General features: G+C 40.0%; 1 protein-coding gene across 2 annotated transcripts; it reads right to left on the reverse strand.

The window, feature by feature from the left end:
* Nucleotides 1-868: 868 nt before the first annotated feature.
* On the reverse strand, nt 869-32,205 carry LOC131225960 (uncharacterized). 2 transcript variants are annotated; one of them, XM_058221586.1, is made up of 8 exons: nt 31,790-32,200; nt 31,632-31,696; nt 24,480-24,578; nt 22,668-22,715; nt 20,322-20,391; nt 3,705-3,776; nt 1,918-2,052; nt 869-1,187 (listed from the first exon to the last, which is right to left on the reverse strand). In XM_058221586.1, the coding sequence occupies exons 1-8, from the start codon at nt 31,982-31,984 to the stop codon at nt 1,044-1,046; spliced, it is 828 nt and encodes a 275-aa protein (XP_058077569.1). In that variant the 5' UTR covers nt 31,985-32,200; the 3' UTR covers nt 869-1,043. The 2 variants fall into 2 exon arrangements, with proteins under 2 accessions (XP_058077569.1, XP_058077570.1); XM_058221587.1 differs by lacking the exon at nt 24,480-24,578 and having other exon boundaries at nt 31,790-32,205.
* Between the last annotated feature and the right edge of the window lie 39,884 nt (nt 32,206-72,089).

Here is a 72,089-nt window from a genome sequence, read left to right on the forward strand (position 1 = left end):
TGTGTGGATCATAACCCTGAAAATCTAATCATCCAGTCAAAACTGCAAATGGACAGCAAATGGAGGATTAGCAGTCCATGTTAAAAGTCCTGTTTTCACTGGCCATCTTTTAATTTGGGCAAATATTCTGCACAGGACCATGTCTCACTAGTTGTCCAGGTCATTGTCTGATAGCCCATGACCTAGAAACATTCCCCAACCCTGTCTATGCCATGTGTCACCATCCATCTTCAAGCACGCCACATGTGCCACCGTAAATCTTCAAACACCCTACTATCATCCACTCCCACCTGGCATGTGCATGTGTCCATGTGCCAAATGGGTGCTTATCCATCAATTCCAATTCTAAAGTGTTTGACAAACAGCCGTCACAAAAGAAAAGGAGCCTATCAATACAAACCTATCTAGACATGCCCTAATCGGCTAAATGTGTCCAAAATAGCTTATTTGGAGGTTCGTCCTGATTAGGTGGCCCATTCGAAGCCATGCATGGGTAAATACAGGATTGGATAATATATGCAGTCGGCCAATCCTGGATTAACAAATACAAGGATCCAAACGGGCCCTTATTTTTAAATTTTATTGCCCTTTCAGCAGGGGTTCCTTTTCCACGTAACAACAAGCATGTTCTCTAGTTGATTCAATACTTCAACTTGAATATGGTTGGATAAAGCATCAGCTTGTGGGTTCTTCTCCATTGGCCCACACCAATCTCCATTGCATTTGCAAGTGGAGAGCGATTATAATCACAATCTAAGCTGGTAACAGCGACTTGACTTGATGAGCCACAAATCACACAGTAGAGTTTATTTTCCTCTCTCAACTTTCTTTTAACTCTAGAAGGCTGATGACGATTGACCAGACTATGGGACAGAATCGCAAACAAAGATTTTATTTTCGCTTCTCTCAACTTTCCTCGATTCTGCTTTCTGACTATTCATTTGCCATTGCTGCTGAACAGTTGAAAACGAGCATCGAAGGACGTGTTCAGTGACCAAAACTTGCATCGAATGCTTTGGGAAGTCAAAAATGTACACAGCAAACTACACAGAATCCCTATACTTCAATACGTGCTTATTGTCAAGGGCATACTCTTTGCAAATATCCAAAACAACAGAGGTGCTAAGGTTGTCCTTCACATCTTGCCTGGATAGAAGTTTCCCGAGCTCCTCGGAGGGCTGCAAAACCTTTTTTTTGCATTGGAAGGGATATTAGAACCAAAGATGAAAAGAAAAGTATGAGGGAAAAACAGATGTGCATTGTAAAGCCTTGCACTAATGAAGGGAAGCAAAGCATCAACTTTGAAACATGTATGAACTCAATAACAATCTACTACAATGGTACAACAAAAAAAAAAAAAAAAAACTGCCAATAGTGGCCCATGTAGGGCTTATAAATAAATAAATAAACTGCTAATAGTGACCCATTTACTGGGCTTTAAAAAAGTGCAGAATGATTGGGAACTCATGAATCGTATGACATGCCTAAACATGCTTCAAAACTCGAATGAGAATTTAATGTTAATTACATAAACATAATTCAGTAAGATTCTTGACACAAGGGGTAACATGAGAATATAGCGAACCAAGCTTCAAATCAATGCCAAGTTTCTCAACGTTAGATAACGACGGATCAGACTAGCTTACATCATCATGATAATAGCCTTGTCCCAATTATTTGGGGTTGGTTTCACAAATCCAATTTTGCCGGAAAAAAGAAAAAAAGAAAAAAAAGAACTGATTTGTTTAGCAAAGGTTTGATGATATGCTGCCCCACTGGACATCAGACAAGCTTAAATACACATTCCATTTCTTTCATTGCAATGAAGAGATTGATTTATCAAAAAGAGAAGATACTTGTTAAATAATGTCACAGGGGATTGTTTTGATGGTTACACTGAGAAAGTAATATGCTTACCCACGGAGGACCAGGTAAACTGTTGGCTGCCTGCTTGTAACTGTCACCAGCAGTAGTTGTTCCACTCTCATCGGCAACAAGCGAAGTCCACGCCTTCGAGCAGTCAGAGACTAGTAGAAGAAGTCTCTCGCTTCCCTGAATAAAGAACAATTTGAAGAATGACTAATTCATAGCAAATCATTCACAACAGAAAGTGCTAATGAGGTATAACCCTGGTTACCAAAAACTGGGGTGCAAGCGAGCTTCTCAATTGGCACCTATGGCACCTAGTCGTTAGTAGGCTGGGTCTAGGTAAAATCAAGACTGATTCGTCTATTTTATGGGCTGATAGTAAGCCCTATCCTGACCCACAGACAAAAAATTAAGATCCAACCCTGACTTGTGGCTGTGGCAGCACAAATGCCAAATGCAAATGGGCCTGCGTTCGGGCAGGCCACATCACAGAAGCATCAAGACCAGGGCTGTTCAATGAGCTAAGCAAAATTGATATTTTTTACACAGCCGGCCCGACCATCATCATCATCTAAGCATTATCCCAATTACTCGGCTACATGAATCCTGTTCTGCCGTCCCGACCAGTTCACAATTTGGGCCAGACTTAAACATAGGTCCAGCCCATTGACAACCCTAATAAAGAGTAAACCCGAGCGTAAGCCCAGCCTGTAAATCTACAGGGTTTGAAGAATTTAGACCAGGGCCAAGTCCAACAGGTTTATGTGCCATATTCTAATATAAAATGTGCAACTAGAACCATAAACTCAATGCTCTAGACATCATACGAATTGTAAAATCATAAAGGTGCTATATATGGTAAAATTGGGATCAAATCAAATCTTCTACATTCTACCATATCACATCAAGATTTGCATAAAATATCAAACAAAATACCACAACGCATTGCCTTTATTGTTTAGAAACAAAAGTTAAACATGTTTTGGTAATCCAACTTCAAGCTCAAAGGCAAAAAGCTAAAAGCCCCAAATAAACAGAAGGTTAACACTCAAATCTCAATCAATTCCAAATTGTCGATCAATGTCAACTGTGTAGACATCCTAATCTTGACTACAACCATCATCTTTGGAGTCCTCCATGTACTGTATACTTTGAAAATATAACAATACTAAAAATCCCTCTCAAAGGTACTCAGTGCAAGCCCGAGCAATATTTTTCAGCCATAAAAAGCCACAAATACCTTTCAAAAGAAATAACAAGGAAAGCAAATAGCAGCTTTATAGGACACAAGTCAGACAGAAACATGATCCTCGTTTCTTATTAATTATAAGATTTGAGCTAAATCATAAGATAGTCAAATCATGAATCTTGATATCACCAATAAATTGTAAGATTCAATTGGGATTTTGGGGGAATGAGATTCAAAACATCAATCATAATAGTTTCATAACAATGCATAGCCTTTTTCCAACCACAGATTCCAAGAAGAGAAACGGTGCTTAGCTGAAGAAGATTTCACCAATATTGTTATACATAGAGCAACGTAGGGGTTGAATTGGTAGCTCAACTAAAGCATAACAAAAAAGCATGAGAAAACCATCAAATAAAAGAAGTATGAATAACAAGACACTACTTAAATGAGCATTACAGTTATTTCATTGAATGAGTAAAAGATTTGGAGCTTCAAAAAAAGGCATAGATTTGTCAATTAGATAATGCAATTCAGAAAATTGAGTTATCATGAAATCATTTGCTTTGGATCAATCTTATTGAATGTCATTATTGAAAACCATACAACAATCTTATTTCATAACAGCTTAGTGTATGGAACACACCTGGAAAGCTTTCCAGTTAGAATAGGCGCGGAATAAAATCCAAAAGAACGGGACGTTAGGCAACGGAAGAACCTAGCAAGAATTCAAAAAACGAAGAAGAAATGGTTAATCTATTGTTGAATAGAAAACATTCTATCATTTTTAGTTTCATAATTTTTTATCTGTAACTGCCAGAAAATATAAAAATATCAAACAGAATCCATCTTGAGGTCTTGAATATTTACTAATAATTTAGATGGTCCATAGTTATAATAAAATAACTAATCACAAATATAGCTTATGAGTTATGAAAGAATATGTTGACATAGATATTGATTGGAATAAAATATGTTGATGCACGAGATTCCAAGCATAATGACATAGCACAACCCAATGGATTATATAGTTTCCTCCTGTTTTCATTACCTCTTATTTAGTAATGAAGATCTGCGAGAATGACCTTGTCTTCTCCCAGTGAACCATTCAAAGCATAATCATAGTCCATATAGCACAATCCCATGAGATTATATGGTTTCTTTGTGTCTTTATTACTTTAGATTGTCATTCTGGGAAAGTTGCAGTACTAAATCAAAGATAATGACGAAGGAACAAACGGTAGAACAAGCAATCTCCAAAATGATAGGAGCTCCACCTAATCTTCCCGTCCTGCATATCAAACATATTTAAACCTTCTTATTCATTGACAAAGAGCCTCAGCGAAAATCTAATCCAATCCCGTGCCACACATTATGCACAATATCCTCTGGAAACTCATTTATGACCTAAATGCAGACCTCAATGTTCTTGAGCCCGTCTACATAACCAACTTGGTACCCACAACTTGTCCCAGCACTCATTACTTTTCTCAAAAGGGATTCTTGCTTTCCAAACCTCCATAATTAGGAAGGGAATGCTTCTCTCAAATTCCCAATCCGCTGCTCCCCTAATGAAGGATTGAATTAAATTCATTGTCACTGTCGTCCTCTTAGCCTTTGGTCCAATAATTTGGGGTTGTCTTTCAATGGTATTGGCATGAGTTCTACGATCAGTTGATTGGCATGAGTTCTATGCTCAGTTGCTTGGACATCGACCTTCCTCCTTTACATTGACCTTGGAATTGGCCAAGCAGGGGCTCACATTTACAACACATGCATGCCATCACACATTGAACATTAACCTTCCTTTACATGGGCCCTGGAGCTGGACATGCAGAGGCTCAGATTGATAGTCCATCATTGACAACACTCGCATACATGGTTCAAAAAATCAGTTTCAGCTTGTTCATATGGCAATATCGGATTGGTACTAGGTTTCACCCAATACTCGATAAGCTGGTGGAACGAACTAAAAAAACCAGCCTCCGCAGGGACTGATATGCCTGTGTCATTACATATATAGGTCACTGGCCAATATAATAGAAGGCACCTTTTTTCCCATGCTTCTCATTTCAAGCGTGAAATTCTTACGAGCATGGTTCACTGCCTACTTGGATAGATGGCAAGTTGATGTGTAGCTAGCAATGGCGGTTTCCCAGGCATAGTACTTACAATGAATTTCATCAGTAGAGTATTAATCTAATCAGGTTGGGGTTAAGGTAGCAATGATAAACATTAGTTAAGGGTGCTCAATATCTCTCAGCTCATGGTACCACCAATAAACATTACTAAAAGGTGATAAACATCTCCCAGCTCGACCCGTGCAATCTAGGGAAAGTTCCAAGTCCCCCACCCCTATGACCTCGACATGGTGCACTTCCTCAAACAAGGTCTCTGAGGCAATATGCGAGGGCTCAACCCATGGAAGGTCTAAGGGAGCATGTGACTGGAGCCTAGAGGTGTCGATATAGGATTGACTGGGTTAGGCCGAGACCCTATCAGCCCAGTAAACCCTATTAAAGGCATGACTATCTCAACTAGCTTGGAAATTATGTGACTATCTGCTGAACTAGCTTGGAAATTGGTTAGAGATTCAAATCAAGCATTGGAGTGCCCATGCATTAGAGCACCAAAGATGAGAGAGCAACATCCCACCAGGCATGCTAGTGTTCACACAGGTATTTTGAGGTCACAAGGTCCAAGTTCTTCTGAATGCGAGGATGCTTGGCATCAAGTTCTGCAACATTGACTCGGGGTGTGTGTGTAGGGCTGTCAATGGATACCTGATGGACCCGTCCCAATCGTAACGGGTCCAAGCCCCAAATCTGTCAAGAAACCTGGTTGGGTATGGGTCTCACCTTCTAAAACCTGATTAAATTCAGGTTGGGCCCATCAAGTTGGACCCAGGGGGAATGTCCACTGCCGAGTTGGACGTGGAAAGTGCCTCTCTCTCTCTCTCTCTCTCTCTCTCTCTCTCTCTCTCTCTCTCTCTCTCTCTCTCATATATATATATATATATTTATATATATATAACATGGTTTCAGAGCTCAAGGACTCCTAGGATCCTTTCTTCTTCTTTCCTTCCATCCTTCTTCTTCTTCCTCTTCTTCCTTTCTTTATTTTTCCTCTTCTTCCTCTTAACCCTGAGTTTTATTCTTATTATTTTTCTCAATGGTATTTGCTTAATATTGCATGATTGACCTCAATTTTGCATTATTTCCCTTGCATATGAATGGTAAATTAGCCTTATTGGATGAATATAGAAGTCCGAGATAATCTGAGTTGTTCGTGAACTCCAAAACCCAAAAAGAGATCAAGCTTAGGGGGTGTTTGATTTTCTAAACCATCGGTAAATACAATGCAAATGGGGTAATGATTATTTCCTTTGGTAATTGCGGCATTGTTGCCTATGCTGGATTTGACGGTTACTTTTTTGAGCTCAAAAACCGAGCACACTATGAAATATATTTGGGGCCCAGATGTATGTGGCTTATCCACACCGTCCATCTGTTATGCCAGCTAAATTTAGGGCTTGACCAAAAAAATGAGGCTGATACAAAGTTCAAGTGGACCACACCACAGGATTTAGGGAATCGAACATCTACCGTTAAAAACTTATCAGTGCCACTATTTCCTTTAGTGTGGGCCACTTGAGTGTTGGATCAGTCTCATTTTTTGGCTCATGCCTCAAAATGTTACGCTAAAATGGATGGACGGTGCAAATATATCATATATATCAGGGTGGGACCCAAAAAATTTAAACCAGTCTTTTTGACTCGGTTTTCAAAATTGAAATGTAAGTGCATTTTCAAACGGAGTGGAGGAATAATAATTACTAATTCACAGGGCATTTACATGGGATTTGGAAAATCAAACAGGCCCTTAAAAGTAATTGAAGTGCTGAAAAGAAGTGAAAGTTGAAGATCAAGAGAATCAAGTACGTTGCATGGAAGAGATCAACGATCGAGCACTTTGAATTCAAGAAAAAGACGGAGAATTTTCGATCAATCAATAGAATGTTCGATTCAATCAAGAGACCTTCGATTGATGTCGATCAAAAGTCGATCGATCAAAAAAAATATAATTCAAATTACTAGCTGGACATTTTTTAGCATCTTCGATTCAATCAAAGGAGTTTTGATTGATCGATAGGACATCAATTGGTTTCGATCGATCAAAGGGATCAATCAAAAATGCGCGTGAAAGTGGGTTAGTGTGGGATTTGCTTTAGTCAGTGTAAAATCACTATTTAAGAGAGGCTCCTAAACGCGTTTAGGGCATCATAAAGACGAATGAAGAGAGAAAGCGGAGGTGGAGCTTCTTCTTCCTATAGTTTTTCCTTCCTCTTCTTCTTCTAGTTCTTTTCTAATTCTAGTTTTTTATGTTTTTCTTTCTTTGGAGATTAGTTTTAAATTAGCTATGGTTGGTTAACCTCTTAGCTAGGCTAAGGGGTGAACCTTTTGATGAATTCTTAATGTTTAATTTGTTTTAATTCAATATTTATAGTTTGAATGATGCATTGTGATTGGATTGATTAAATTCTTAGTTTAGTGAAAGTTTTGATCTGTAAAATCCATTGATCCATAGTTAACTCCAAGTACAATAGAAACTTGGAATTCCCTGCGATCAATTACTTAGTTCTTCATGTTTAAATCGATCAATTAAGATTCATATCTTATTTGGGAATTATTAATTAGTTTAACTATTTCATCTTCCGATTGGAAGGAATCCTTATTCGATTCCAATTGAGTTATCATGTTGAATTGATGAATTAGCATTAAGGATTGATTAAAAGTGGATCCCTAGTGCCTTAGTTCTCTTTTATTGATTGTTTTTTACGCAATTTCGAATTCGCCCTAACGCGAAAAACCCAAATCCCTAATTGCTTTCTAGCAATGTTTTTTCCTAGTCCCTGTGGATCGACCTCGGCCTTACTGAGTACTTTACTACTTCGCTACCTGCACTTGGGTGTGCAATCTTAGGATTGTAGCAAGTTTTTGGCATCGTTGTCGGGGACTACGTAAAGAATACTTTAGGATAGGTTTTTCTATAGTTTATGTTTTTTGAGTACTTTTTCTGTTTAACAAATAATTACTAACATCTTTTTGTTTATTTTTCTGTAGGATTATTTTGAGTCGTGTGTCTGCTTCACCGGTAACATCCTTCCCTCATCCTTCGGTTATTTATAATTGTTTCTGTTTTTCTATTAGGATTTAAATTTAATTCTAGGGTTTTTGTGTGTACAAACCTAAGTGGACACGTGATCACACACAGTCTTCTAAGTGAAGGAATTCTAGTTGAAGGGTTGTCCAATCATTGTGTTAGAAAACGCCCTGATACTTGTGATTTAACAAGAACCATGGCTAAGAACGAGCCGAACCAAGATGAAAACAAAGTGTATAACATGCCACCGGTTAGGACTTTACGTGATTACTTACAACCTGCAAGAACAACCACTCCCTCTTATATGGTTTTCCCAGTGAATGCAGGCAACATTGATTTTAAACCAGGAATAATTCGGTTGCTTCTAAAATTCTATGAACTTGATTCTGAAAGTCCATATTTGCAACTCAAGGAATTCAATGAGATAGTCACCACTTTGCATTATAACAATGTCTCTGAAGATGTAGTAAATTGAAACAATTTCCCTTCTCCTTAAAGGAGAGAGCCAAATCCTGGTTACACTCCTTAAGGCCTATAACCATTGGGACATGGGCTGAAATGACCAAGGAATTCCTTAAAAAGTTTTTCCATGTTCGAGACATAATATCATGAATTTCTCCCAAAAGGAAAATGAAACCTTCTTTCAGTGTTGGGAACATTTCAAGGAAATATTGTTTGCCTGCCCACATTATGGCTACGAAACATAGTGAGTGATTAGCTTTTTCTATGATGGTTTGAGTTCAAACATGTGTCAATTCGTAGAGATGATATGTAATGGCGAGTTTATGAGCAAGGACCCTGATGAGGCTTGGGATTATTTTGACCTTCTAGCTGAGAACGGCCAATCATGGGACACATCTAGCAAAACGAATAATACCAAGCATGTGCCCAAGGAAAAGGGAGGTATGTACATCCTAAAGGAGGACGATGATGTGAATGCAAAGATAGTGGGTCTCACACGAAAAGTAGAGGCCATAGAATTAAGGAAAGTTGATGTGGTTAAAACCAATGAAGTCACTGAAAGTGCTTGTGATATTTGTGAGAGCAATGCACACTTGACTAAGGATTGTCCTACAATCCCTACTTTTTAGGAAGTGTTGCATGATCAAGCCAATACCATGAATGCTAATCAGAGGCCCTTTATGTCAAACACGTATAATCCAAGGTATCCCATATCGATATCGGTTGGCGTAATGGTGCCCTCCGATATCGATACGGATACGGGGGTGTAACGGCGATACGGGGGTGTAACAGCCCGTAACGGTGCAATTTATTTATTTTTTTGCCAAAAAAATATGAAAAAATATGGATTAAATCCGGAATATTCTAAGCATTCCAAAAATGCATTCATTTATAAATTGGAACAAGTTTATGGTGGTGTAACGGTCCACTCTTTGGTGAGAAGTTGTATCGGACTGTCTGATGAATTTATGAACCAGGTAACCTGAATTTGACTACAAAATTCATATATTTAATTTTCTAAATATCTAATTGATAAACTTAACAATTTGATATCATTTCTCCCAATAGTTCTTTAAAAAATGAAATTAAATTCAGGTAGATGGCGTTGCCAATTTGGGGCTGACTTGGAGGACCAATCCATGCCCCAAATTAGCCTCAAATTCATGCAATTTATTGGCATTATCCCACTTATGAATTGGTGGACATTTATTGGATAGTGAATCATGAAAAAAAATCAAAAGGCCCTATTTTAAAAAATAAGTGTCCACAAAATAACAATTAAAACTATTCAAACAAATTGATTTTGGCATTATGAGTTAGCAATTACAGTTCATAATTTAATTGGTAAATTTTAAGTTAATACATGTCTTGTGTATAATTTTTTAAGGGCCCGAATTAGGTGGGACTCGGATTGTGAAGTGTAGCACACAAGTGTTAAAGTTTTTTGGGCCCCAACCATGATGAATGTGTTATATCCACACCGTCCATCCATTTTGCCAAATAATTTTAGGTATGAGCCCAAAAATGAGGCAGATCCAAAGCTCAGGTGGACCGCACCATAAGAAGCAACAATAATTAAACGTCCACCATTAAAAATTTATTGGGGGCTACAAAACTTTTAGATCAACCTGACATGTGTGTTTTCCCTTCATCCACGTCAATGTGACCCTATTAACAGGTTAGATGGAAAATAAACATTACAGTGGACCCTAAGAAATTTTTAATGGTGAGCATTCTATAACCACTGTTTCCTATGTTGTGGTCCACCTGAGATTTGGATCTTACTAGTTTTTGGGATCATAACCTAAAATGATGTGGCAAAATGGATGGACGGCATGGATAAAATACGTACATCATGGTGGGGCCCACGTGGCACGTGTACCATTTATGAACTTGTGCAATAAAAGCGTGGTGCGTACCCAGTCCATTCATTTGACGTCAGCAATTCCTGTGGGTCTGATCATGAGGTATGTGTTATATCTAAACCGTCCATTCATTTGACGAGCTCGTCTTAAGGCTTGACACGAAAAATAATACAGATCTAATTATCAAGTGGACCACACTGCAAAAAGCAGTGGGGGATTGAACGTCCACCGTTGAAACCCTCTTTGGGATCACATAAGTTTTGGATCAATATAAAATTTGTTTTTCCTCTTCATTCAAGTCTTTTTGACCTTACGAACAGATTGGATGGAAAATAAACGTTATGGTGGGCCCTACGAATTGTTTAACAATGAAAATCATTATCTCCGCTGTTATTTTTGGTGTGGTCCAGACGATCTTTGGATATGATTCATTTTTTGGGTAATGCTCTGAAATGATCTCTAAAAATAGATGAACGGTGTCGATATAATAAATACATCACTATGGAGCCCATGTAACTTTGATCTCCTTTGAACCGTTCGTACAACTCGGAGCTCGAGGAGTGTCAGCGCTCGTCTTAGCATGACACGTACCTGCAGCAACTATACAGCTGGTGTGTGGTACACCAGCAAATCCGCTTCCGATTTTTTTCCGATATGAAAAGAAAAAAGAGGGAAAGAAGAGGGAAACCGAAAAGAAAAAGAGGGAGAGGGAGAGGGAGAGGGAGACAGAGAAGGAAGAAGAAGAAGAAGGCCGCAGCCGCACCCGCAGCAGTCCAGAAGAAGAAGAAAAAAAAAAAAAAGGTACTTTTTTTTTTCCTATTTTCTTTAGCCGTAACAGCCGTTACGGGACATAACGGCTGTTATGGCCCGTAACGGCCGTTATGGTCACAAAATCAGGAGGGTGCCCGTTTCGACCCCGTATTGCATAACGGGGTCGGCCGTTACCGTTACGTATCGGCCGATACGGCCGCATCGTAACAGATACGGGACACCCTGGTATAATCATAATTGGCGGAACCATCCCAATTTCAATTGGAGGAACGGACCTACCGCTAATATAGGCAATAATCCTCCAGGGCCCTTTACTAGCACCCCTTATGTGCCCCCACCAAAGAAGACCCTAGAGAATACATTGCGAGCATTCATGCATGGACAAATACAAATCAATTAGAGAACCATGCAAACCCTCCAAGAGCTCAAATCTTCAGTTGAGAGAATTGAATCAAGCTTCAATGTTAGGGGAAAAGGGACTTTTCTAGCCTAACCGCAACCAAATCACAAAGGCCAATATGAGGTGGGTGATCCTAATTCTTCCAACCCCCATGTTGAGCATGTTAAATCTGTCACCACTCTTAGAAGTGGCAAAGTGATTGAAAAAGATATTCCTAAGAAGGATGAAAAACCTGAGAAATCTTCTAAACCTAAAAGCGATGACAAATCTAGCGACGTTCAACATGAAAAAGAGCAAGAGCATGATCAAAAAGTGGTAGCCTCGTTCCCTCAGCATTGCTCTCATCCAAACCTGTGGCTAATAATCAAGATATCTTGAAAGTTTTCCAACAAGTGAAGATCAACATACCCTTGTAGGATACCATTAAGCAAATACCATCATATGCTAAGTTTCTCAAGGATCTTTGTACTATGAAGCAAAAGCTTAATGTACGAAAGAAAACCTTTCTGACCGAACAAGTTAGTGCCATCATCAAGCAGAACCCTCCCCCGAAATATAAGGATCTGGTAGTCCTACCATCTCTTGCATCATAGGGAATTTTTGGATTAAACAAGCACTTCTCGACTTGGGGACAAGTGTCAATCTCATACCCTACTCGATATATGAACAACTAGGACTTGATGACTAGAAACCCACCAAAACTATTTTACAACTTGCTAATCGCTCTGTGAGGATACTGAGAGGGGTAGTTGAAGATGTGTTAGTCTAAGTCAACAATTTCTACTTCCCAGTAGACTTTATTGTCTTAGATACTCAACCTATGATGAATGCTAGCATTCAGATACCGATTATCCTTGGACGTCCATTCTTGGCAACCTCAAATGTCGTGATCAATTGCAGGGATGGGGTCATGAAACTCTCTTTTGGCAATATGACGTTAGAGCTAAATGTTTTTAACATGTACAAACAACAAGGGGATGATGACAAGGTCCACGAAGTAAACATGATCAATACACTTGTGGCGGATGAGTTCCTTTTAAACTCATTTTCTGATCCCTTAGAAGCATGCTTGGCTCACTTCGCCGATTCTAATGACGACATGATTTTGGATGTGATGAATGCCTTGCTTGATTCTAATCCGGTGCTTGAGACTAACTGGTGGAGACCTTGTTTTGAAAAACTTCCCTCTACCGATTCCTAGCCTTTGCCATCTAGTATTGAAGCACCAAAGCTCGACCTGAAACCTTTGCTTCAGAATTTAAATATGCATCTTTGGGTTAAGATGATACTTTTTCAGTGGTGACTTCTTCCCACCTTGATAAAGGCCAAGAGAGTAAATTGATTACTATTCTCAGAGAACACAAGGGTGCCATATGTTGGACACTTGCAGATATCAAGGGAATCAACCCCTTGATTTGTAGTCACAGGATACACCTCGAAGAGAGTGTTAAATCTTTTAGATAACCACAACGTCGATTAAATCCAAATATAAAAGAAGTGGCTAGAGTCGAGGTCATGAAGCTACTGGATGTGGGTATCATCTACCTATTTTAGATAACCAATGGGTGAGTCCAACTCAAGTGATTCCTAAGAAATCTAGAATTACCATAGTCACTAATGCCAATAATGAATTAGTGCCAAGTGCCAACCAAAGTCACTACTAGTTGGAGAATGTGCATTGACTATAGGAAATTGAACACTGTTATTAAGAAAGACCACTTTCCTTTACCGTCCGTTGATCAAATCTTACAAAGGTTAGCTAGTCATTCCTACTATTATTTCCTACATGGGTACTCTGGATACAACCAAATAGAAATTGCTCCAGAAGACTGGGAGAAAACTACATTCACGTGTCCTTTTGGCACCTTTGCATATAAAAGGATGCCTTTCGGTCTTTGTAATGCTCCTACAACTTTCTAAAGATGCATGATTAGTATTTTTTCCGACATGGTTAGCCATTTCTTAGAAGTCTTCATGGACAATTTTTCTATATTTGGTTTTGTTTGATGAGTGCATGAATCATTTACAATCGGTCCTAACTCTGTGTGAAGAAAAGAACCTGGTTCTCTCAATTGGGAGAAATGTCACTTCATGGTTCAAAAGGGAATTGTTCTTGAATATATGAGCGTTCGTGATAAAAATATTATTGATTCTAACGAAGATTCAGATTGAGAAGTAACTATAATTAGGAGAAAGCTTGTGTCTTGCTCGTGAAGAGGAAGAAAGTCGGCGCGTGTTTGGCGTGAGGGGGTTTATACATGATACAGGCGAATAGTGGGAGTGGGAGTGCAACTGGCAGTGCGACTACATCTGCAAGTGGGGGTGAGGGTGGGAGTAGGTTGGGTGGATTACGACGTATGTTTGGAACTGACAGGAGGCATCTTCACGTGATGACCCCGTACATTTGGACGAAGAAGTAAATGAGCTCAAGAGACCCTCTATTGATCCAATCTTGTTTAGGAAAGAATCAACCAAACAAAATAAGATAAAACAAATGTGGAGTAGAACTTCCATTGAAAAGCTAGGTAGAGCAACAGCAAAGTTATTTATACATGCCAACATACCTCCTAATTTGGCCAATTCTCTATATTAGCATTTGGTAATTGATGTAACAACAGAAGCAGGTGAAGGAATTAAAGCTCCCACGACTAGGGAGATTAGAAGGAAATGGACAGATGTAGAATATGCAGATGTGAAAGCGTACGTGGCTACCTTTAAACCCATATGGCAGGCTAGAGGATGCACGATCATGTGCAATGGTTGGACTAACCCGACCAGATGCAACATGATCAACTTCATGGTGTACTGCCATTTGGGAATTGTGTACCATAAGTCAATTGATGCCTCGGTCGAAACAAAAAATTCTAATTATATTTTTCCCTAATGGATAAAGTGGTGGATGAAATTGGAGAGGAGAATGTGGTGCAGATTGTGACAAATAACGAAGTATCATATAAGGCTGTAGGACATGATGATAAAGAGACCACATAATATTTGGTCACCATGTGTTGCCCATTGTATTGATCTCATATTAGAAGATATTAGGAAGAATAAGTTTTAGGGAAATTGTCGAAAGGGCGAGATGAGTGACTACATTTATTTACAACCATAATCAAGTAGTCATAATAATGAGGAAGTTCACAAAGGGATGAGAGTTGCTGAGGCCTGCGGCGACTAGATTCGCAACAAACTTTATAGCCTTGAAGAGTTTATACCAGCATAGGGGAGAGTTGAGTGAGGTGTTCGCTTCACGAGATTGGCTCAACACAAAACATGGGAAGAAGACGTCAGGGACACCGGTTGAAGTTGTGAACACCATACGAGACAACAAATATTGGAAGAAGGTCAAGAAGATCTTAAAGATGATGGAACCACTAATGAAGGTACTCCGTCTTGTCGAAACCGACGAATCACCTACCACAGGCTTCCTCTACAATGTCTTGGATACGACGAAGTTGGCAATTCGATGTGATTGTACAAGCTAGGAGTCTTATTGGAAGATGATCGACAAGAGATGGACAATATAACTCCATCACGATCTTCATGCAACAAGTAACTACCTAAATCCTAGGTATAGACATGCTCAATCATTTATTGCGGATAATGAAGTTTGTGTCGGGCTAAAGAATGTGATTAAGAGACTAGAGCCTGACTTAGATATGCAAATAAAGGCGTTGAATGAATTAAATACATTTGGAAATCGTCAGGGTAGCTTTGGAGATGCTCTTACACAGCATACAGTATGTAGATTGCAACCGGCCGAATGGTGGATGAATTTCGGAGAGTACGAAGGCTCTCCAAAAAATTACAGTAAAAGTTTTGAGCCAGACAACTTCTTCTAGCTACATGATGCAGGACATGAAATTTAAATATGATATGCAAGATTTCCGGCTTAGATCACACTAATTCAGAAACAATAACATAAAAATTCCACATCCCACACAAAAGTTCAAACATTCAAGCAAGGGGAATCTGTGCGGGTCCAGGCCCACACAGGCTAGGACTGGATCAATAAAATTATGGACGAAACATGCTCAATGGGAAATAGAAATCATCCACACATGCACAGTAACCAGTCCCTAATCCAAGGGATTCACCGATTTCAATTCAAAGAACCCTAGGGTGAGAAAAGGGGCAAATAAATTAAGGATAATGCAATCTAGGGTTAGGGTTTATGAGAGGGTAAAATAAGAAGAAAACCTAAACCGGAAGATAGTTCCCAGACGCGGACAGCAACAAGGCCCAGACGCACGTGCGTGTGATCACGGCCGCACGTGTGTGGGGTCCACTATTCATAAAAAGGTCACCTTGGCCCTAGTCGGCCAGGTATGGACTCCAAAACCGCCAAATCTCAGCTTGAACCCATGCACGGTTTGCGCGTGGTGCTCCGCCAAAGTTTCAGCCCTCCTACAGGGCCAGATTCTTGAAATCTGCTGTAGAAAGAAAAACGGCTGCAACTATTGATGGATTTGCCGATGGAATGCTTGTAGGAGAAGAAATATGGATGGACGAAGGTGGGGATGAATCGGGATAGGTGTGGCTTCGCACCACGGTAGTTATCCCTTCGAAAATGGAGGGCTTCGCACCCACTTGAATTTTTCCACAACTCAAAACTCAGAGAGTAGAAAAAAATACGTAGGAATTTTTTATTTCTTCAATGAATCAAAAGAACTACAAGGGGTGCCTATTTATAAGAAAACCCTATACCCCAAAACTCATGCAATGTGCGCAACCTATCACTTGGTGATGAAGTAAACTAAAATAAAAACCAATCAAAGAAATTTAAAGCGTTCATGATATTCTAAATAATATAAATAAATAAAACCTAAAATATGAAATCAATCCGACTAGTGGGCCCCGATCATGAGATCTCATGATGGGCTTTACTTGATTATCAGGCCCACTCTAATGAACCAAAACTCCGTCTTCTAACTAGGAGGCCCTCCCCCCTGACGTTGTCATCGAGCCAGATCGACGACGGGGCCCTCCCTCTCCTTCCATACATGCGTAGGGGGCGGCGTGCGTGCGCATGTGCACGTGATGTCCCCATCACTGCAAAAGGAATTGGAGTTGTTTTGCACTTATTCATTCAAAGAATATGAATAAATTGCAGACTAGGACGTTGGATAAACTTGTCTTCATGCACTACAACATGAGGCTAAGAATGCGACGACATCATAGGAGCATTACAGGCGCCAGTGACACGGACTACTATCCAATAAACTTGGACAATAGTTATGATGAGGACGACCCGTTTCTACCTTGGTTAGAAGCAAGGGAAAAACAAATTAAAGAGGATAGTGAAGAATTGGAAATTGATGACCCACTAATACGCACGGCGCAACAAGAAAGTCGTACAGCTGTGTTGGACCCAGAAAGAGGGGTAGCTTTCATGCAAAGTCCAGCTCAAGTTCAACAGAAGAGTACAAGCACTAGTAGCAGCGAGACCAAGTTCGATGATAGTAATGACGCCCCTAGTGCTAGCACTTTTGGTGTTGCTGGGCACACCATACAGCCGTCTACAAATCGTGAGGCCGATGAACATCGACGAGGTAGTACATGAGATCGGACTTGTGAGTGTACTGAGTCACGATACAGCCAGTAGGAGGAGGCTAGGTCTAGTGGTGCACCACTACCAGGAGGTCCAGAACATCAGCAGGCCTATGGTCCTAGGCATTATGATAGATATTCTTATGCTCAATGGGATTATGGTAATACTAGGCCTATTCCATCACATTCATGTTGGAGTAGTTCTAATCTATATCCATATGATTATAGATATCCAGATCCAAATCCAAGTTACTCATCACAGAGACTTTCTCAATCTCAAGATTCTCAACAGCCTAAGTATGGGCACCAGTACAGCTATTCGACGGGCACTGGTGGATATGCTTACTCGGGGTCGGAGTCGTTGCCTAGTCAAGTCATCTTCTGGTTTCGTTGACCTGGTCTTTCCTTTTGGCACTGGATATTATAGATATGCAACACCTATTCCACAACCACAGCCTGATGATGTCAATGATGTGAAGGTCGAGCAACCACAATAAAGCAGATTTTCATTTTGGTGGTGAGTGGTGACTCGTGAATTTTATTATGGTAAGTATATATTTTTATTATGGTAAGTATTGATATATACCCATTAGTCCATTACCCACATATTCACCCAGCAAGCACACACTTGACACTGCCGAACTTGTACTTAAATAACTCCCCTTACAACCAATCAAGTTGCAAGGGAGTATATCAAATACTACTAATTTTTTTATATACATTCTTGACTTGAGGATGACAAGATAGGAATCACAGGATAGGAGGAGAAGTCTATGACATGTTGAAGACTTTAAAATAGAATAAACATTGTAATTTATGCAAGTCTCAACTCTAGTCTGGAGACCTCACTCCTCAAGCATGTTAATGACTTAATATAGAATAAATAATGAAAAATAATTGCAAACACCTATACATGTAAGATATTTTGATATTACATTCATTCTAATAAATCTATCATTGATATTAGATAGTTAAAAAATTAAATATATGAGTTTTGCAGCCAATTCCAGGTTGTCAGGTTCATAAATTCATCAGACAGTCCTATACAACTTCTCACCAAAGAGTGAACTGTCACACCACCATAAACATGTTCAAAATTATAAATGAATGCATATTTGGAATATTTAGAATATTCTAGATTTAATGGATATTTTTTGAGATTTTTCTAACAAAAAAATTTGACCATTACACACCCCGTATCGACCAATACAGGGCGTATCCGTATCAGTAACGGTGGGGACCGTTACGCCCACCGTTACCGCAACGGAACACCTTGCTTGCACCCCCACATGTGCTTATGTGCCACATGTATCACCAACTTCTCTTGCGCCCCACATGTGCTATTGCACTATATGTACCACCATTCATCTTATATTGTGCCCCACATGTGCAAAGCACCCCACATGCACCAATGTGCCACATGTGCTACATGTGCCATCATCCATCTTCAATCGCTTCAAATATGGCTAGAGTTGAACACGAACCCTATCTAGCTCGGTTAACTCGCTCGGTTCGGCTCAGATAAGCTCAACTCGGCTCGACTCAAAGCTGGGTTCGGGCCAAGCCGAACTGATTTTTTGAGCTCGAAAGGATTTTGAGCCGAGCTCAAGCTAGCCTGAGTTCAACTTGACTCGGCTCGAAGCTCAGCCTGAACTTGACTCCGTTCGGCTCAGCTTGGTTCGATTCGGCTCGAGTTATAACTTAATTATATAATATTATATTTTTATATATAACTTAATTAATATTTTATATTTTACATTATACATATTAAAAAAAGGGCCCGCCCGTATAAAAACTAGAAAGAAAATGCTCAACTCGAACGCTTGAACTTGAACTCAGCTCGAGCTAACCCGAGCTGTTGACCGAACCGAGCCGAACTCGAGCTGGGATAGGCTGTTGGCCGATCCAAGCCAAGCTGTGCCAAGCTCGACTCAGTTCAGCTCTAAATATGCACATGTGCCAATGTAAAAAATAATAATAATAATAATAAAAAGCTTCAGTGCCCACGTGTTAAATGTGCCAATGTGTGTCTTCTGCCAAGTGCCACCATACAACTTCTAGCACCTCACATGCACCATGTGTGCCACAACTTGGCTTCAAGTGCCCACATATACCGTGTATGCCACAAGTGCCATTGTTCATCTCTAAGGAAAGTGGATTGCATGTGACAGCCTGTTGCGGGAACTTCCTATGATAGTAAGTCAAGTGAGGCCCACTGTGATGTTTGTGAAAAAACCACCCCATCCTTCTGTTTTGACATATCATGTTAGGACATGGACCCTAAAATTTTGATCCAAAACTCAAGTGGGCCACACAATAGGAAATAGTGAGGATTGAATGTCCACCGTTAAAACATTCATGGGGCCACAAAAGTTTTGGATCAGGATAATATTTGTGTTTTCAGTTCGTCCCAGTAGGAATGACCTTATGAATAGTATGGATAGCAGATAAGCATCACGGTGAACCCCAAGGAGGTTTCAACTATATGCATTTCCCTACCCACTTTTTCCTATTGTGTGGCCCACTTGAATTTTGGATTTGCGTCATTTGGGTCCATGTCCAAACATGATCTGGAAAAACGGATGGATGGGGTGGGTTTCTCACAAACATCATGGTGGGGCCCACCTAGCTTCCTGTCACAGGAAGTTCCTGCAGCAGGCTGTTGCAAGCAATCCGTGTCCATCTCCAAGCATTCCACATGTGCCACATGTGCTAATCTGGCACATGCTAGTGACTACCATTTTTATTTTATTTTTGCCAAAGAACAAATATGAAAATAGATCCTAAATTTCTAGGAAAATCTTGTTGAAAAACAAAGAAGGAAAACAATATTTCCTTTCCCACAGTTTCTTGGGAAACATTATTTCCTTTCCTATGCTTTCCATGAATCCAAACAGACCCTTAGGGAAAAGCTTGAGATGGCTCAGCCACTAGATCTGTATGAGGGTAATGCTAAGAAAGATGCAGTTCAAAGGATTACTATTAGTAACTGAGAAAAATAGGATAGCAGTTGAACATTACTTTTACTCTGAGAATAAAACCACATACTTACAGCGAAGCCAGCTGTAATCGGAAGCAATGTGAGTGAACCATAGAAGTATCTCTTGTGAATTATTGATCCCCTGAAAAGCAAATAGTGAAGGAATTTTTTTCAGTAAGATGCACTTTACCTCCAAGCTTGAAGGTATCAGCTACACAGTCTTTTAAAATTAGCTTAAGCTTATCCAAGATCATTTAAAAGAGGAATGCAAGTGTCGCTCCATATAAGATTAACCAAAATCAGGACAAACCAATGCAAAACAAAGCAAACACAATGTTGAAGCAAAAACACGCTATGACTTGAACAAGTCAACTGTGTAAAACCATCGAGTCAGTTGAAAGCTGCAAGATACATGGTTGAGCATCTCATTGACATAGGTAGGTTGAACAAGGCAGCTATGGTCAAAGCAAATTGGCAACTTGGCTCACCTTGTTGAGAAATGGAGTCCAAGCCATAGACTTCAAGATTTCTTTGAGAATTCACATAAGTTTTATTAAAAAGGAGGAAGAGGTTCCTCACAAAGAGCAACAAACAAGACTGGAAAGAAGAAGAACAAAAATAAAAGAGTAAGAAAAGAATGGATTAAGAAGCAAGGCCCATGAGATGACGTCCAGTCTAGCCCCCCTGAACACCTCGTCAGGAATACTCTTTCGATCCCAAAGCATCTATCATAGTGCTTAGCCCATATCGACCATAAACTTGCAAGGAGCGAAAGCCTCCACAATATGCTTCCTTTGGGACCATCCCCACCCTCTGCCAGGCTAAGAATAAGGCATCTATGGATCCCAGCATCACCCAACAACACTGGAATAGGTTTTTACAATGAATAAACAGAGGGTCCATTCTGTAAAAGCTAAGTTGGTTCTATAATAACACAAATAGCTTTCACATTGCTAAAACTTTAGTTATCAAATAAGAAGGCTTTCATGCAGAGAATGCAAAAGTAGATTGTCACAGAAAATTGGGTGAAAAAATAGCACGGGGATTTGTTATTAAAGAAGTTTACTAAAGAAATTCACCCATAATATCACCAAAATCTAGTGTAATGGTTTTCAAGTTTTCAACTAAAGCTATGTAGAGAAGTTTGATTATCACAAAAAATTGGGTGAAAAAAATAGCATGGGATTTGTTATTAAATAAGTTTACTAAGAAATTCACCCATAATATCACCAAAATTTGCATAATGGTTTTCAAAGTTCTCAACTAAAGCTAGAATATGCTAATGCAGTAAAGGATCTGGAACTAGGATACTATCCTTTCTAAGAAAGAGATTCTCACTCTAGCTTCTCAACCAAACACTAAACATTTTTCTTGCTTATGTTGGTACTGAAAACTAATTAGCAAGCGCTTCTGAACAATTGAGAGAGATTATGAGATCATAGAGAGAGTTTGTGTGTGTGACTCATTTTTCAACTATTTTGTTATGCATGTGCCTTACGTTCTTTAAATATACAAGCATCAAACACAATCAAGGTGTTCCGTAACGGTAACGGTGGTTGTAACAGCCACCACCGTTACCTTTACGATATGGGCCAAAACGGCCGTAACGACCCCATAACGGCCGTTATGGTCTCTCTTTTTTATTTTTTTATTTATTGAAAAACTCCCGAAAAACATGTATATGCCCTGTAATGTTGATTAAAAAGTATGAAAAACCTGCGTCTGTCCCGTAATAGACCATTACGAGGCTATTATGGCCTTTATAGGGGACGTAATGTGTCGTTAACGGCAATTACAGGTCATTTTTTCCATAACGGCTGTTACGGCCGTTATGACCCCGAAACGTGTAACGATTGCCACCGTTACCTTTACGTAACGGCCTTTACGGCACACCATGAACACAATGCACATGCTTGTATGCATATCCAAGTTTTTTTTTTCTGGAATGCCAAGTATTATCTACATTAGTTAAATATTTCTGTATTCATATCCATGCATCAAGTTCTAAGTAGTATTGACATAAACTTGTAAAGAATGGATCTGATTCAAGGTATTCAAAAACGGTTATGTAAGGGTAATGGTGGTAACTGTTGCACGTGACAGGGTAATAATGATCATAATGGCCCCGTAATGGTCCATTACGCAGCTGAGACAGGTTTTTCTCCAAAAAGAAAAAAGAAGGCAGTAATGGTTGTTACATCCTGTACCATAACAGTAACGGCGATGATCGTTACGGCCACCATTACTGTTATGGAATACCTTGGTCTGACTTTGTAGAATTTAGTAGATCAAATCCTTTGTAGCAGTAATACAGAAAAGCTTCACATGAAGAATCATGAACAAGAAATAGTGTTATGCATTTGAGAAGATTTGCAATCCACTGTATACATCAACTCTTCAATAGAAGAAATTAGTTACCTCATTGCAATATGTCGTAACCTTCGGCGTACAAGGCGCGGATTTACACTGCAATTTTTAAGGAAAATCAATTATTTATATGTAATGTTAAAAGGACAAGATAAAGGTCAGGAATTTGGGTTGGACTTGAAGAAAATTATTGTTTTCCCATAATTTGAAAATGTCACACATGAGTAACCAATATAACCAAGTCATGGGCACAAACGAAATATTCAACAGTAGATTGTAGCTTAAGAAGCAGAAAGCACTAAAGAACTCATTAGCCAACCAAGTGATTTGGTTCAGGTCATGTGGCTAACTCAGCTTCTCTAAAACTGAGGAAAAACTCAACAAAGTACTTGTGACAGTTTTTTTCAACTAGATAGATTACTCATAAAACTCGATCTAAGAGTTTTTAACATCTTGAAAACTTCAACTAGATTGAGAACTAGAAAGAATCTAGTCCCCTACCCGATGTCTCATTGAGTCACAATCAAGCTTAAAGCTTTTAAACCAAGAAGCTGAAAGTTCAACAACTTAGGATATGGATTTGTACCCTTTAAAAACCAGCTAACAGAACTCACAGGTACACTGCTGGCACATGCGCCAAACTGGAACACTTGTGTAAGATCCAAACTGCTAATCAAGCGGACCCTCGCCGTTAGATACCTCGGCACAAAAACTCAGGTTGGGCCAGACCTCTCATCCAGTGGGTCACCATATCTGGAAACAATGGGCAGGAAGAGAGACCAATGATCCACATTCAATCTCCATATGTTGCCTACCTGATGAGCAGCTTGGCTCTCACACGTGCCACGTTGCATGTGAATGCAGACTGTGAGTTTACCATTCAAAAAAGAGCAGACAAGCAAGTCCAGCGGCAAGTTGGGTTCACATCCTCTATACAAATGATGATAAGGAATGAGAATGATGCTGTGCATGAAAACAGGACATCTCAATAGAGCAGTAGAATGTGGATAGAAACAGAGACAATTGAAAGATTATACGATCCATCACCTGAGGTATTGCACAGTATGCATGAGTTTTCAATTTTGACATGTGGAGCCCATGGTTCAATAATGTAGCACAATTGGTAGTTATGTCCCACCGTGGATGGTCCACTCACCTTCCATTCTGACACTAAGAAGAGAAATACAGCAATGCTCTACACTCAACTGAAAAAAGAAAGATTAGGATCTTACAATCTAGAAGAATTTTGGGTCAAGGGAGGGCCTCTCAACAGGCGCAGAGCTGCCCTGGCTAGTCCATCAACGATAGGACGTGACAGACCAATAGTCTAGATTACTGAACCATGGGCACCCACTTGCCAAAACTGAGAAACCACGTAGACAGTTCAAAGCCTCTAGTCACATATAATATAATATAGTCCTTGTTGAAACGAAGAAACAAAGATATTAATACATGGAGATGATACGGTAGAGCTGGTAAAGCCATCTCTCCAAAGTCTGAAGCACACAAGGCAGGGTGATGTATCAATCATGAATGCCATGCAGATGGCCCATGTTTCAAAAATCAACTATCAATAATCCTAGCCATCAGTTCTCTTCACATTCCCACAATTAATATCAACCATCAACCAATTTCTTTTTTCTTTGGTTGCTTTGAGGGCTGCTGATCAATGGCTCAGAAATCTGATGTATGTCTTGAACCATTTGCCATCCACACTAGATTGAACTAGATTGATGGTCCGAATGAAAAGTCATGCTGCCACGTGTACTGCAGAAAGACAGGTCGACCGTCTCATTATTCTACCAGCTCCACATTATCTTCTCCCTTAACAAGGCATCCAAATAAAGGTGTAAGAAACCAAACCTTGCCGGGTAATTAATTTCCACATTAGTGGTCTCCTTAGAAATAGATTTCAAGAATATCTCCGAAGGCTTTACAGTTGCCAATAAACGTGACCCCAAACTACAAAAACATACCCACCTCCAAATAAAAGTCAGAAGAAAAAACACAATAATAATAATAATAATAAGGCACTGCCTACATTCAGCTTGAAATCTCCAATAAACAATAAGAAAAGGGTCACAACTTCAGCGCGCACAGGAAGCACCGAGAGTCACTAAGCACACAGATCCCACCACCAAAAGACTGTTATTGGGGATATGAGAACCAGTGTGAAAAATATCACTGATATTTGAAAATCTCATGATAAATATACTAAAAAATATTATCACGAAAATAATAAAAGCTTCAAGGAATATGTTGTTGGGGCTCCCTCCTCATGTCGAGTGTAGGTGGGACCCACATGTTTGGGCTTAAGAGCCTTCTTTTACCACATGGTCTTGTGGGAGGTATTTTGGTCATCTTAGGCCCTATCTATCTTTTTAAGAGAGTGAAAAAGAACAAAAAATAAATCAAACATTTGGGGATTTCTCTCTTGGAGAAACAGAGGGGTTTGTAGAGGAGGAACAAGGTGCCTTCTACAAGGATTTCTTCAAGCTTCTTGCCGATTACAAGAACGGTTTTTCTCTCTGGGTTAGTGAAGTTCCATCCACAACATCGGTTTCTTCTATTATCTTCTCCAAGGGTTTTGGGGGTTTTGTACAATTCTTAGTTGGTGAGAAAACTCTTTTTTCGTTGTTACTTGTAATTCACCTTTAGGTTATATATTTGGGTATCCAAGAGAGGTTGTTCTCTTGATTATTGAAATTCTCTAGTTAGAGCTAAAGAGAAGTTGTATTTCCATTTTCTTTATCATAATGGATTTGTCGGACTAGGTCCTGTGGTTTTTCACTTCGCATATAGGGGTTTTTCCTTCACTAAGTCCCGGACTAAGTCTTTGATACCAATCTCCTCCTCCCAACTCATGAGGAAAGCTCCACCATGCCCAAACCTATTATGCTTCTGCAAAACCCATGCTTTTCTCTAGGTAGGGCCTTGGTCATCATATCCGAACCATTCTTATTGGTATGGATCTTTTCAAGTTGTAGCATTTTTTTCTTCAAGAACATCCAAATCCAGTGATATCTTACATCTATGTGCTTGGACTTGGAACAGAGACTTGGAGTTTTATCGAGGTGGACAACACTCTGAGTGTTACAACAAACATTTGCAAGCTTCTGCCACGTTCTTAAAAGAACCTTTTCATCCACAATATTTCCATGCAAGCTTCTGCCACCACAATATATTCAACCTTTGTCGTAGATAAGACCACACACATTTGCAAGTTAGAATGTCATAACATTGTTGCCCCTGCAAAAGTAAGCATGTAGTGGATGTGGACTTCCTAAAATCAACGTCTTTTGCCATATTTGCATCCGTGTAACCTTCTACTATAGGCTTATTCCCTCCGAAGCATAAACACACCTTGGATGAACTCCTGAGATATTTGGGAATCCACTTAACTGCTTCATAGTGCTCTTTGCAAGGATTTGCAAGAAATTTGCTAACAACACCAACTGCATTTGAGATGTCGGGCCTCGCGCACACCATGGCATACATCAAACTTCCTACTGCCGATGCATAGGAAACTTTCTTCGTTTCTTCTTTTTCTTTCTCACTTGAGGGACTTTGCTCACTACTTAAGTAGAAATGACCTACAATTGGATAACTGACGGGTTTTGCCTTATCCATATGGAACCTTTCAAGCACTTTTTCAATGTACGTTTCTTACAATAACCATAGCTTGCCAAACTTCCTATCTTGAGAGATCTTCATGCCCATAATTTGTTATGCCAGTCCTAAGTTCTTCGTGGCAAATGACTTGCTTAACTCCTTTTCCATCATGTCAATTTTACCAATATCTTGACCAACAATCAACATATCATCAACGTAAAAGAATAATAAAATCACTATCAGAAATTTTCTTAATAAATACACAATGGTCTGAAGTAGTTTTTTTATACCCATGGTCCACCATGAATGAATTAATTTTTTTGTACCATTGCCTTGAGGCCTATATGAACTCTTCAACTTGCAAACCATGTGCTCCTTGCCTTTGACTTTGAAACCTTTTGGTGTGTGTGTGTGTGTGTGTGTCTTTTCCTCTAAATCACTATGAAAGAATGTTGTTTTGACATGTAGTTGCCCGATCTCTAGGTTCATGCTTCCAGCCAAACCCAATATGCCCCAGATGGATGAATCTTCACCATAGGCAAAAAAATCTCATCAAAGTCAATACCCTTCTTTTGTCCAAATCCTTTCACAACCAACCTTGGCTTGTACCTTGGTTGTGAGTTCTTCTCTTCAGTCTTCAACCCGAATACCCACTTGTTCTCGAGTGCCTTTTTCCCCTTTGGTAATTCACCAAAGTATAATTATTGTGCAAGGAATCCATCTCCTTTTACATAGCTTTCAAACACTCATCATTATGCTCATTGGCTAGAGCTTTTGTGTAGCTTTCTGGCTCACCCCCATCTGTAAGCATAATGTACTCATGATGTGGGTATCTCTTTGATGATTGGCATTCCCTAGTAGACCTTCTCAATTGGGGCGCAACCTGTAACTATTGAGGGGGCTACTACCCTTACTCTTCCTATTCAACATCATTTGTATTATATGTAGGAGCACCATCACCAACTACATCATTTTGACCTTCCTGTACATCTCTCCCTTCATCATCATGCACCATGAGGTCTTCAATACTAGGCTAGGGCTTTTCAACTTTTCCAAAGTCATCAATTGTTTGGTCTTCAAGAAAGACCACACCCCTACTCCTAATCACCTTTTTGTCAACTGAATATCATAACCTATAGCCAAATTGTTCATTTACATAACCCAAGAAAATGTAATCTTTTGCCTTATCATCAAGCTTGAACCGCTCATCTTTAGGAACATGCACAAATGCTCGGCAACCAAATGTTCTCAAGTGTTCATAAGAAGCATCTCTCCCAATCAGCAAAATCCCCTTTCAAAGGTGATGACGAAGATAAATAAATTAAGTAACATGCAGTGCGCATTGCTTCCCCCAAAAATGATCTTGATAATTTTGTCTCGGAAAGCATACATCCGATTCTTTCCACGATAGTGCGATTCATCCTTTCTGCTACACCATTGTGATGTAGGGTCTTGGGAACGAATTGCTCGTGTTGAATTCCATAGCCCTTGTAATACTGCTCATACGTCCCATGGTATTCAAAATCAATTATGTAACGGTAACGATCATAACCGTTACGCGTTACAGGGTCGAAACGGCCATTACAGAAAAACGGGTCGTAACGGCCCAGGAAGAACATTTTTCAAAAAATAAAAAACTGCCGTAACGGCCAATACGGGGGCTATAACGGCCGTTACGGCCCGTATCATAACGGTAACAATGGTGGCCGTTACGGCCACCGTTATCGTTACAGAACACCTTGTGTGGTCCAATATATTCACCACTATTATCTGTGCTAATACACTTCAACGGTTTACCTGTTTTCCTTTCCACCATAGCATGAAAATATTTAAACACATCAAAAACTTGGTCTTTAGTCTTCAAGATATGTGCCCACACCTTTCTAGAAGCATCATCCATGAAGGTTACAAATTAAAAAGCACTGTCAAGAGTTTTCACTTTCATAGGGCCATAAATATCAAAATAAACCAATTTCAAAATATTTGTTTTTCTTTGAGGAGAATTTTTATTAAATGAAATTCTATATGGCTTACCAACTAGATAATGAACACAATTATTTAAAGGTGTACCTTTCATGTTACGGAGGAATTGTTTCTTGGCAAGAATCTGAAGACCCTTCTTGCTTATATGGCCTACCCACTTGTGCCACAAATTAGTAGAGGAATCCTTCTCTGTTGTGATCAGTGCACCCTTGCTTAATTGTATTAGTGTCTTGTACAAAGTGCAACACTTCCATCCTCTTGCCACCACAAGAGACCATTTAGTAAGCTTCCATTTTCCAACACTAAAGTGATTGTTATAGCTTTCTTCGTCCAATCTTTCCATAGAAATTAAATTAAGGTGAATATTGGGCACATGTCTCACATATTTGAGAACTAACGTGCAACAGGGATTGTTCTCAACATACACCACCACTCCCCATGATTTTTTACATGATACTATTTTCCATTCTTACAACACCAAAGTCACCCGACTTGTAAGATGTGAAGAAATCCTTTCATGGGATTGCATGGAATGAAGCACCGGTGTCGACCACCCAATCTATATCTTGACAAGTGAGATTTACACATGCTTGTTGACAACCCGACAGGATAATAATATCGTCATCTGAAACAACTGCAGTTGTGTCCTTCTCTTCTTGCTTTTCCTCCCTTTTTCATTTCTTCTTCTCATTCTTAGGTTTTTTGCACTCTCTCATCATATACCCCGGCTGACCACAATTGTAACAATTAATTTCCTTTCATAATTTTGATCATCTTTTTTACTTCACACGGTAGCGAGGTTTTCTGCTTTTACTTCTCCCCCTATTTTCTATGGCGAGTACCTCTGATTGAGAAGAACCAAACGATTCTTGTCTTGTTTCTTCATTCAACAAACTACTTGTTACTTGGCTCATTGTGACAATACCATCACGAGCAGAGTTATTAAGTGATACCACTAACGTCTCCCAACCTTCCGACAAGGAACTGGGAAGTAACAAGGCCAACAACTCATCATCCAATTCCATCTTCATAGAGGTGAGTTCATTTACAATACTTTGAATTTATTTCAAATGCTCCGCAATTGAGCTTCCTTCATTATACTTCAAATTTACAAGCTTTCCAGTCAAGAAAACCTTGTTGTCAGTGGTTTTACTTTCATATGACCCTTCTAATTTTTTCAACAATAAGTATGCTGAAGTTCTACAAACACACGATGAAAGACACTATCATGATATCATCCAACCATTGTCAAATAAACCCAATAGCTTTTCGATCTAATTTCTTCTACTCATCATCGGGATATCTTTTGGTATAGCCCCATCACCTTCCACAAGTGCATACAAGTCCTTGCAACATAATAACCCTTCCATCTTAGCTTTCCAAATCATCCGGTTATTTGCATTCAAACTAACCATTCGACTTGTGCTCACCTCCATGATTCACACACAAAATAATCAGAACCAAATCTCTGATACCACTTTGTTGGGAAACCTACACCTTTTCCTACTATGTGCAAATCAACAGAGACCAACAATGTAGCAAGTAAATGGATGATAATCATGCTCCAATGAAAAAGAGCAAATGAGCAAATAAAAGCATAGCAAGAGACCGAGATTTTACATGGAAAAACCTTCTATGTGAAGGGAAAAACCACATGACTTAGTTCAGAAAATCCACTATGATCAAGGTATACAAAATCGGGGCCGAAACGGCCGTTACAGAAAAAACTGGTCGTAAAGGCCCTGTAACGGTCCCGTATAACGCGTAACAACCTGTAACGGACCGTAACGGCCCCTTAACAGTCCTGTAACAGTTTTTTCAAAAATAAAAAAATGGTCGTAACAGCCGTTATAGCGCATATCGTAATGGTAACGGTGGTGGCCGCTATAGCCACCATTACCATTATGGAACACCTTGACTATGATAAAGAAAATGGAAATACAACTCTCTATTCCCAACTAGAGGATGTCAATCATCAAGAGAACCTCTCTTGGATAATCAAATACATTACCCAAAGTTGGATTACAAGCAACGATGAAAAATGAGTTTTCTCACCAACTAGGGATTATACGAACCCCCCAAAACAACCCCTTTGAGAAGACAATAGAAGAAACCGACATTGCGGATGGAACCTCACGAACCTGGAGAGAAAACTCTTCTTGTAATCAGCAAGAAGCTTGAAGAAATCCTTGTAGAAGGCATTTTGTATGTGGTTTAAAAAAAATGCCCTTAAGCCCAAGAAGTATTGGTATTGCTATATGTTTCGTTATCCAAGGATACAGAAATAATATCAATATCCCCAATAATAACACCGATAACCAAAAATGCAAGGAAACTTGAGGAAAACAGTGGAATTTCATAGTGAAACTTTATGAGATGCTAAAATACACATGCGTATTTAGGAATCAAAAATTTGCAAAAAGAATACATACATAATAAGTTTCCATTTAATTGGGGCCTAAAATCATATGTTATGGTAAGAAATCAGTCCAACCACTCATCCATCCCATTAATCCATCTATCCATTCGACCTTCCATCCAAACATCCATCAATATTTCAGAATATCCACAACACATGATATTTCGCCAAGAAAACGTCAACAACTGGAAAGGAAACGAAAGATTGTGGCCTCAATATCACCTATGTTGCAATAATTATAATAGTGATATTATTGATATTATCGTTGATAAATTGAACACTGCACACAACCATGCACCCACAAAAAAAACAAAAAATAATAATAATAATAATAATTTTTTAAAAAAAAATCAAAATAGATTTTTTTTTTTTTTTAATAAATAATTTTTTGGTGATAATGATGCATTGCCGATATTATCAAAATATCATCGATACAATGACAATACAAACGACACCTAGAGTTTACATAGTCGAAAGTATTGGTGATACATTGGTGATATCAATATATTGTCAATATTCAACGATACATCACCGATACCTGGATTTTTTTATGCGACCATTGTTATTGGTACGCTACTGGTGTTATCGATATCACTGAGCTGGAGATACAGATAATATTGGGGGTATTTCGATAACATCAGGGATACTTCAAGCAATGATTTTCTGCAAGATTTTCCCAATAATATCCCCAAAAAACCTCAAATTTTGAAAATCTAGTGAGAAATTTCAGTGCCAAGAAGTTGCTGAGAATGATATTTATCACTACAATGAGAACCATTTCAACAAATGACTTTGCAAAAGCCCATTTTGAAGTGGCTGTTCCAACTCTCACCCACACCACTTATGGAACGGTTAGCGGAAATATGAAAACCATTTCAAAAACCCATTTTGAAGTGGATGCCACGAATCCCACCCACCATCATTGAATGGTGGGAGGTATGTGCGCACACTCTCCGTGCACACTCTGCGCACGCAATCTTTTTCCCTAAAAAAATTATTACCCATAAATCTTATTCTTGAAAGTGCCATCAGGTGCCTTCTCCAAATTGATCCAAGCTCGATTCATCTAGGAAAAACAAAGTAGAAAAGAGAGAAACAAGCCATTATAAAAATCAAATATCTCAAGGTACTCTAAATTGTGAGATAGAGAGAGTCTGACCTTATCCGAGACGAAATCGACGACAATCTCTGCATTTTCGGGCATTGATCTTCTATCAGCAGAGATCTTTCTCCAGAGATCTTTCAGTGTGGTAGAAGGAATAGCAGGTTCCGAACAGGGAACAGACGGACAGGCAGATTTACTGAAGCACCAGTTCCTTCCTTTGATTGGGAAAACTACGAGCCGCGCTTTCATTTTTCAGATCCGTTTCTTCCTCCGATTACGATCCAAGACAAAACCCTAGAAAATCATTCCAAGGCGAAATGAAACCTTGCTGAGATCTCTGCGTTCAAACAAAACTCTCTCTCTCTCTCTCTCTATTCTAACGAATTTGGAGGTTTCGATTTCGACTGCTTTTACCGGTTTGAAAATCGCTTCATTCGCTCCCTCTCTCTCGGGGCTGGGCTGGCCCAGACCTAACACGGATTTGGGCTGAAGCTATGGGCCTCAGTGCCGGGTTTGGGCACGGTTTTTCAGAGTCAGCAGGCATGAGTTTGTTTGCAACATGCATGCAGGTTCACGGCCGTGCAGCAATGACATGTCGCCAATGACTGGCGCGGCAAATATGGGACCCATGGTAGAAAGGGCAAAATCATTGTTTCTACAGTATAATTTTTATTTTTCATTGTGGGATTAGGATAGGTTGAGTAGCGCGACCCGCTACTGAAGTGATGTCACCAAGTTCCGTTGGACCCACCATGATTATGTGTTGTATCCACACCGTCCATCCATTTGGAGATATCTATTTAGGGCATGTGCCAAAGAATGAGTCGGATCCAAAGGTCGAATAAACCCTACCATAGAAAATTTCTAAGGGCCACAAAAGTTTTGGATCAAGCTCAAATTTGTGTTTTCCCTTCTTTCATGTGAATTAACTTACGAGCACATTGGACCTCAGATAAACATCATAGTGGACCTTAGGAAGGTTTCAACGGTGGGCATCACTCTTCCCACTCTTCCCACTCCAGATTTGGATCTTACTCATTCTTTGTCTCATGCCCTGAAATGATCTCTCCAAATGGATGGATGGTGTGGATACAACACATACATCATGGTGGGTCCCACAGAACTTAGTGATGCTACTCAACCGGTCATATAATAGGATCGCAGATATCTCTTCTCTGTAATATCTGTAATCTCTCTTCTATAATCTCTTAGATTCTTTTTCTTCATTGTTTTCTTTCTTTAGTCTCCTTCTATTATTGTATAAATACCACTTGTATGTGACTCTACGAAAGCAAGCATTTTTCTTTCTCAAATCGTGTATTCCAGCATGGTATTAGAGCGATTTTCGACCTGGGCCATTGATCTGAATTTCGATGGTCAGATCTGTCTCCCAGATCTCTAAATCACATATATGCTTTGTAAGGTCCGTATCTTAGACCGTACCGTTCAGTAGGCTTCTGCGGTCCTCCCGGTCGAATTCCGGCAACCCTCAACCTGTATCTGACGTTTACGCACGATCCTAGGCCAAGTCCTGCATATCGGAGTCGGCTCAACTCGAAACTTATACCCCAGCGACCGCACTGTCGTCGCGATTCCAACGCCGTGACTCTCATACCGATCCGATACTCAGGTCAAAAGATGTGGGCCCGCATTCATTTTGAGAAAAACGCCGCACGTTGCGAATTTTGAGAGAATCTCTACCCAAATATGTCACATCAATCAATCACTTCAACTAAGTACACACCCTATCACAAGTACAAGTCAAGTATAAGCAACCCATCTCTCTCCCATTCCCCAAGTCAACTCTCTCTCTCTCTCTCCACCCATCCCTTACACCTATCACCCATCCCTTCTCTTTTCACCCATCACTTCTCTCTCCCTCTCATTTCTCTCTTCGCTCCCAAGCAACCCAAGCCCCAACGTATGAACTTCCCAAGCTCTCATGGAGAAGATTTAGTGTGGCCCACTTCCTACCCTCTCATCTCCCATCTCAACCATCAAAACCTCATCATCTTCCGTTAAGATCGAAGCTTAGGAGACTACCTTTCCTAGGAGCCAAGAAGAAGAAGACGGTGGGTGATCTTGGACCCACATTTTTACTTTTTTTTATTTAAGGCCCACTTGTTGTGGGACCCACTTGATGTACGCATTGTATAAGAGAGGAGCCCATAGTGGCGAGGTCCCTCCATCTCACCGTTTCTCTCTCTCTCTCTCTTGTATGGAAGGGGTGTGTGTGTGTGGCCCACCATGAAGTAAGTATTTCATCCATGCCGTCCATCGAGTGGGCCCACCTGGTAGCCCGTTTGGACGGACCTGGATGAAGGGAAACACAAAGTTAGCTTGTTCCACAACATGGCCCACTGGACGTGGGGCCACCGTGTGGCGTGGGGTCATCCAGACCGTCCATTCTTGTGGGGCCTACCATGATGGATGTGCTTCTTCCATCCAGCTGTCCATCCAGAGTCCAGAGGGTCTGGACGCTGGCCTCTCTCCATCACACACACACACACACACACACACACACACATATACATATATATAATATATAATGTTATATAATATAATATAATATATTGTATTATCGCATGCTATGGTGGGCCACTTCCACGTGGGACCTACCTTTAATATGTAAATCTCATCGGACGGTGGGTTCTGGGCAGCCTCCTGCCGTTTTTTTTAAAATGTATTTATGTATAATATATAATATTATATAATATATTATATTATATTTAAATAGATGTGATGGTGGGCCACTCCCATGTGGGGCCCACCATACCTACAGCAGCTATATCATAGCTGAAATAACGTCAGCTACCAGACGTGGGTGAGATCATCACCGTCCAGAGCTGATGGATGTATTTTCATCCAACCATCCATCTACGTGGGCCACACTCTTGGATTCCCACCTTGATGCATGAGTTGTATCCCTACCGTCCATCCATTATGTGGGGCCACCGTGACGTATGGGTTTTGCCACACCCGTCCATCATGCTGGACGGGTGGGACCCACCACATGATGGATGTGCTACATCTAACCGTCCATCCATCTGGCTAGCTCATCTCAAGCTTGAGACCGGAAATGAGACAGATCCAGTTATCAAGTGGACCACACTGCAGAAAACAGTGGTGTTGAACGTCTACCATTGAAACCCCATTTTGGGTTACAGAAGTTTTGGATCAATATGATATTTGTTTTTCCCACCCTGTCCAGGTCTTTGTGACCTTGGGAACAGACTAGATGAGAAATAAATACTATGATGGGCCCACTAGAAATTCAACTGTGGAAATCATTATCGCCACTGCCATTTGTGGTATGGTCCAGATGATCCTTTGGATATGATTTTTTTTTTTTTAATAATGCTCTAAAATGATTTCTAACAATAGATGAATGGTGTGGTTGGTTTGGGCCCATTTGATTCGGCCCATTTGATTCGGCCTATTTGGATTAGCCCATTTGATTCGGCCCATTTGCATCGGCCCAATTGATTCGGTCCATTTGATCAACCCAATTGATTCGGCCCATTTGTACCGGTCCATTTGATTCGGCCCATTTGATTCGACCTATTTGATCGGCCTAATTGATTCGGCCCATTTGTACCGACCCATTTGGTTCGGCCCATCGTATCGGCCCATTTGAACAGCCCAATTGATTCAACCCGTTTGTATTGGCCCATTTGATTAGCCCACTAGATTCGGCCCATTTGATGTAATTGAGGCCCATGATGATGTATATTAGGCCCTTGTGCTAGGCCGTGGGCCCCTATCCGATTGGCCCTATGAGTGTCATTCCTTGAGAGGAATGTTGGTTAAAGGTCCACATTAATGGGCAATGATGGTTGGACGTCCACATTGTGATATTTCATTAAGCCTTGTTAGGCCTATTCTCATCATTCTCTAGTGGGTTAACCCAAACGATTGGGCCCATTGATATTGCTTGATCCATTATCGGCCGTCCATCTATGGACCCCGCCTTGTGTCGAAGCCGATTATCGATGCCGATTATCGGTTCCGATTATCGATACTGGCTACTGTCGCCGATTATGAGTTTGTGACAGCATAGCACCATGATACATGCCCATACGCACCATCTGTATGTTTATTATGAGAAGTGATTGGCCATTGTATACGCCAAAGTGCAGGCGGTTTATGGGACTCCCTAATAGGCGGAATTATCCCACATGAGCGCACAGCTTGCGCAGGATTGATGCATGATTGGACTGCGTGATTCATGCACTTTGTATTTGTGTGATTGTGATTACTGTACGCCCTAGTGACATCAGGGCCGTGGCCTCCACAGGCACATCGTGGATGGCTGGATTGGATACCGAAAATACTGTTTCTAGCATTGAGTGAAAATTTCTAAACCTGATGGTACCAGAGGATGACTCCAACATTGAGACCGAGTGGATACATGAGCGCACGAGGGCCATATACTAGTAAGCCGCATCTCCCACTGTGTCATGGTCGGTTGGAAAGGGGTGTGACCTTACCCGCCTGAGTGATAAGGCAATTTCTAGGTTGAGTTTGACCAGCTTGAGGAATAGGTCCGCTATCGACGAGTCGGGCCCGATATTGGCAAGTGCATAGTGAGGTCTCTTCTACTCACCCAGTTGTGCGCTCGGATAGGGGCGGCAAGCTGACGTAGAGTGTACTAGACCCCGGTGATTATCCAGAGTGAGAACTATACTGATATTTGATGCTCTAGCGATGAGCTGCATTGACATATGGATTCGGATGAGGACTGGTGTGCTTGAGTTACATCTTACATCGCATGGCCTTGGTATGGTCGACATCATTCACTCCTTGCATCGCATGGTCTTGATATGGCCGATAGCACTCATGCCTTGCATCGCATAGCCTTGGTACGGCTGATGACATTCATGGACTTACCGGCATTTTCACATTACTCTGATATTGCAAACTTGCATTTCTACCATATGCACACACTTTCACCACCCTCTAAGCTTTCTATAAGCTTATGCACGACCATTGCGTGCAGGTGACGCTAGGCAGTAGCAGTTCAGGAGCAGGAGCGTGCTGCAGAGCTTCCAGAGTTTTGGCTTTATTGTCTTGTATTTCCCTTCATACGCATTGTACCTTAAGTTTTTTTATCATAGTGGATTTTGTGATGGTGTTCTTGTGGTTATTGTTCATAGGTTATGCTTATAGTTATGCTCATTACAAATCAAATTGATGTTGAAAATCCTCCTTGCAGCATCCCAGGATCGGAACCTGGTAAATGGGTGCCAGGAGCCGGGAATGGGGTTCTACAGAGGCTGTCGGCGCCGAATTCAGTGATCAGAAATTTTGTGAGCCCGGTTTCAGAGTTTGGGGCGTGACATGCTCTTCATCAATACTCTACCGTCAGCCACCATTGCTCTAAGCCCGTCAGTCACCTAGCCTTTTTTCTCTCTCTTCGGCCAGGGCCTCCTCTCTCCAATCCGATCACCGCAGCAAACACCACCAAAGAAGCAGATGTATAGAAACTTCCTCTCTTACCTTTAAGAAGATAAGAGTTTTTTTTTGTTTTTTTATTTTAAAGGTTGGGGAGTCCAACACGTCTCTCTCTCTCACACGACTCTCTCATCTCTCTCTCTCTCTCACACGTCTCTCTCTCTCTCATCATTGTGGTCGGCTGATAAATCATTGTGCTTACTACAACGGCTAAGTGGTAAACCCATTTACTAGACTCACATTTCCCAAATCATGATTAGTATGGACACCCGATTGATGATCATGCATACCATGATTGTGTCCACTAGTGCTTCAGCTGGACGGTGGATGATCTTCTGATTGGAATCGCAATCAAAGGAACCTGTGAATCAGATGGCACTTTGAGAATTCTTTTTTCAGTAGATTTGTTTGGTCCACTGCACACGTGGCATGCATTTGGGTGATCAGATTCTTCCTTTCTATTTGCATTGCAAATTATTATCATCAGATCTTCCTAGCAAATCTGATCTCAACTGTTAAATTTGGATCGTTGATCTTTTTCATTACAAAAAAAAAAGACAGTTTGATTCCCCTCAGTCTTGATATTTCTTCATCGCACCGTCCAAGGTCTTTGACGATATTTCATCCTTTCATGATGAAGATTTCAAACAGTTTGAAAATCCAGGACTGAAGATCACATCATCTCCTCTCACTGGGCCCAATTTTCTCCAGTGGCAACAAGTTGTCCGTATCTTTATTGGTGGCAAATGGAAACTGGGCCACATCACTGGGACCCTTTCTTGTCCTGCCGATGGAGACTCCAAGAAAGCAGAATGGGAATCTGATGATATGATTGTCATGTCATGATTATAGAACTCCATGGCTGACAATGTTCGAAGTGGCCTTCTTTTCTTAAAAATAGCGAAAGAAATTTGGGACATGGTCCATGAACTCTATAGTGATGCACGTAACATGTCACACATTTTTCAATTAGAAAAGGAGATCGCCTCTCGCCAGCAGAACGAAAAAAGCCTCACAGAGTACTATGCTAAACTACGGAGTTTATGGGAGGAGCTCTCCTATCATGATGAGGACGATACCTATTGTTCTCAAGATGTAATTCTTATCAAGAAATGTCAGCAGCGACGACGGATCTTTAAATTTTTAGATGGCCTCAATGTTGAGTATGAGTTACTCCGACAACAAATCATCTACAAAGCTGAGACGATGACCTTGAATCAGGTTTATGCTCAGCTTGCAAGAGAAGAAAAACAAAAGCAAGTTATGATTCCACATGCCTCGATCACACAGTCTATCTTACAGGTTGATGTTCCTTTTTCTGATAATAAGGGTCGTGGTCGTGGAACTCGAGGCCGTGGTCATGGTTCACTTTTTTGCACTCATTGCAAACATGGTTGACTATTGCTGGATTAAACATGGTAGACCTCCCATGCGGGGAGGTTTCGCTCGTGGACGTGGTCGTTCGTCAGGTGGCCGATGGGCCAATTTGTCTGCTACTGAATCCGAGGAGACACCGTCTGCTTCCTCCACTACTATGGTCCAGATTTCACAAGAAGAATATGATAACCTGGTCGCCCAGAAGGCTGGCCTCTCAGTCTTAAAATCCATGGGTACTTCCAATTCCCTAATGTCCGATACATCCACTCCTGCCCCCTCTTCCCAACCCTGGGTCATAGACACTGGGGCAACCGATTATATGACTGGTATGTCTTACCTTTTTCATCTTTTCATCCTAGTTCTACTTTAGGATCAGTAAAGTTAGCCAACGGCAACCTTACTCCCATTACGGGGTCAGGAACTGTTCCTCTAACCTCTACTGTCTCCCTCGACAAGACCCTTCTTGTCCCTGGCCTTGACTCCAACTTGCTTTCCATTAGTGCACTCACCAAACAATTTAACTGTGCTGCCATTTTTCTACCATCTCACTGCATGTTTCAGGACCTCAGGACGCGGAAGATGATTGGTGGTGGTCATGAACATACTGGTCTTTACCAATTCGATGCTGATGTTCAACCTAAAACAACTGTCCATCTTCTTTCCGTTACTCAAGAGGATTTTTTTCAATGGCACTATCGATATGGTCATCCCTCTTTTTCCATTTTACGCAATTTATTTCCTGCTTTAGCTTCATACAAAGATGTTAAGTCCTTTCACTGTGGTACCTGTGCTTTATCCAAGCAGAAACGTGTTTCATTTTCTTTAGTCTTGCATAAAGACTCTGGTCCTATGTTTTCTATGATTCAATCTGATGTTTGGGGACCTGCTCCTATTCCCTCCTTCATGAAATTTTGGTATTTTGTGTCTTTTATAGATTGTACTACCAAGATGACATGGATCTATCTTCTTAAAAATAAAAGTGATGCGTTTGAAACTTTTCGATCTTTTCATGTTTGGTTGATTAATCAGTTTAAGGCAAAGATCAAAATCCTTCACTGTGATAATGGTGGCAAATACCTTTCCACTATTTTTCTTTCCTACCTTTGTTAGCACGGCATCGAATCAAACACCACTTGTGCTTCCACTCCTCAGCAGAATGGGATGACAGAAAGAAAAAACCAACAATTATTGAATATCACTCATTTCCTCCTCACTGAGATGCATGTTCCCAAACGTTATTAGGGAGATGCAATTCTCACCGCATGCTACTTGGCCGATCGACTGCCTCATTCTGCTTTGAACTTTCAGACTCTAATTTCTTTGTTTAAGGAAGTTCACCATGTCACCGATATTCCTCTTCGGGTTTTTAGTTGCACGGCTTATGTGCATGACTTCTCTCCATCTCGAACAAAGTTATCAGATAGATCCATCTCTTGCATGTTTGTTGGGTATTCACCTACCTAAAAAGGTTATAAATTTGTGGATCCGCATACAAGTCGTCACTATGTTACTCTAGATGTGACATTTTTTGAGTCTCTCAGTTTTTTTTCTCTGACGCCTTTATCTCCTCTCTTATCCCCACATGTTACTCCTATCCCTTTTCTAAACTCACTGTCCCCTACCTCACCTTCTCTGCCATCACTTTCCACGACTCCACCACCACCACCACGTCGCTCAACTCACCCCAACACTTGACCTCTTTATTTATAGGACTATGTCTACACTCAAGCCTCCTCTATCTTGCAGCACAGAAAAGGGCAAGCCACCTCATCACTGCCTCCACCATCATCTGCTCCGAGATCTGATCCTGACTCAGCTCTTTCTGCTTCTCCAAGGAATGGTATTCGTCCTTGCACGTTTCATGCTATTCAACATTTCGTTTCTTATCTATCCTTATCTCCATCCTATAGATCTTTTATTGCCAATGTTGATCTATATCTATTCCCACACGAGTGGATGTAGCATTGGCACACCCTCACTGGAAGCATGCCATGCTTGAGGAGATGAATGCCTTAGAAAAAAATCAAACTTGGGAGCTTGTTGATTTACCGGTCGGTAAACATGTTGTGGGCTGTAAGTGGGTTTACATTGTTAAGCATAAATCCGATGGTACTATTGATCGATACAAAGCACGCCTTATTGCAAAAGGCTTCACCCAGACTTATGGCATCGACTACACAGAAACTTTTACTCCAGTTACAAAAATGAATTCTATTCGGGTTCCCTTATCTATGGCTGCAAATTTGGATTGGCTCCTGCATCAACTTGATGTCAAGAATACTTTCTTACATGGTGACCTTCATGAAGAAGTGTATATGTCCTTACCTCGTGGGTTTCGTCGTAAGGGGGAGGAACATAAAGTTTGTCGCATTTGCAAGTCCATTTATGGCCTTAAGCAGTCACCACAGGCATGGTTCGACAAATGCACTCATGCTATGCAGGCTACACATTTTCACCAGTGTAGCTCCGATCATTCTGTTTTTTTGGAAGCGCACCATCATTGGGCTCATAGTGGTCTCAGTCTACGTTGATGACATCATTGTTACGGGCGATGATTCTACTTCTATATCCAACATTAGGTCTCATCTTACTAGTACCTTTGAGGTTAAAGATTTTGGCTCCTTGCATTACTTTCTTAGTATTGAGATTGCTCGTTCTCGCTCTGGTATTTCCTTATGTCAGAGGAAATACATTGTACTTACTCCATGAGACCGGTATGCTGGGCTGTAAGCCTATTGCTACTCTTCTTGAGATCAATCATCAGCTCACCTCTCTCCTTAGTGAGTCTCTCTCAGATCCTGGTCCGTATCAGCGACTCATTGGCCGTCTTATTTACTTAACTATTACAAGACCCGATATCTCTCATGTTGTGAGTGTGCTCAGTCAATTTATGCACTCACCACGGGCTGCCCATTTGGATGCTGCCTATTATGTTCTTTGTTACCTCAAAGGTTCCCCTGGCAAGGGCCTTCTTTATTTCAGACATGGACACTTGTCTATTTTTGCTTTTTTTGATGCACACTAGGCCGGTGCCAAAGATGACCGAAAATCTACAACTGGTTACTGCGCGTTTGTGGGGGAAAATTTGGTTACTTGGAAAAGTAAGAAGCAGCCGATTGTTGCTCGATCCAGTGCTGAGGCTGAATATAGGACTATGGCTCATACAACTTGTGAGTTACTTTGGCTTAAGAATTTTTTAACCGAGCTTGGCTTCTCTTCATCTAGACCTATGCTGATGATGTGTGATAATCAGGCTGCCATTCATATTTTTAACAATCTGGTTTTTCATAAGCGCACAAAGCATATTAAGGTGGATTGCCATTTTATTCGAGAGAAAATTAAATCCCATGAAATTATAACTCCACATGTTCACACTGGGGACGAACTGACAGATATTTTCACTAAACCTCTTTCACGTGTGTAACACCCCGGATTTTTGCCAACTTAAAGTTAGGCATCCTTAGGCAATGGGTTAATCATAACACCTTATTAACTTCTTAGAACTCAATCCCAAAGTCCATAATTCCTTTTTAACCATTTTCCTTTAAAATCTCACATTTCACCACCTCATTCTTCAAATTTTTCTAAGTACTTTCATATTAGACACAAATCCTAAAGTTTAGGTGATGAAGAACAATACTTAAACTAAAATTTACTATAAATAATAAATAAATAAATAAAATGGGTTTTTAACCATTGAAATTTTAGAATCTCATGAAATAAATAGGCTATTTGGATAGATCAGCTTTTCCTACCCCAAAATCATATATTTCACGTCGAATAACTCATCCCGGTTTGCAAGATACGTCCATTTCAAAAATCATGTGGCAGAATCACTACTGGACAGTCCAGCGGACCGCGGTGCCACCGCGCTGACCGCGGCGCACCCCGGTTCGTCCGGGCTTGTCGGGCCGCAACAGGCCGGGCGGCCCGTTTTTCACAATTTTTCTGTGATTTTTTGTCCGACTTCGAAAAATCATTTCTCCTTCGATATAACTCCGATTTAGGTGATTCAAAAGCTATATTAAAGCTTGATAAGTCTAGTTTCATATAAAAATATAATAAAAATATTGATATAGTTAAATATAGGTTTTTGTGACAACTATCCAAAATTTAATCGTTCCAACAGCTGCTACTTCGAGAATTTTTAGAATTTTTCTACAAAACAAAATCTAATGAAATTTGGTAGAGATGAAGAAGACTTGATGAAAAACTACTAAAAAAATAATTAAAATAATATACAAATTAAAAGTGCCAGAAAGGGGCGTAGAATTGCCCTAGGACCATATTCTGTCGTAATTAGGGCATAATTTCGTTAAGTACTAAACTAAATATTCAATAGAATTAGCTTGAACCACTTTAAATATGAACTGCAAGACCCAAAATATGTAGAATCATTAACGCTACTTTACCCTGAAATTTAGAATCAATCTCTAAACTCAGTTGCTCTTGGGAGCACTTTGAAACTCCGTATCAGACCTGGACCGTGTGTCGAAAGTCCAATGACGGTGAAACTATACGGTTATGACCGCCTTGCTGGACTTGACAAACATCTCAGAAATCGAGTCCTAGTAGTATCCAGAAATGCACAACTTGAGCCTAGAGCGAAGTATGTGCGAAACGCGAATACCTTTAGAAAATAAACTCAAACTAAAGTGAATTGAGTCGTTCACTTGCAGGCCAAATCTAAGGATTTAGACCATTAGAATTTGACCCAATTACACCCTCGAATCAGGAAAAATTTTCAACACATATCAGTGTACTTATGACCCTGATCGAGTACCGGTGATCGTCGAACTGAAACTGGTCCTCTGCGGTCGATCTGTAAATCCGATTGGACCGAAAATATTACTCGACCTAGATCCAATGTCAGAGAGCTTAAGTCCGACCGCATGCAGAAAAGGGGCCTCCAAATGTGCTCCGTTGGACCGAAACAACCAACTTTTGGCTATAACCTAAGTATACCATGGCCCTGGGGCCATTCCCATCACTTCTGGGCCTATATAAGGGCCTTAAACCCTCTTTCTCTCTCCACATACGAATTTGAAAACCCTAAGAGAGAGAAGAGAGAAAAGAGAAGGAAAGAGAGAGAAAGTGAGAGAGAGAGAGAGTCGGCGTTTCTTCCTGGGATTCAATCCCATCACTCCACGTACTTAACTACCACATCTGTATTGCTATTCCGGCGATTCCGACAATGTTCTTAGGTAAGAAAACCTAACCCTAATCTGTTTTAGGGTTTCCAATAGTGTAAGTGATGAAATAGCTAACCTATTTCATGCTATAGGTGGCCGTCGTGCCTTAGATAAAGACTCGGCGTACAAATTGAGTTCGATACTTGTTTATCGGCGGAAGGTGCGGACTATAAATGTTTGGGTTATGGTTTTCAAGGCTTTCATTGTCAGTTAATGATTTATGACTGACTTGAATGATACCACATGCTTAGATGCGATGTTTCCCGCACTTTACACATATATACAAACTATGTTGAATATAGTAAAATCCATGTGTTTGTTAATATGCTTGAATGAATATAGATTTATGATTCGTGCTTGCCATGATTATTGATTATAAATGCATGAGCGTTGTATACATGGCATCTCCTTATGAAAGGATTTGCTATAACATGTGTTTTAACTAAGTCATTACATGTATGTAATGTGTGTAGTCTAAGTGTTTAATAAAATGCCTCAATGAGGAAATACTTGTTGAAATGCATGTAATGAGGGTGTTGAGATAGGATTCTCAATTCCCTTAACCATGGTTATAGTTTTTATATATCCTATACACTACTACGTGTTGTATGGTTGAAATGCCATTGTACGCTATTATGCACACTATGTGTTTATTGAAATGCTCAAATGAGACTTATATTTAAGTTGGTTGCTACATGCTGTTTTGAACTAGCACATACGTATTCTTATTGTATTTGAAGTATGTTTGGGACTATGGTATAGTCCAGGTAATCGGTAACAGGTCCTGGTTTGGTGGCCGAGGTCGTTTTGCCACTCAAGACGTATTCGATGAATCCGAGTCGTACCTCAGTTGTCCACAGTGGTTAGGCCACACAGAGTGCTTACGCACTTCATGTCAATCATCTCGATGTAGCTCGTCAAGTAACCCGATTAACCCGATGCATGTTCACCATGTATGGACGCTACTGCTTGAACCTAAGGTACCAAACTCACCAGTGGAAACCTCGTTAACTTGGTACCTCGATCCGTTAAGACTCATGAGCTGGACATGGTGGTATGGGACACCGTGGTCGTGCTGTCGGCCTACGCTGGGGTGACGAGCCTCCCCGTAGTAATCAGTGAGCAACCCAAACTCGTGAGCCGAATACGGTGGTATGAGACACTGTATTCAAGCTGTTGGCCTACACTGATCAGGTGACGAGCCCTTTGTAGTGACCTTGAGTACACTCTGAGACTGTGTTGAGGCGACAAGCCTTTCCGTAGAAAATAAAGTATAAACTAGGCCTACACTAATCAGGTGACGAGCCCTTTGTGGTGACCTAGAACCGCAATATCATATGAGATTTACTAGGACTGACGACCCTAGAATGGATCATTGTTTGGGAATTGATATAAGGGACGAACCTTAGCTTCCCAATCCTGTTGTATGAATAAACCTAAGTAAGAACCTGGCTAATCACGTGCATGCACCGCATTACGTGTGCCTTTGGCGTAGCAAGTCAAGCACTGAGGAAGGGTTGTATGCCGCGATCGTGAGATGAAGTCGCTGAGGGAGCGCAGGCGAGGGCATGCATCATTATTTCATATCATTCTTGCATTAATAAGAGTACGTAGGACCTAATTATTGTATTGCGTTATCATTACTACTTGACTGAATTGATAACATGTTAACCTTTACTTTATTGTTCCACTGAGTTGATCACTCACTCCCACATTATGGGACGGTGTTTTAAACACCAACCAGACCCTGTTTTAGTTTCAGATGATGGCGATGTTTGTGAAATGGAGCTGGACTTTTATGATGATGAGGAGGGTTTCTCCTATATGCAGCTATTAAGCGGGTCTATGTAGACCATGTTCTGATCGATGGGGTTACAGGGATGTTGATTAGATGCCATTACACTTGTTATTTTACACCTTTGGAACACCCATGTATCTTTATTTTGTTCATTTCTGGAGTATACATGTATATATTTAACCTGGAATCATGTTCACACTTTGGAGACTTACAACAATTTATATTTTTATATATTTATCACAGTCTTTCGCTTGCGAAAGTTAACTGTCTCTGGAGTATGATATGCTGTTTTGGTATAATCTCACTCATGTTTAATGCACTAATATGAACAACATTCAATCATCATTATCTATGTTGCATAAGTGATGCATTGGAACTCGGGAGTTGAGCTTCTGCTCGACCCCCAATTTTCAGGGCGTTACAAGATGGTATTAGAGCATAATTTGGATTAAATTGGACCTAAGTTATGGTAACACGAGGCACACTGACGCACTTTGATTTAGGAAGGGGGCGATGGAATCTAGAAACCACATTCGAATCCCAAGTTTCACCGACAAGCGAGATTAGCTACAGTAGTTTAACCCATACACGTTCAAGATCATGCGAATGGATCTAAATCACATTTAGACCGTTAGTCGACGAATTGGAGTTATACTTAACAATTTCAAACTCGAAACAAATCCAAAAAGGCATGAATATGTGCATGTACAGTTAGGAAAAATGGACCCAAACCAAGAAATTTAGAGGGGAGTAATGAGATAACTAGGACCTTGAGAATGAGGATTATATAAATAACAATAACCATCAAATGTTAGGACGTTTAGAGTTTTGGACCCAGAGTTGGTACTCATAGATTTCGAAAGATCTGACAGTATGGGAAATCCAATAAATTAATAACGTGAACCTATGACCTCCTTAACTGGTATGGGCATATGTGAAGTGCTCGAGCACAGTTAAATTCAAGTTCAGGCAACTCGATTCCAATCAGATACCTTTTGACCCTAAGCGATAAAACAATTTCTTGTATTAGAAATGGTATGAAATCATCTTGAGTATAAGCATAGACTTTAGATTATAACTATTGGATTACAGCTACTCCCAAGTTAAGACTAGAATATTGGTTATACTAAGGAATATAAAAGGACTGATTATACTAAGAAAATTGAAATATAGACTTAGTTGTCTTGATTAGGTTAGAGTGAGACCTCGTTCTTTCGTTGAATCCCTTAGTACTTATAGGCTTCTTTAATAACTCTTAGGAAGCTGTTTTGACTTAAAAACTAGTCACGTTCAGAGAAAACTTATATATCCCTCGGATTGAATGTTAGGTCAAATCAATACACCCCTTAGAATTACCTTCCCAAAGACTTATTACAATCAAGAATACGGAGTAGAGAAACTATATATAGGCGAAGTATTCGCGGTTTGAATCGAATTCTCAATCCTGGTAGTTACCAATGAACTCAATGCTCTGATCAAGCATAAGATTGGGATCAACTAGGATTAAGAACTAATATGGCAAAATTTCTATCATAGCTAGGCAGAAGGTTTGTGTATCCGGCTCAGACCCACTACACACATTTTCTTCCGTGTTAGCTCGACCACTTACAACCAAAAGTTTATTACTTCATCTCTGAGAAGTGTTAAGAATATATAGCCAATAGGTATTTTTCTTTTTGGGCCCAAGAAATTTCTCAAATAGGCAGCAGACAGTTAGGGATTAGATCCCGAATCACAGACCATTCTGGCATACATATTGTGCCTATGAACTTAGAAGGATAATCTGCCCGTTAACCTATTTTGTCCAACTTCCTTATGTACTAATAATATATATATTATCTTATGGTATTAAACTAGACGTAATTAAAGAGGGTAAGTCGGGACCATAGCAAAAGTTCCTTCTTGGGTAAAATTAGGCATCTTGCCACAAACTCACACCCGTCCCTGGAATCAACCACAACACCCATCATTTTAACTCCTTTCCATAACCATAGATACCAATGCCATATCACACATTATTGATGGAAGGAAGACCAATGTATTGAGAGATCGTATCCCATTTCATGTCAAGGATAAGTCCTAAATTACACATTGTTCCGACATATGGATCAGAACATAGATCCTTGAGCCTTGAGGGTGAAAATAATTTTTAAAGGGGGTAGAACATTATAAGCCCAATCTAGTTAAGTCAGTTTATACATCCATTGGATCAAAGTGGCGTAGCAGAAGCGTGGTGGGCCCCTGTCCCACTAGCCCAGGATCGAAGGAAATTAATCCAGGCTGTGCGTGGGGATAAGTCACTAAATAAGATCTGAATCTTTCTTAGAATATCAATAATGAAGTCATTGAAGGAAAGCAATTAGGGTTCAAGTATTAAACCAATTCATATTAAAGAATAGGCGTAATAATGGGTATGAGCTGAATTACAATAGCCGAGGTCAATGTATCCACAAATGTGCTCGTTGGATACAAAACCAATGGAAGCCTTAGCCAATTTCAGGGCGAAAAAAAAAGTTTTAAGGGAGGTAGACTAAAATGAGCCAGACTAGCATAGATAGTGTACACCCTACCACGCATATAAACTTGAAATCAATAAGACTTAGGCAAAAGAAATAATGAAATCTTTACTTATTACCCTTAGCCAATTTCGGAGACGAAATTATTTTAAGGGGGGTAGATTGTAACACCCTGAGTTTTTGCTAACTTGGAGTTAGGCATCCTTAGGTAGTGGGTCGATCATAACACTTATTAACTTCTCAGAACTCAATCCCAAAGTCTAAAATCCATTTTTAACCTATTTCCTTCAAAATCTCACCTTTCACCAACTCATTCTTCAAATTTTTCTTAGTACTTTCATATTAGACACAAATCCTAAAGTTTAAGTGATGAAGAACAATACTTAAACTAAAATTTACTATAAATAAAAATTTACTATAAATAGTAAATAAATAAATAAAATAGATTTTTGACCATTGAAATTTTGTAATCTTATGAAATAAATAAGTTATTTGGATAGATCAGCTTCTCCTACCCAAAATTATATATTGCACGTCGAATAACTCATCCCAGTTTACAAGATACGCTCGTTTCAAAAATCACGTGGCAGAATCACCACTGGACAGCACAGTGGGGCGTGGCACCACCACCCTGACCGCGGCGTGCCGCCGGTGCACCGGATTTCGGTGGACCATTTTTTTATGATTTTTGGTCCGACTTCGAAAGATCATATCTCCCTCGATATAACTCTGATTTAGGTGATTCAAAAGACATATTGAAGCTTAATAAGTTTAGTTCCATATAAAAATAAGAGAAAAATATAATAAAAATCTTAATATAGTTAATTATAGGTTGTTGTGACAACTATCCAAAATTTATTTGTTCGAATAGCTGCTACTTCTAGAATTTTTAGAATTTTTCTAGAACACGAAATATAATGAAATTTGGTAGAGATAAAGTAGACTTGATGAAGAACTAATATAAAAATAATTAAAATAATATACAAATTAAAAGTACCAGAAAGGGGCATAGAACTGCCCTAGGACCATATTCTGTTGTAATTAGGGCATAATTTTGTTAAGTACTAAACTGAATACTCAATAGAATTAGCTTGAACCACTTTAAACATGAACTGCAAGACCCAAAACATACAAAATCATTGACACTACTTTACCCTGAAATGTAGAATCAATCTCTAAACCCAGTTGCTCTCGGGAGCACTTTGAAACTCCGTATCGGACCTGGACCGCGTGTCGAAAGTCCGATGACGGCGAAACCATACGATTATGACCGCCTTGTTGGGCTTAACAACCATCTCAGAAGTCAAGTCCTAATAGTACCCAGAAACACACAACTTGAGTCCGGAGCGAAGTGTGTGAGAAACGCGAATACCTTTAGAAAATAAACTCAAACTTAAGTGAATTGAGTCGTTCACTTGCAGGCCAAATATAAGGATTCAGACCGTTGAAATCTGACCCAATTACACCCTCGGATCAGGAAAATTTTCCAACACATGTTAGTGTACTTGTGGGCCTAATCGAGTACCGGTGACCGTCGAACTGAACCTGGTCCTCTACGGTCAATCTGTAAATTCGATCGGACTGAAAACTTTACTCGACCTAGATCCAATGTCAAGTAGAGTTTTAGTCCGACCGCATGCAGAAAAGGGGCCTCCAGATGTGCTCCGTTGGACCGAAACAATCAATTTTGGCTATAACCTAAGAATACTATGGCCCTGGGGCCATTCCCATCACTTCTGGGCCTATATAAGGGCCTTAAACCCTCTTTCTCTCTCACCACATACGAATTTGCAAACCCTAAGAGAGAGAAGAGAGAAAATGTAACGCCCCGTGTTTTCAGGACCCGAGTATATAACCTGTTTCCCAAAAACCTGAGTGTTAGCTTATAAAATCCAGTGTAAATTTGAACCATTTGTCATTAATCAGAGTTAACAGCAAGGAAGCTAGAATAAACCATGCATTAAACAAAAACATTCTGCTCATCGCCAATTTCCAAATGTGGCGCCCATACAGGACTTATATAATCTCAAATAACAAAGTTCACATAAGCAAAAATATGAGTGTATCCACTAGTAGTGGAGATCAATGCAGGCCGCAAGGGCCCCGCCTATCTCTTTAGTTACTCGATCTGCTCCAACAACCGAGTGAACAGCATCGGCTCGCCCTATTCCTGCATCAACTGTTATGGTTTGATAGCGTCAATGGCTATCGCAGTGAAGAGCACCCTCTAAGATTACACACTCATCATTCATAATCTAATATAGATCACAAGTCATGAAGTTAGATACACTAAACAGGGCATTTCATAGTCATACTCATACTTAAGGAAATCAAACCAATCAACGGAGTTTCATTATAAGCAATATATAATGGCAGTCGCAATACAAGGAAACAAGTCCAGATAACTAAACAATCAAACAAACGATTTTCTATTGCGCCTGAAATCACATTGTACATGAACTCTGCAAGATGGCAAGAAAATCGAGAAGCGAACTTTGCCTCCACCCAAAAATCATGGTATAAGTGGAATTCGCAAGGCGAATAGAAAAGCACCCTTTAAACTCCCACTTCATCCGGGAATTAGGTCGTACGTGAACTCCGCAAGATGGCTAGAAAATCGAGAAGCGAACTTCAACTCCACCCGGAAATCATGGTACGAATAACACCGCAGATGAAGAGACAAACAACATACAAACCCTAGACCATTCGGAAATCATGTCGTATGTGAACTCCGCAAGATGGCTAGAAAATCGGGAAGCGAACTTCAACTCCACTTGGAAATCATGGTATGATTGAACTCCACAAGATGGCTAGGAAACAACGGATGTGTAAGTGTAACCAGTAAGCCACAAAGGGCACCAATGACACATCCAAGCCACAAAGGGCAAATGTGGACTGCAAGACCATAAGTCCAAGGTAAGTTCCATTCAGTTCATCATTCAAGCACAAGTGGTAGCATATAAATAAATTAATACGTATATAATAAATGATAGCATGTTATCATCGAACCATTCATGCATATTGTAATTTAAAAGAAACGTTTATCATCCAACACATAAATTAACTATACCACAAGTTAGCATATTCTATAGTAAAGTAAGAAACTCAGTCAAGGGAATCATGCCATCATCTATATCTAGATTGATGAAATCATGTGGGAAGCTCAAAGGGTGAGTCCTCACCTGTGGGGGTTGTATTACCGCTCTTGATCCAAGTTCCCGTGAGTACTTTGCGGACCCAAAATCACAAGAAATCTCCTAAGGTCACAATTTGTATTAGTCAAATATTCTAAAGGCTTTAACTAACCGACACTTTAAACTTGTGTGGGTTTGAAAGGTCCTATGGATAAGGCCATTTGGGCCAGCATTAGAGTGACCAGGCTCACCAGATTTTTGGTCCAACAAGGGCCCAAAATTACCCCTAATTAAGGGATGAACTGGGCCTTTGTTTTGGCCCAGCAATAGGATCCAATACAAGCCCAAAATGGGGCTGGCTTAGGTTGCCTATGGCCCAAGAAATGGAAGGCCCAACTGAGGGCTGGTTGAAGGCTGGTGTCTAGCTCGTTTCAAGGCCCAGCTGAGGCCTGATTTTGGCTTCATTTGTGGCCCATTTGAAGACCTGTTTCAGCCCAGATAGTGGGCCAGCTGAAGGATGTTTCCAGCTAGATTGAAAGCCCGTCTAAAGGCCCATTTTTTCTGTATTTTCCCAATCCGTCTGAGAGGTGTTACGACTCAGATGTGGCCCAATTGAAAGCCTAATTTTTATTCAAATCAAGGCCCAGTTGAGGCCTGTCTTTTAACTCAAATCAGGGCCCTACTTGAGGGTGCTTTCAACCCACAACTTGAGGTTGAGACCCAGCGAATGAACGGTCAGAAGGCGGGTTTCACGACGTAGTTAAACATGCCCGCAGAGACTGGTTTCATGGTCCAACTAGAGACCGTTTTTAGTTCTGGTCACGGCCCAAATGAAGGTTGTTCTCAGCCTACATTACAGATGCATATTGCGGCCTACTGAGTTTGAAGCTCAGGTGCTGCCCACTAAGTTTTACCTCTGTTGTTCCTGGCATAGACTGGGTACGACCCGACGCCAAGCTCGAACTCAGCAGCAGCCCACAAAACTAGCTCGGTGCGGCAGTCGCAGTGCAACTCCGAAGCCCCTCCCTCTTCTCTCTGCTCTTTCTCGATCTCTTTCTTTTCTCTTCCTTCTGTTAGAAGTCCAGCGACCTTCGGACTCAGATGGGCTCGTCCGGACGCGCTCGAGCTCGCCCTATCTCGTCGTGATACAGCTCCTCTTCAACGAGGAAGAAAATGGTAGATTTTGAACCTGTATCCATTTCCTTGAAACAAAAGCATGGGATGACTCAGAAAGATGTTGTGAAACTTGAGGGAGAGGCAAAATGAAGCTCCATTCGTGTTTAGGTGGTGGGTTTAAACGATGGGAAAAATGGCCGTTTTTCTCGAGTTACTGTGGGAATGGTGGTAGGATTTGATTACGCTCGATCCAGCCTTTCTTGTAGCATCGCCCTAACATCTTTAGACCGTCGGATGAAGATTAGAAGGCTGGGATTGAGTTTATTTGAAACCACCAAGTACAATAGTTGAAACCACCAAACCGGCTGCTTGTTTTTGTCTGCAATAGGAATCCCTAAACCGCTTAGCTAGAACGGATGGGTGAGAGAGCTTAGGGTGGACGACTAGGATCGAGGGAGAGAGACTCGCGCGGATCGCCCTGTTGGCTACAGTTTCCATTTTTGAAAACAGGTGTGTTTGTAGGCCTGAATTGTGGCTGGATTTGTGTGCACGTGTGTGCAATCCAACGGCTGAAACTGCTCATGTATTGTGGGGTTTTTGGCTCTCTTTAATATGGAAGGTTTGGATCAAACATGGGACCTAAGGTGGTGGGCCATAACTCATTGAGAACAGGCTCTGTTCACGGCCTGACGAAAAATTTAAAAAGAAAGAGAGGGAATTTCTTTCCTCTTTCGGGCGAGCACGGGTCAGCGCCTGTCTAACCGTGCCAGTGACCTAGTGCACATTGAGTGTGCATGTAGGTGGTGCACATGCATCAATGGTGGGGCCCACAGGGACGTCCGTAATGTGATCCACTCCGTTCATCTGTTTTGTCAGCTCGTAATAAGGCCTAATCCAGAGTATGGGGCAGATCTAAGCCTTAGGTGGGCCCTACTATTTGAATTTAGGTCATTTATTGTCGACTGTGTCAATCCAATGGTTGGACTAGTTCTAATTCGACCATCAACAATCAAAATGTCCTAAGGGATCGTTTGTAAGTCCAAGCACCCCATCATAGGTTATTATTCAAGTAATATATAAATTTTAATTTTTTTAATTTTTAATTTTTATTATAATTACATATAAATATATCTATATATGTTTGTGTATCATAATCATGTTGTACTATAATATTTAAAATTCCATGGACCTTTCTCTCATTCTTCATGTGGGTCAAAATACAAGGGTCTCTACTTACAACTATTGATTTATTAACCCTTGAATTTGTGAATTTAATATTCTAACTGTTGAGTTTTAGTGATGAATTGTGAGGGTTAAGACTTATTACTTAATGGTTGGGTTCTGTATACTCTCATACAAATGTGAGGTTTTATTTTATAATGGTAACACTCGAGTACGTAGAAGTAGGGGGTGTTACAATCTACCCCCCTTAAAGAGAATTTCGTCCCCGAAATTCAATACTTCTACCTAAAATGGGAATGAGGATAATGTATTTTACTATGTCTCTTAACATTCACCACCTTCCTCATGATGTATGTCTACATGCTTAAGGGCTCGTGACTGACTACCAGGACTAGGGTTGTTACAATTTAACCCCCCTTAAAGAAGAATCTTGCCCACGAGATTCGATCATGTCCATCCGTTTTTTTACCCACTATGGTCTAGGGTTTGCTAACATGTCATAAAGAAGAGTTTCATCATGACTATTTTATTTATATATATAAGTTTAAGATTTACGATAAGAATCTATGTCATCATATAAGGAGAGTAGTTCATGTTTTTAATGTTCGGGTAAATACGAACAGACAGTAATAGTAGGTTTGAATCCAATATGTCAAACTTTTGCCTGGTCGGGCAGTGAGTCTACTAGTATCCTTCTCAATCCTAGTGAGTATCGATCTTCTGCTTGATCAGGGCATTGAGATCATTGTAGTCATTAGGATTCAGAATTTACGTCAAACCGTGTATACTTCGTTTAGATATGGTCCCGTCAGTTCGTGTTCCCGATCATTCTATTCATTTAAGACATGTTATTTAATTTCCTAGTTTCCTAAGGAATAGGCCTAAATGGTTCCTTATGCTTTATCATTGCATTTTAGTCATCTGAATACTATCCGAAAATCTATAATCTAATCATTTCTAATTGTTCTAGTCACATTACTACGCATCCTAAAAATTTTCATGATCCTTACTAACTACTTGGTAACTACTAAAGAAGATTTATAAAGGTCGTACCTTGGTGGCTGCAGTCGTTGTACTGAAGGGAAGATCCTCTCATCTCGTCGCTTCTTAAAACACTGCTTCAAGAAGTGACCTGGCCTTCCACAATAGTCGCAAATCTTACCCTGACCCGAAGAATGAGTTGGGTGAGGCACCATACTCTTCTCGGCCATAAGAGATGCAATTGGTGTTGTCTTGGCTTTACTTGCCGAACCTTGAATAAGAGCACGTGTTTTGGCCCTACGCTCGAAGTCCTTCTCTATTCGCATGGCCTTATCCACGAGATCAGTGAAGTCAGTAAAGTCGAAGGTGCACAATCTTGACTGGATTTCGGGTCGGAGACCTTCCTTAAACTTTTCCAATTTATATTCTTCGTCCTCAACAGCCTTTGGTACATATCGTGACAATTCGTCAAAGTGCGCTTCATATTACGACACGGTCGTATTCCCTCGTTCCAATTTAAGAAACTAGGATATCTTCTCGTGACGATAGCATGGAGGAAAGTATTTTTCATTGAACCTTTTCTTAAACTCAGTCTAGGTCCACTCATAATCAGATGGGACTCTTCTTAGTACGCCTTCCCACCATATATCAGCCTCGCTTTCCAAGGCATAAGTGGCAAGAATAACCTTTTGGGCGTCCGAACAACCCAGCGATCTTATCATCTTGGCCATTTTATTCAGCCAGTGTTCTGCTAGAACTGGATCTGGTGCTCCTAAGAAGGATGGTGGCCTCAGCCTCTGAAACTTTTCAAACAGATCTGCCCCAGTAACTTCCTCAGTCTTCGAGCCCGTTGCATCCATATTACGTTGGAGAGCTTCCAACAGTGAGGCGATCGAAACCTGTTGTTGCATTATGACGGTAGTCAGCTGACTAATAGCATCGCCATGTGGGGTTTTAAGTTGCGCATTTGGTGGAAGTATGCCCACCTGACTCATAGGCGACTGAGATGGGATAGGTCCTGACGTAGGCTCTCTTTCAGTGCCACTTGGCCTAACTGGAGGTGCAGGAGAGCGCTCAGGGCTCCCTTCTCTAACCACCTCGTCTGTCGGCGAAGTTAGCAAATGGAAAGTTCGCGATCTTGAACGTCAAGAATTTAGGGCCATAATCCTGTTGAAAGAAAGGATTTATCATTATCCTATCCTCATAAGTTTAAACAAGTCTTAACCTAAGATCGTAAGGCAGCTTATACGAATCATGCAACTGGAGCATTGTTCAAATCGACAGGTGCTCAACAAGACTCAAGGGTCCTAGGGTGACCCTTTAACATCCTTAGACCCCACGTCTTCTAGTCTTCGACCTACAATTAGGGTCCTATTATAATCTTAAAGTTATATTAGTGTTCCAGGATAGATTACAAGGGGTCTAAACTTATGAGTTCTTGAGTTTAACCCAACTTTCTACACACCTAAAATTCCATTTCTAAGTTCAATGGTTATCCTAGAAATCCTCGTGGGAGTCTAAAATTTCTACATGAGGGCTTGGGTTTAATATACGTTAAACTTACCCAAAATTTCAAAGCTAGTCTCAACAAGTCTAGCTTAGGGCTGAAATTTCGCCTAAAATTCTAAATTCATACTAGTAGTTATTTCCATTTGTTGGAACATACAAGAGATGTTGTTTCTAAACAAAGAGATGTATTAAGGGATTTAAATTACAAGATCTTAATATGATTCCTTAAGCTTATAAAGCGCTTATGTTTGATTTAATGCACAACATGGTGGGTACTTGTTCCCTTATGGTACTGAAGTTTAGTCACTAATTTCAAACAACTTATGGTTTACAAGGGAACCTAGTTTTTGTTTATAAGTTCAAGTGAGTAAGCCTAAAATCACAAGGGACCTTAAAGTTTAAGTTTGTAGATTCAACAATCACAATTCACAAAGGAACTTACGTTTACGTTTCTAAGTTCAAATGGTTAACCCTAACATTTCAAGGGAGCCTAAAATTTAGATTTCTAGGTTCATAATACACCCTAATGTGCAGGGAATAAAACTTAGCTTCAAGTCTCAAATTTTAGCAATAAAACTCTACATTATTTGAAATCACATAAGTCCTATTTTTCCCAAGGCCTGGTTTATCTAGACTCGCTCTGATACCACCTGTAACGCCTCGTGTTTTCAAGACCCGAATATATAACCCGTTTCCCAAAAACCCGAGTGTTAGCTTATAAAATCCAATGTAAATTTGAACCATTTGTCATTAATCAGAGTTAACAGCAAGAAAGCTAGAATAAACCATGCATTAAACAAAAACATTCTGATCATCGCCAATTTCCAAATGTGGCACCCATACAGGACTTATATAATCTCAAATAACAAAGTTCACATAAGCAAAAATATGAGTGTATCCACTAGTAGTGGAGATCAATGCAGGCCGCAAGGGCCCTGCTTAGCTCCTTAGTTACTCGATCTGCTCCAGCAACCTAGTGAACAGCATCGGCTCGCCCTATTCCTGCATCAACTGTTATGGTTTGATAGCGTCAATGGCTATCGCAGTGAGGAGCACCCTCTAAGATTACACACTCATCATTCATAATCCAATATAGATCACAAGTCATGAAGTTAGATACACTAAACAGGGCATTTCATAGTCATACTCATACTTAAGGAAATCAAACCAATCAACGGAGTTTCATTATAAGCAATATATAATGGCAGTCGCAATACAAGGAAACATGTCCAGATAACCAAACAATCAAACATACGATTTTCTATTGCGCCCGAAATCACATTGTACATGAACTCCGCAAGTGGCTAGAAAATCGAGAAGCGAACTTCAGCTCCACCTGAAAATCATGGTACAAGTGGAATTCGCAAGGCAAATAGAAAAACACCCTTTAAACTCCCACTTCATCCGGGAATTAGGTCGTACGTGAACTACGCAAGATGGCTAGAAAATCGAGAAGCGAACTTCAACTCCACTCGAAAATCATGGTACGACTGACACCGCAGATGAAGAGACAAACAACATACAAACCCTAGACCACCCGAAAATCATGTCGTATGTGAACTCCGCAAGATGGCTAGAAAATCGGGAAGCGAACTTCAACTCCACCCAGAAATCATGGTACGACTGAACTCCGCAAGATGGCTAGGAAACAACGGATGTGTAAATGTAACCAGTAAGCCACAAAGGGCACCAATGACACATCTAAGCCACAAAGGGCAAATGTGGACTGCAAGACCATAAGTCCAAGGTAAGTTCCATTCAGTTCATCATTCAAGCACAAGTGATAGCATATAAATAAATCAATACATAAACAATAAAGGATAGCATGTTATCATCGAACCATTCATGCATATTGTAATTTAAAAGAAACATTTATCATCCAACACATAAATTAACTATACCACAAGTTAGCATATTCTATAGTAAAGTAAGAAACTCAGTCAAGGGAATCATGCCATCATCTATATCTAGATTGATGAAATCATGTGGGAAGCTCAAAGGGTGAGTCCTCACCTGTGGGGGTTGTATTACCGCTCTTGATCCAAGTTCCCGTGAGTACTTTGCGGACCCAAAATCACAAGAAATCTCCTAAGGTCACAATTTGTATTAGTCAAATGTTCCGAAGGCTTTAACTAACTAACACTTTAAACTTGTGTGGGTTTGAAAGGTCCCATGGATAAGGCCATTTGGGCCAACATTAGAGTGACCAGGCCCACCAGATTTTTGGTCCAACAAGGCCCAAAATTATCCCTAACTAGGGGTTGAACTGGGCCATTGTTTTGGCCCAGCAATAGGATCCAATACAAGCCCAAAATGGGGCTCGCTTAGGTCGCCTATGGCCCAAGAAATGGAAGGCTCAACTGAGGGCTGGTTGAAGGCTGTTGTCTAGCTCGTTTCAAGGCCCAGCTGAGGCCTGATCTTGGCTTCATTTGTGGCCCATTTGAAGGCCTGTTTCAGCCCAGATAGTGGGCCAGCTGAAGGACGTTTCCAGCTAGATTGAAAGCCCGTCTAAAGGCTTGTTTTTTCTGTATTTTCCCAATCCGTCTGAGAGGTGTTACGACTCAGATGTGGCCCAAGTGAAAGCCTAATTTTTGTTCAAATCAAGGCCCAGTTGTGGCCTGTCTTTTAACTCAAATCAGGGCCCTACCTGAGGGTGCTTTCAACCCACAACTTGAGGTTGAGACCCAGCGAATGAACGGTCAGAAGGCGGGTTTCACGACGTAGTTAAACGTGCCCGCAGAGACTGGTTTCACGGTCCAATGAGAGACCGTTTTTAGTTCTGGTCACGGCCCAAATGAAGGTTGTTCTCGGCCTACATTACAGATGCATATTGTGGCCTACTGAGTTTGAAGCTCAGGTGCTGCCCACTGAGTTTTACCTCTGTTGTTCCTGGCATAGACTGGATACGGCCCGACGCCAAGCTCGAACTCAGCAGTAGCCCACAAAACTAGCTCGGTGCGGCAGTAGCAGTGCAACTCCGAAGCCCCTCCCTCTTCTCTCTGCTCTTTCTCAATCTCTTTCTTTTCTCTTCCCTCTGTTAGAAGTCCAGCGACCTTCGGACTCAGATGGGCTCGTCTGGACGCGCTCGAGTTCTCCCTATCTCATCGTGATGCAGCTCCTCTTCAACGAGGAAGAAAATGGTAGATTTTGAACCTGTATCCGTTTCCTTGAAACGAAAGCATGGGATGACTCAGAAAGATGTTGTGAAACTTGAGGGAGAGGCAAAATGAAGCTCCATTCGTGTTTAGGTGGTGGGTTTAAACGATGGGGAAAACGGCCGTTTTTCTCGAGTTGTTGTGGGAATGGTGGTAGGATTTGATTACGCTCGATCCAGCCTTTCTTGTAGCATCGCCCTAACATCTTTAGACCGTTGGATGAAGATTAGAAGGCTGGAATTGAATCTATTTGAAACTGCTAAGTACAACAGTTGAAACCACCAAACCAGCTGCTTGTTTTTGTCTGCAACAGGAATCCCTAAACCGCTTAGCTAGAACGGATGGGTGAGAGAGTTTAGGGTGGACGGCTAGGATCGAGGGAGAGAGACTCGCGTGGATCGCCCTGTTGGCAACAGTTTCCATTTTTGAAAACAGTTGTGTTTGTAGGCCTGAATTGTGGCTGGATTTGTGTGCACATGTGTGCAATCCAACGGCTGAAACTGGTCATGTATTATGGAGTTTTTGGCTCTCTTTAATATGGAAGGTTTGGATTAAACATGGGACCTAAGGTGGTGGGCCATAACTCATTGAGAATAGGCTCTGTTCGCGGCCTGACGAAAAATTTAAAAAGAAAGAGAGGGAATTTCTTTCCTCTTTCGGGCGGGCATGGGTCAGCGCCCGTCTGACTGTGCCAGTGACCTGGTGCACATCAAGTGTGCATGTAGGTGGTGCACATGCATCAATGGTGGGGCCCATAGGGACGTCCGTAATGTGATCCACTCCGTTCATCTGTTTTGTCAGCTCGTAATAAGGCCTAATCCAGAGTATGGGGCATATCTGAGCCTTAGGTGGGCCCTACTATTTGAATTTAGGTCCTTTATTGTCGATTGTGTCAATCCAATGGTTGGACTAGTTCTAATTCGACCATCAACAGTCAAAATGTCCTAAGGGATTGTTTGTAAGTCTAAGCACCCCATCATCGGTTATTATTCAAGTAATATATAAATTTTAATTTTTTTAATTTTTATTTTTTATTATAATTACATATAAATATATCTATATATGTTTGTGTATCATAACCATGTTGTACTATAGTATTTAAAATTCCATGTACCTTTCTCTCATTCTTCATGTGGGTCAAAATACAAGGGTCTCTACTTACGGCTATTGATTTATTAACCATTGAATTTGTGAATTTAATATTCTAATTGTTGAGTTTTAGTGATGAATTGTGAGGGTTAAGACTTATTACTTAATGGTTGGCTTCTGTGTACTCTCATACAAATGTGAGGTTTTATTTTATAATGGTAACACCCGAGTATGTAAAAGTACGGGGTGTTACAGAAAAGAGAAGGAAAGAGAGAGAAAGTGAGAGAGAGAGTCGGCGTTTCTTCCTGGGATTCAATCCCATCACTCCACGTACTTAACTACCACATCTGTATTGCTATTCCGGCGATTCCGACAATGTTCTTAGGTAAGAAAACCTAACCTTAATTTGTTTTAGGGTTTCCAATAGTGTAAGTGATGAAATAGCTAACCTATTTCATGCTATAGGTGGCCGTCGTGCCGTAGATAAAGACTCGCCGTACAAACTGAGTTCGATACTTGTTTATCAGCGTAAGGTGCAGACTATAAATGTTTAGGTTATGGTTTTCAAGGCTTTCAGTATCAGTTAATGATTTATGATTGACTTGAATAATACCACATGCTTAGATGCGATGTTTCCCGCACTTTACACATATATACGAACTATGTTGAATATAGTAAAATCCATGTGTTTGTTGATATGCTTGAATGAATATGGATTTATGATTCGTACTTACCATGATTATTGATTGTAAATGCATGATCGTTGTATACGTGGCATCTCCTTATGAAAGGATTTGCTATAACATATGTTTTAACTAAGTCATTACATGTATGTAATGTGTGTAGTTTAAGTGTTTGATAAGATGCCTCAATGAGGAAATACTTGTTGAAATGCATGTAATGAGGGTGTTGAGATAGGATTCTCAATTCTCTTAACCATGGTTATAGTTTTTATGTATCTTATACACTACTACGTGCTGTATGGTTGAAATGCCTATATACGCTATTATGCACAATATGTGTTTGTTGAAGTGCTCAAATGAGACTTATATTTAAGTTGGTTGCTACATGCTATTTTGGACTACCACATACGTATTCCTATTGTATTTGAAGTATGTTTGGGACTATGGTATAGTCCAGGTAATCGGTAATAGGTCCTGGTTTGGTGGCTGAGGTCGTTTCGCCAGTCAGGATGTGTTCGATGAATCCGAATCATACTTCGGTTGTCGACAGTGGTTAGGCCACACGGAGTGCTTACGCACTTCATGTCGATCATCTCGATGTTAGTTCGTACTAGTCGAGCTCGTCAAGTAACCCGATTGACCTGATGTATGTTCACCATGTATGGACGCTACTGTTTGAACCTAAGGTACCAAACTCACCAGTGAAAACCCCGTTAACCTTGGTACCTCGATCCGCTAAGACTCATGAGCCGGACATGGTGGTATGGGACACCGTGGTCATGCTGTCGGCCTACGCTGGGGTGACGAGCCTCCCCGTAGTGACCAGTGAGCTACCCAAACTCGTGAGTCGAATACGATGGTATAAGACATTGTATTCGAGCTGTCGGCTACACTGATCAGGTGACGAGCCCTTTGTACTGACCTCGAGCACACTCTGAGACTACGTTAAGGCGACGAGCCTTTTCGTAGCAACTAAAGTATAAACTAGGCCTACACTGATCAGGTGACGAGCCCTTTGTAGTGACCTAGAATCGCAACATCGTATGAGATTTATTAGGACTGATGACCCTAGAATGGATCATTGTTTGGGAATTGATATAAGGGAGGTACCTTAGCTTCCCAATCCTACTGTATGAATAAACCTAAGTAAGAACCTGACTAATCACATGCATGCACCGCATTACGTATGCCTTTGGCGTAGCAGGTCAAGCACTGAGGAAGGGTTGTATGCCGCGATCATGAGGTGAAGTCGCTAAGGGAGCGCAGGCGAGGGCATGCATCATTATTTCATATCATTCTTTCATTAATAAGAGTACTTAGGACCTGATTGTTGTATTGCGTTATCATTACTGCTTGACTGAATTGATAACATGTTAACCTTTGCTTTATTCTTCCAATGAGTTGATCACTCACTCCCACATTACGGGACGGTGTTTTAAACACTAACCAGACCCTGTTTTAGTTTCAGATGATGGCGATGTTTGCGAAGCGGAGCCGGACTTTTATGATGATGAGGAGGGTTTCTCCTATATGCAGCTATCAGGCGGGTCTATGTAGACCATGTTCTGATCGACGGGGTTACAGGGATGCTGATTAGATGCCATTACACTTGTTATTTTGCACCTTTGGAACACCCATGTATTTTCATTTTGTTCATTTTTGGAGTATACATGTATATATTTAACCTGGAATCATGTTCACACTCTGGAGACTTACAACAGTTTATATATTTTATATATTTATTACAGTCTTCCGCTTGCGAAAGTTAACTGTCTCTGGAGTTTGATATGTTGTTTTGGTATAATCCCACTCATGTTTAATGCACTAATATGAACAACATTCAATCATCATTATCTATGTTGCATAAGTGATTCGTTGGAACTCGGGAGCTGAGCTTCTGCTTGACCTCCGATTTTCAGGGCATTACAACGTGACCAGCATGATGCATTCATTTCCAAGCTTAGCCTTTCGAATATCTTTAAACCCAGCTTGAGGAGGAGTGTTGAAGGAACGCGTCCGAATCCAGCCAGCTCATCTGCAGACTAGGATCGCAGATATCTCTCCTTTGTAATCTCTGTAATCTCTCCTCTGTAATCTCTTGATTCTTCTTCTTCATTGTTTTCTTTCTTTAGTCTCTCTTTATTCTTGAATAAATACCAATTGTATGCGACTCTACGAAAGCAAGCCTTTTCTTTCTCAAATCGTGTATTCCAATAGGGCCCACTTGATGTATGTGACTACATCCATATTGAAAGTTCATTTTTGGGCATGATCGAAAAAAATAAGCAATTCCAAATCTCAGATGGACTTAGTACGGTAAACAGTGGTGATTGACGATTAAAAACTTCTTTTGGACCACAAATGCTTTGGATCAAGATGATATTTGTGTGGTCTCTTCATCTAAGTGTTTGTGACCTTATCATCACGTTTGATGGCAAATAAACATTCTAGTGGAATCCATGAAGTTTTTTTTATGGTGGGGATTCAATTACGGATGTTCCCTGTGGTGTGGTCTATCTAAGATTTGAGTCAAACTTCATTTTTGAATCATGCCTTAAAATGAGCTTTTAAATTGGTTGGACGGTGTGGGTTTAAGGCACATACATCAATGTGAGCCCCACAGTCAGAGGTCCCACCCACCTCCCTCGATGGATCCCAAGTCTCACTCATGCATTTGCACATGACATTTTTTCCATTGGTGACACGTTATTCTTACGTATGATCCATGCAACATGCATTCATGAAAAATAATTTATTAGAAAGAATTGGAAATCACAAGAATCATTCTGCAAGAGGAAACATGTTGAAAAGTGAGGCATCAAGAATACAATGCACGGAGCATCTAGAATACGTACAATGCCGGAAACAGATTAAGGATCAGTTAAGGAAGAACTCAAATAAAACTTGTCAATACAATTAATGTAAGATCTTGATTCCACTGAAGAAGGATCTTCTGATAGGACAATATGCCTAGCTCAACTTATTTAACACTAATCAAATGAGCATTGTTAGCTAGTGGGATAGACCGGACATGGACCTGGATTCTTATTTAGCACAATGTTTGACTTGGGCCATATCTAGCTCAATGGCCAAGTTTGTAAAAGAATGTCTCGTCTGCTTCGATGTTGGATTTGTTTATGAAAAATGCCAGGAATAAAAGTTGCTTTCAAATTTTAATTTAATTTAAGCCTAAGATCATTCATCTTTCATCACATCAGATTTCTAAATGTTTAAAGTGTAGGTTTAGATTGTACTTCTTGCAATTAGATCATGATGTAGAAAAATATCATTAATTGATTATGATCCTCCAAGCTAGAGAGTCTCTCTCCAATCTATCCTAAGTGAAAAATGTTAGAGAGTTGTTATTTATACATGTTGTAAGGGCTAAGGTAAGACATACACCATCCACTACAATGGACCCCACATGTCACCATGTGTGATGAAGGAGAAAAGATGATGGGAGAAGAAAGAAAGGAGACAAACTTGATCTCTCTCTCCTTTTAATGCCTAGGGGTGGTGTCCAAGGCTTTCTAGTTGCTGCCTCTTGGCATCTAAGGCTTTTTTGTTAAATTTCTCTTGTATAGAATTCGATCTATGTTTATAAGGAAGGATTATAGTTTCATGAATGCACGTATGGCATTATACCAACTTATGAACTTCTTTCTATCATACTGTAAGGGAAGTCCACTAAACTATCCAATCCTTCCATTGTCCTGGTCATCCACTAGAGTTCTATATCCATGTTGATCAAATAAATTCACAATCAAATCTAGGTCATTGAGTCATCATGAAGTGTGATGAAAACAGTTTTAATAGTTAAATTAAAACTTCAATGGTTGAAAACTTCGAAAATCATTTAAAACATCTTAAGTATTGTGCCCAACACTTTTTAAACCCCTGATCTAATCAAACCTAGCCCGTAAAACACTTCTCTTAGTAAACCTAGTGAATTTCTTATTGGCTTGTGCAAGAATCAATGAATTTTAATGGAGAAGTACCCAATCACATTAACTTCTAATAATCACATGGTGACCTTGTAAGAAGAGTCAAAGCCTAACAATTAAATTGTGACACTTACATGTCCTCAGGTCTAAAGATTAATCATCTTTCATGCAACATCAAGTCTTGATAATATTGATTACAGACTAGGCTAATGAGCTCGTAGACTATTAACTTAAATTCAATCTCTCAATGCAAGTGTCCCAAACGTCCAAATCAAGATCCCATATTCATGGTACACCCACACTCTCATGTGGGCAAAGGGCAAAGGCACAATGACATCAAGTTGGCTCCTAAATAGGGAAAACTATACATCCTAACCCAAGTCAATCTTCTCACGTAGGATGACCGTACATCTTATTAAAAGATATTCGCAAGAATGTCCTACGTACCTATGACAATTATAACCAAGCAAGGGATGGAGATCCATGGACCATAAACTACCTAGTCAATGGCCATCATGTTAATCTCAAGTTTCTAAAGACTAAGGAATTATTCATCAACTTAATCCATGTGCATAAAAATTTAAGGCAACACCAAACACTAAGACATATAAAATTGTCCATAAGAGACACATGGTTATCATGATCTAGAACTAATATTAACTTAGTCAAATTTACATGGTGAAAGGATTAAGGCTCACATTGGTTTTCTAAACACAACTCAGCAGTCAATTGAGCTAGCTTTTACGATTGGTCCTTTCATCTAAGTAATCAGCCCACTTTATACTTTTATTAGGAATTTCAAATTTACCAAATAGTGCCTCAAGGAATTGAAACTCCCTACCTTCTCATTTATTTTTTCTTTAAAAAGTAGTGAATCAATAATTATGATGCCCACATGGCATGCATCTTACATCTAACTCATCCAACAAATGCAACCCACCATGAATATCATGTGAACAAAAAATCTACAAATGATCCAATCATAAGATAGGCCAAACCATAACAAAGTTATATACACCACCAAAAACATCCAAAAATCACGTGTGCCCCATCCGATGATTTGATCAGCCCTATTTTTTGGTTTGGGTGATCACCATGGTGGATTACGTATGTTGGACGGGTTGGGTGTTATACACATACTGACTCAAGGAAGAGCGAGATGAGATAATAAGAAAGATCATCGCCTTTCTCAAGCAGTCAAAGCCTTCAATCCACAAGAATAAAAGAGAGATTCAAATTGTATTATTCAATAATTGTGCAATGCATATGATTTCTCAATAACACCACTAATAAAGGAAAAAAAAACCTTAATTCAGAATTATCCAAAATAGAAAAATTCTAACCCTAATAAAAATCATAATTCAACTATGATAGAACTTACCTAAAATAGTAGAAAAAATTCAAAAATAAAAGTCCTAAATTAACCCTGCTGGAGCACTTTTGGCATGATTATAATCAATCTCTAAAAAAGATGGAAATATAAAATTCTAAAAATAAGGAAATACGACAAAAATCGAAATTACTAAAAGTAATTTTTTTTTCTAAAATTCCATTTTGGAATTAGGAACGCACATTTTCTCATGAAACGGATAGGCATCGCCCACTTTGTGGGTTGGTTGACCCCGAATGACCTGTTATAGTAAAGATTCATAGGTCATGCGTCTTGTAACAACATTCGGGTAAAAAGTTATGGTCGATTTATGATTCACACTTCCAACGACAATTTCTCCCTATCCAGATTGAATTTCTTCGAACCAGATGCTCCCGGGGCTTAATTATGTCACGCCCTATGTAGGAATGAGCTTGGATATGACGGATTACTTTCACTTCCATTTGCCCTTCATTTGGCCAAGCCATGCTAGGAATGTATCTTTGCCTCATCTTACATCACATTTTGTGTGGGCTTCACAATTTTCTACCTTATTAATTTTTAAAGAAAAAAAAAGAAGATGAGAACCTTTTGATAATTTCTCCATCAAGAAGCATTTCTCTGAAATATCTATATTTCCATGCATGATTTGATAAATGCTAATTCCTAAGGAATTTTGCCGAAAAAATCCCCTTAATTTTTGAGAAAGGTGGGGGACTATTGATTTAAATAAAAATAAGTACAATCTAGGGATCTCATGAAAGAAATAATTTACATCAAATAAGAAGCAATCCAGGGTAAGACCCGACCCCAACAAAAGAAATCATTCAAATACCAAGGCACAGGAAAAGTATAAGAAAATAGAGAAATTTCAACATTTGAGAACAATTGAAGGTATGGGTGCAGTGTGAGGGCTTGGGCTCCTAAACTTGGTATGAAGGCTAGGCCCATGCTTAAAATCTAGGGCTTATTCAAGGGTCAAGTTGGGCTAGGGCTAATGATGAATGGTCCAACTCATCCTGATGGGCCAATTCAATCATTTAAAGACATTTGATGGTTCTCATCAACTATCTTATAAAGTTTAAATATGATCTCTAGATTTTGGGGTTATCTTTCAATGATCCAAAAGGTTTATGTATAGGATTTATTATGGATGGAGTATAGGGGAACCACGGAAGCACACAAAGCAGAATTAAAGAAAGTTTATTTATAGAATTTATTATGGATGGAGTGTTAGGGATCCTCGAAGGCACACAGAGTGGAATCAAGCAAAGTACACGCAACCACACAACCAAGCCCGAATAAGAACAATCCGAATTTTTACATGGAAAAACCTTTTCGGGAAAAAACCATGGCACAAAGCGACGAGTAATGCACTATGAAAGTAGAATTACAAGAGATAGATGATCTTACCAATACGAACAAACCTCAAATCTCCTTCAAAACCTAGTTATGCCCTTAAACTCCTTAGGTACATTTTAGAAAGCCCTAATATATCTTCTCCTCTCCCAATTCCTGATTACACTTGTTTTATATAGTGTTACAACCGGAATTGGAAACAACTTATACACTTACGCAATTACGCTCAAATCTTCGATGGGACCTTCAGTGTCATCAACACCCCATCGAGGATCTGTCGCCATCGAGTAGCAACACCAAAATGTTCCAGCAACCAACATGGATTTTTTAGATTTTCTTGATGGGATTGAGCATATGTCGATGGCATCGACATCTACATGATGGCATCGAGTGGTCTATGATGGCATCGACAAACCCTAACAACAATCTCCAACACGTCTTCAATCTTCATTCTTCATAGCTTCTTATCCACCATCATCTTTAATTTGCCTTCCATCATAGCTTTATCATTGCTTCTTGTGCACACTTCGTCCTCCATTTAAGCCTTCACCAAGCCCAAAGAAGTTGTACAAAACTTGAACTTCTCTGTGGGAACCACCTTCGCAAGCATGTTATCGAATTCATGCTTGTGTGGATCTTCTTTAGAGTCATGCCTCATTCCTCAAGCACATGTCAAATAAAATGATAACGCACATCAATATGTTTAGTACGTGAGCGATAAATAGAATTCTTAGCCAAATTGATCGCGCTTTCACTGTCATAATTGATTGGCACGACTTCCTATTGAAGTCTTAACCAATTTGTCATTCCTCTCAACCAAACACCTTTCTTGAACGCTTATGTCACTGCCATATGCTCAGCTTTGGTCATGGAAAGAGCCACCATAGACTGAAGCTTCGACATCCAACTGCTCGCCCACATGTTAGCACAAACAAGTAACCAAAGTCGATCCTCTATTATCCACACTGCCCGCGTAATCTGAATACATGGACTACTAACTTGTCTCCTAATTTTTCAAATGATAAGATGTAGTTTAGCGTACCTCAAATATATCGAAGTAGCTATTTCACAGCCTTTCCATATTGCTTATTGGGGTTAGACATGTATTTGCTAATAACACTCACCTTATGTGAAAATATTCAGTCTTGTATAGACCACGGCATACATCAAGTTGCCAACTGCACTCGAATAAAGCACACGAGACATAATCTATTTTTCTTCATCTATTTCAGGACATTATTCAAAAGAAAGCTTAAAATAAGCCGCACGAGGAACACTGACCGGCTTTGCCTTATCCATCCCATACTTCGTTAATACCTTCTCAACGTATTCCGCTTAAGATAATCATAGTCTGTTCCTCTTCCTGTATCTATGTATGTCAATGCCAAGAACCCTCTTTGTAGCCCCTAGATCTTTCTTCTCGAATGTCTCTGACAGCTGAGCCTTCAGTATATCGATCTTAAACATGCTATGACTGGCGATAACAATGTCATCAATATATAATACAAAGATAATGAACTTTCCATCACTCAGTGTCTTGTAATAGACACAATGATCATACTCACTCCTAGTAAACTTCTGACTCACCATGAAATAATTAAATTTCTTGTACCACTGCTTAGGCTACTTTTTTAGGCCGTACAATAACATCTTTAACCTGTAAACCTTATTCTCTGCCCCTTATGTTTTGAAACTTTATGCTTGCTTCATGTAAATTTGTTCTTCCAATTCCCCATGCAGGAAGGCAGTCTTCACATATATTTATTCTAGTTCGAGATTGTATTGAACAACTAGCGTTAATACGAATATGATATATACTTGCTTCACTATAGACGTGAATATCTTAGTGAAGTCAACGCCTCCTCTTTGAGCATATTCCTTCACTACCAACCTTGCCATGTACTTATCATGTTTATTCTTGAAGATTCAGTTGCACCTGATTACTTTTCGACTGATGGGAAGCTCCCCAGCTCTTACGTCTTGTCCTTGTACAGAGAGTCCATCTCGTCATGTATTGCTGCTTTTCACGTTTTGGCATCTACATCATCAAGAGCCTTCTGAAAAGTAGACGGATCCCCCTCATCCGTAATAAGGGCAAATGCAACATTCAAGTCATCTATGTATCTCGTTGGTAACCTACGATCCATTAGCAGATTTCTTCTTATAGGTGGCTTCTCCACCTGCTCCTATACCTCTATATACTGAAAAGGCCAAGCTATATGTCCTAGAGGGGGGGGGGGAATAAGACTATGCCAAATTAAAATGATAACAGTGGAAATTTAAAAATTAAAGGAAAGATATCACTATTATCAATTCACAATACTGAAATGTAAAGCAACCTCAAATGTATGAGTATTGAGAGATTGATACAAATGTTGTTCTAAGGACAACCTTACACAAAAAACTAAGGTTTATGGTAGGACAACCTGATTCCTAGAAAGGTCTTTGTATCAAAAACTCAAACTAGATACAGAGAAATAAATAAATAAATAAATAGCAAGGAAATGAAATCTAAGTTATTACAACATTCCCCACAATACTTGAAATGTAAAAGATTACAACATTCACATCCACAAATACATTTTCACAAGATTGAATGATAAAAGATATATAAATTAAACCATACATTCAAACACAAAAAATTATAGTGGTTCACCTGTGTGTACACCAACTGCTAAACAACAGCCACACAGCTACTCCAGTCATAATATCCTCACACAGTGGATATTAACGTTCACTATGAAAATAGGTTTTTCTCAGGTTCACCTATAACCCTCACAATTGTGTCTTTCAAGTGGGCTTATACAATTCAAAAACCACACTCTCTAAGTTTGCTGGCTCTCCTCAGATAACCAAAAAGAATGAAATTTTTCTGGCTTAATCTCAAAAGAAATCAACACAATGGAAATTATAATAATGTAAAATACCTAGATTTCTCCTTTTATTGCAGCCCGGAAGAACCAAGACGGATTAGAAATTTGAATATAGAAGTTCAATGTCCAATGCTCACTTATGAAATGGTTCTAGGTTCTAATTAATTTTAAATTAAATCAAGTTGGGCTAGCTCTATTTGATTTTGATTCTAAGAAGTGGAATATCACAATTCCTCTTTCAAATCAGATTGGAATGTAGAAACAAAATCAAATATAAAAATCTAATAAAAAGAGAATATTAAATATGCACAATCTAGCTTAAGAAGATTACAAACTTATCTCTCAGAGTGATGCCTTGATTTTACTTGAATTGGATATCAAACTCTGAAAATTGTGCTCTATTTATAGTTGCAGAAATCACGTCTACGACTGGTCCTGTGGACACTACGACTGGTCGTAGGATGAACTAATTTTTAAAATTTTAAGCGCGATCGGATAAAACTATTCCACGACTGGTCGTAGGTCCTTCATGACCGGTCGTGAGGCCTCCACGACTGGTCGTGACCTGTCCATGACTGGTCGTGGGAGCCAGGAACAGTTGCTGGAGTTTGAATCGTAGCTACGGGATTGGTCGTGAACAAGTCGTGCACTGTTCACACGACCGGTTGAATAGACTCTAGGACTAGTTGTAGCTTAACAAAAAATTCTGAACCTTTGTAACAACTTAAGACTTTTGAAATTTCTTAGACTGGTCGAACCAGTGCTAGGACTAGTCGAACAGAGTCTAGGACTAGTCGTAGAATAGACTAAACATTTATAAAAAGAGTAATTGACTTATGTATTCGAAATGACCTACCCTAAGGTTAATCTACGGTCTTTCATACCTTAAACATGAAGTATGAACATTGAACCTTCTTTTCTTCAGATGATAGATGATCTTTAAAGTTCATGAAGCTTGAGACCTTGACACATGATAAAGTTTGAACTTGAGATTTTTGGAAGCTTGAATTCGTAGTTCTTGAGTTGTACTTCACCTTGAGTCTTGAATAAGATCTCGTCTTTCGATGTAGTTTTAAAACTTTGAACTTTGAAGCTTACAAAAGAGAACAATGTACTTGATCTTGCAGTTCTTGAAGTAGATCTTTGTTCTTGACTTGAAGCATTGTCCTTGTACATGTTATACATTACCTTGAACATATATATCAATGTGCTACACAAGACACAAATTGAGGTTTTGGCACTACAAAATTTGGCAATCAAATGAGCATAAAACCATATCACTTACAATCTCCTCCTTTGTCAAATTTGTGACAAAAACACTCAATAAAAATAAGAGAAGCAGCTCAATAAAGAATCATGCAGCAGTTATAAAAGAAAACTAGTTACAACATGGTTAAAGAGTCATGCACTAATTATCATCAACTTAGCACACATCATCATGAACTAGTCAAAACACCTCCTTACTTACTCCCCCTAAGTAGCACACATATATCCAAAAAAAAAAAAATACTACTATCCAATCCCAATCCAATCATATCCATACAAGCATATCAAAATATTCTCTCCCTTTTTGTCACAAGATGACAAAGGAAGCAACTAAGATATGGAAGAGGAAAAGAAAAG

The sequence above is a fragment of the Magnolia sinica genome, chromosome 14, assembly GCF_029962835.1.
Source record: "Magnolia sinica isolate HGM2019 chromosome 14, MsV1, whole genome shotgun sequence".
NCBI classification, from domain to species: domain Eukaryota; kingdom Viridiplantae; phylum Streptophyta; class Magnoliopsida; order Magnoliales; family Magnoliaceae; genus Magnolia; species Magnolia sinica.

Bases quoted from the DNA above. Each gene is read 5' to 3' on its own strand.
- LOC131225960 (XM_058221586.1), bottom strand. From the start codon at position 31,984: ATGAAAGCGCGGCTCGTAGTTTTCCCAATCAAAGGAAGGAACTGGTGC. The intron at 3,777-20,321 runs GTAAGTATGTGG...AATTCTTGCTAG, and splicing joins CGATTACAGCTGGCTTCGCT to GTTCTTCCGTTGCCTAACGT. The intron at 1,188-1,917 runs GTAAGCATATTA...TGCAAAAAAAAG, and splicing joins GTTTACCTGGTCCTCCGTGG to GTTTTGCAGCCCTCCGAGGA.